This window comes from Tiliqua scincoides, chromosome 3 (genome assembly GCF_035046505.1).
Source record: "Tiliqua scincoides isolate rTilSci1 chromosome 3, rTilSci1.hap2, whole genome shotgun sequence".
In the NCBI taxonomy this organism is placed as follows: Eukaryota; Metazoa; Chordata; class Lepidosauria; order Squamata; family Scincidae; genus Tiliqua; species Tiliqua scincoides.
Window position 1 is genome coordinate 127,868,532 of NC_089823.1, and position 72,089 is coordinate 127,940,620.

General features: G+C 46.0%; 1 protein-coding gene across 1 annotated transcript; it reads right to left on the reverse strand.

Moving 5' to 3' along the window:
- Window positions 1–2,855: 2,855 nt before the first annotated feature.
- On the reverse strand, window positions 2,856–43,396 carry ATOH8 (atonal bHLH transcription factor 8). The gene is made up of 3 exons (XM_066620896.1): window positions 42,478–43,396; window positions 26,859–27,050; window positions 2,856–5,363 (listed from the first exon to the last, which is right to left on the reverse strand). The coding sequence occupies exons 1-3, from the start codon at window positions 43,099–43,101 to the stop codon at window positions 5,358–5,360; spliced, it is 822 nt and encodes a 273-aa protein (XP_066476993.1). The 5' UTR covers window positions 43,102–43,396; the 3' UTR covers window positions 2,856–5,357.
- Window positions 43,397–72,089: the final 28,693 nt, after the last annotated feature.

The following is a 72,089-nucleotide window of genomic DNA, read 5'->3' on the forward strand; positions in this document are numbered from 1 at the left end:
TTTCAGTAGCCTTTGGTGAGGGACCGTGTCGAACGCCTTCTGAAAGTCCAGATGTATAATGTCTATGGGTTCTCCCGCATCCACATGCCTGTTGACCTTTTCAAAAAATTCTAAAAGGTTTGTGAAGCAAGACTTACCCATCAAGTCCCCAACAAAGATCACCCAGCAGGACAACCAGAGCAGTTTCAGCCTGAAGCCTGATTGAAAAGGACCCAGACAATCTGTTCCATTCAGAACTTCTGGAGCTGAGATGCCACTGCCAGCTCAATCACCTTGCCCAAAAATGGTAGGTTCCCTATACTTTCCCAATACAGTGGGATCTAGGGCAGTTTCTTCAGAAGGGGACATATCATTGCCTGATTTAATGCCACTGTCAACACCTATCAGACCCTTAACAATCCTTTAACAACCGTTAACAACCCTTCCTGCCCACTCTAACCACCCACGCTGGCAGATCTGATAAGTCAAGCAGGGCAAGGACTAAGCAGATATGGGGAAGGCCTCATACTCCCAAGGATCTTGACCACATCCTGAAACTGTACAAGCTGAAAAGAACCTTGGATAATGGGGTCAACTGATGCTGTGGGGACATCAGTCAGCACCGCTGATGTGGAATCTAAGTTGTGGTAGACACAAGTAATTCTATCTTCCAAGTAATTAGCAAACTGATGACAACGAGTGACTGAGTTTTCCTTTTCTTCCCCTGAGGAACCAGATGGAGAAGATTCTAGTCAACCTGGAACAGCCCCACAGAACAATTCTCCACAGACGTAATGATGGCAGAGAACAAAAGCCTTCTTTGCTGCCATCACTGATACAGAATTGGCTCTAGAAAGAACTCTCGCTGATAGTCAGACTCATTTCAAGTTTTTAGCTGCTATTGCTCAAGTTGTCTGGCAAGCTACTGAGGGCCCCATCCTATCTAGTTTTCTAGTGCCGCTGCAGCCATGCCAATGGGGTGTGCATTGCATCCTGCGGTGGGGAGGCAGTCAAAGAGGCCTCCTCAAGACATGGAAACATTTTTTCCCTGATCTCGGAGCTGCATTGCTGTTGCACCATTGCTAGAAAGTTGGATAGGATTGGGCCCTTAATTGCCTGCAGCTCCTTGGAAAACAAGGGAGCCACATCAGCTCTGCAATGTTAGTTAAACTCAGGAGCACTCTGACCCGTCACCCAGGTCATTTCCTCATTCTAGAGATTGACCAGGGCTTCAGATGAATCACCAATCCTAGTAGTTGGAAAATTCTCCAGAGCTCTCAGGAAACCCTCTGGATCCATCAGCTTCTGGGGTAGGAACTGCCACCAAAGGGAAGAACTCAGACTACCCAAAACAGTGCAAATTCCCCCATGCTGATGTAGCTGTGCCAGCGTGGTTTGCATTCCATGGGGGAATTTTGCATGCTGGAGGTTTCCTTGAGGTAAGGGAACATTTGTCCCCTTGCATCAGGGAAATTCCCAGCCAGTGCAATGGGTCTATTCAGAACTGCCAGTGAAATTACTGGTGCAAGTCTGAGTTGATCCATGTTGGCAGATCACCCCAGGATGGGGGATAGAACATGTTGCACACTGGTGCAGTTGATTCTGCTCCCACCTAGGCCCCATCCACACACCCACTACCCTTTCAGCCCCATTCTGTCCCTCCCTTACCATCGCTCTGATGCAGGAACTTACCTGCTCTGATGTATGTAGAGCTTTCTGCTGGTGGGCCTGGAAACCGTTGTTGCAACATGCTTTATGGCACATTTGTGACAGTGTGCACCAGCAGAGAAGCCACTCCACCAGCATAAGTTGGTTGGTTGGCAACCTTCAGTCTTGAAAGACTATAGTATAAGCCTACAGCACCCGGTACTTCCAGGCAGTCTCCCATCCAAGTACTAACCAGGCCTGACCCTGCTTAGCTTCCAAGATCATAAGCTAAGTATAGGATTGTGCCATCAGTCGCCTGCGACTGAGAGAAACTCACTCTCCAATCCAAGGGAAAGATACATTGTGGCAGTGGGATACCCACTACTGAGAAAGATAAATGCAGCAGTGTGCCCACTGGGCATGTCATCTTGGGAAGTGTGTTGTCTTCCTTGTGTGGGTATCCACAACATGACAGAGAAGCTGCCAAGATTCACCAAATCCACTGATCATGACCAGGTCTTCTTATTTCATATAGGAACAAATGATATTGCCAAAAGTAGCCTCAGAAGGGTCTCCAGAGACCATAAAGCTTTGGACAGGGAAGTGAAGAAGGTGAGGCCCAAGTGGTGGTTTCGCCTACCTTTTCCGTTGAAGGTCAATAATATCTCCCCTTTCTCATAAAGGGAAATATGATTAATTTCACTAGACAACCTGTGCTTTTAACTAATGCTGAGCTCAGGATATGACTTAAGGCCAAATTACATAATTAGACTTGGCTGGTTCACAAATGCATGTACATAATTTAATTTCTCTAGCCTTGATGACGGCCAGCTGAATGTGTGAACTGCCTCTGCTGAAAAGCATGGTGTTGCACATGATGTGATTGAAAAGCTGTCATGTTATATTTGTGACGGTCCCACTCACATCTGCTAGTCATTACTTGGTGTTGCGGTCATGAAAACACATGCATGGCCCAACCCTCACTGAGTGGTCGCTTCAGGGAAAACTCCACATAAGCCAGAAAACTAGTTATGTAAAGCTGATGCCACTTGCTGCATAGGGCAAAAATGAGTTTGTGATACCTGACCAATCATGGCATTCTGTTGTTCAGAATGAGTCATGATAACGATTAGAATTCTGCAACTTGGATAGTCAAAAGGTTGCCCAAGAATGGCAAGTATGGTAAGCAAATGAAATCTAAGTACACACAAGAACACAACAACACAGTATGTTGGCTCCCCTATTTACAACCGGCAAATAAGGCTTTTATTTAATGCACAGCGGATAATACTTGTAATAACATAGAGAATTTCCATTCTCTATTTCTCCATCTTAAAAAAAGTGAAATGTTGTGAAGAGAATCCTTCATTTGAAACTTCTTTTGAACATGCAATGATGAGCGCATGAAATTTTTACAGTTGTCTCCAGTGTGCTGTTAAATCCAGAATGCTGAAACGGTTCTTCTTGACACCTTCATCTTTACCTTTTGTCTAAAAAATTTAGGTTGAGATACTTGGAGAAAGTGATTGGCACAGGCAGCTTGGCAATGATTGTGCCAGGCCTTCAAGGCATCATGTGAGTCTTGCAAGTTAGTTTTATTTCAGTCAATGACAGAAATCAATCAATCACCTCTATTCATTTTATGGTTCTTTAAGAAGACAGTTCAATGGCCCACTCAGACAAGCCATGGTTTGTCACGATCTGGCCAACTCTGGTTCATGCCTACCTCTTCTGTCCTTCACATGCAATTAAAAGTTTTCATTTACAGTTTGTAATCTCTCTCCTTCACTCTACTTTTGTATCTGAAAATGGGAAACTCTGGTTTGCACAAATCACTTCCCATTAACAAACCAGTTTCCTGTAATTGGATGACACTGGAAACTGGTTTGTTAAAAACAGTTAATGGACTCTTCTAACTGTGTACAAAAGTGATGTGATGGGAGGAGACAATGCATCAGCCCAAGTTTCACACCTGCTTGCGCACTTGGTGACAACCCATGATGTGTTGTTAGGCCTAATTCAGATGCATGTTACTAACCTAACGCCCCCTGTTAGAGGGAGGAATGATGCCAGTTAGGAACTTTTCAGTTCACTAACAGCAGTGGATGGCAATGGAAGAATGTAGAATTCTTCATTAAGAATTCTTGACATTTAAGTGTGTAAGATCTTGCTCTCTCAAAACATCTGATAAGACAGATCTGTGGTGCTTCTTAACTAGATTGTGAAAAAGGGCTGGATTCAAATCAACTACACTTGCGCAAATCAAGCATGGACATACCTAGTTTATACAGAAATAACAGAGAGCCAATGTAACTACCACATATAGCCATTATGCTTGCTGTTTGAGTGAAGTATATTAATCTCTTTTCTTCAAAAGGCCATATTTCTTTACTGTAACACTGAATTATATTCTTCATGACTAGCAGATGTCTTACATATGACATGCATTATTTATAAAGCCTTTGTACTCCAAGTGAGTTTCTTTACATACTTTTTAAAACTTCAATTTGAAGTGAAAGATACAACAAGAATTCAAATGCCTTTGCATTACATGGATTTTAAACATTTCTAAATCCCAAAACGTGACTTTATAAAACAGTTTTGGAATAGTTCTACTTTACATTCTGCCCATTCTTTTTAAAAAAAAATATTTTATGTAATTAGTTAGGTTAAATGGCACTTTTTTAAAAATCAGAAAAAAGCATATCCATTGCTGTTCTCAGAGCACAAGCCTAAGCGTGTCTACTCAGAAGTCAGTCCCATTTTAGTCAATGGAGAGCCCTTCTATGTAAGTGTGAGTAGGACTGCAGCCTCACTTTGTGTCGCTACTTTTACTCCCTCTGTGTCTGTGTGTGTATGAAAATGAAATTCAGCTCTTGCCCAACCAGCAGAATAATAAGCTTGCTGAAGGAAAAGAAAATCATCAACTGTGAACCAAATTTTGATAGGTCTTGACTGCTTCCGGCTTCAAATCCGGGTTTCAGGGCTTAAGGTAGATCCAAACAATTGTATGAAATTAAAAAAAAAAATTCAGAAGGATTCACAAGTTCTGATTTTTGACCACATTACTGGTATAGTTATCTGCTTCCAGAATGGTGACATTTAAGGCAAAAACAAGACACTGATGCCTTAGCCGAAAGCAAGTCTCTGCATACATATTGAGAGTGGAGAGCGTAAACCAGGAGTGCACCTGAATGCTCATGTCATCTATCCACAGTTTTATTTCCAATGGGATGAGCATTCTCATTTGTCTCCCTGTGTACACAGGAATGTCTATTCGAAGATGAACTTCACTATGACTTGCACATGGAGATATACACGCTAGGCTGTACGTCTAATTTATGCTGGCAGCTCCCAATGCACACAGAAGACTTTGCTAGTGACTCTCCTTCTCTAGGAGGAAGTGACAGTAGAGTAACTCCACCAGATCTTTGGCATTAGCAATGATATTGCAGTATACGATGAGCTGCGGGCAATATTTCCTATGAAAGCAAGGGGGGAAAGTGCACATTGCACATACCTAAAGTGTGTTGGCTTAAAACAAAAAGAACAGAAGAAGAAAACATCAGTATCTTCTCAGAGGAGGTTTCTCACTTCCAAAAGTTCCCAATGCCAATATCCATCTTGAAGACAGATGTCTTCCTACAGCTGCTTACTGTTTTCAGCTGGACAGTGTGTGCTTTGACAATAAAGGATGGAACATCAGGACTCCTGACGAATCCACTCAGTTATCATTCCTGGAAATAAATTGCATAGTATTAGAATATTTAAAGACAGATTACGAATCACTTTGTTTCTTCTAGTAACCAGAGAAGATTCTGTTTCTTAAGAGCTGAGCTGCTCCTAAGAGGTACAAGTGGTGTCACTAAGGCTGGTGTCACTCAGTGTGTAACTCATGGTGTCACCCTGGCCCCGGCCCCGCCCCCTGTCTCGGCTCTGGCCCGGCCCTTGCTGTGCACAGGAACCCTTTGAGGTGAAGAAGAACCACTCCTCCATGCTGAGCCTCATGGGAACCCTTTGCCTGCTCACTGTTCTTGGCCTTCATGGCACTTTGTCATGTTCTTGGGTGGATGAGAAGCAGTGACTTGTTTAAACCCTGAAACACTGCACAAACACTAAAACACTGACAATCATTTTGGTGTCATCCTCCTAATCGTATCACCCAGTGCGGTTCACGTCTTCTCCCGCACCCCTAGCGATGTCACTCACTGTAACCAAATCAACAATCCACTAACTTTTAACGCCTTCAGCCATGTATTTGAAAAGATTATGGTGACCAGGAAAAAAGTAATAACACAGGCCTACAAAATTAAGGGTCAGAAAAGTTTCTCCCAAACTTTATGGCGGTTTGATATGAATTTGGGGTGCCGATTCCAAAAATGGTATCCATTTTGCCCTATCACGTCTAGTTTTGGAGATATAGTATAGCTTCATTAGTGAATGCTTCAAGCAGCTTCCTCATGAGGAAGCCATGGTGTAGGTTTCCTCATGAGGAAGCTGCTTGAACCATTCACTAAAGAGGCTATACTATGTCTCCAAAACTAGACGTGATAGGGCAAAACAGATGCCATTTTTGGAATCGGCACCCCAAATATACCCAGGAATTGGTGTAACGTTTAAGGAAGCAAAATGTGTGTTGGTCTGTGTAATTATAAGTATCACAGCCTGAAACACAGTTGCTTGGAATCAGAAGAACTTGAGGTGAAACTACACATTTTAAGAAGCACAGGGTTGCTGCAGGAAATGATAGGCTGATCTCAAGTTATCTTCATTCTACTTAGTAATGGTTACTACAACTCACCCCATGTTCCTGAAGCTGATACGTAGAACTTTACCCTGCCACTGCCAGCTATTGATGCACAGCAATGGCAAGGAAGTGTTCACTGTCTGCTCAGCAGCTCACTGGTGTTTCTGGATGCACAATGATGACATCATACATCATCGCTGGACTTCTAGAAACACCAGGCCCTAAGCTGTGCATACTTCAGCTTGCTGGGTTTTGAGTGTGTGGCTGCACAGCTTAAAGGGATCACTGGAAGTGTCTAAAGCAGTGATTCTGAAACCGTAAGCCATGGCCTCTCGGGGATCTGTGGAAACCAGCCGGGTGAGCTACTGAATCCTTGCAAAAAACCCATCACCCTGTATAATGTATAAGATTGTGGTCCTAATGGGAAGCCGCGGCCAATCACCCATTAGATCAAGGGAGCCGCCAGTTTAAAAAGTTTGGGAAAGACTGGTCTAAATCTTTTTAATCTGTAGGTCTTCTGTTGCTATCTTTGTTATTGCTACTTTTATTTCTTTTAACCTGACCAGTATAATTTTAATTGCTTTTATTGGTTTTATTTAAACATTTTTCAACCCAATCCTAACTTGCACTGGAACAGGCAGGCCAGCAGGCCTGCACTGTATCCAGCACAAGTCTTGGGCTGCTCATGGGTCATCCCAAGGCAAGGGGAAGCATATCCCCTTATCCCAGGGAAAGCCACAGCAGCCCCAATGGAGCTCTTTGGAATTGTGCCACCTAAAGAGGTGGTGCAGATCCGACCAGCTCAGGACTGCTCTGGGCTGCCCAGAAATGAGGCTAGGATCCAGCAGAACTGCTAGATCATGGCCCCGGCTCCTGCTCCCCACCCGCCCGCTCGCCCCCGGGAACACACTCTGCCTGCTCCGAAATCCTTACCGTCTGCCTCCTCTCCACCCTCCCCACACTCCCCCACATCCTTGTGCTGGCCAAGCTTGGTCGACGTTACTCACCCGTCCCTGGGTCCTGCACTGGCGCACCAGGCTGTGCACCAGCCTATCTCCCCTTCGATTGGCGCGAAAGTGCTTTACGGCACTTTCACAACACCACTGGGCCAGTGCAAGGGACTTGTCTCAGCCCAGGAGCGCCTCTGAATTGTGCCCTTTATTAATTATATTTTTTATTGCATTTTTATTATTGAACACTGCTTTGAGCACCAAAAAAGCAGTATAGAAATCATTTAAACAATCACCATGCAAAGTAGTTGGAAATAAATTAGATATACTTAATTGACCCACAATTACCACTATTCATATTTTATGATAGGAAAATGGAACATGATCAAGATTACTTTTACTTATTCATTTGAGAGTGGTATTTATTAAAGGAAACTGGGACTGACAATAAAGGTCTGTATTTCTTTGCTACTTAATGTCTAAGATAGTACAGTTGGCCCACATCTTATGTGAGGGTTTCATTCCAGAATCCTTGGCACGTCCCTTCGTCAGGAATCCCACAAGAGAATGTGGAAGTGAAACCCCAGACCCCTTTGCAATACACAGACAATCAACCCCTTGCATTAACCCACCCATCATTATTAGAGTCATTTTGCTAGTAAAGTTAAAGTGGTGTGGTTGATTGGTTTCTTGATTATCAGAATTCTTGATTATCAGGAGTGACATCTGAGGTTGGGTAGGTGGCACTGACAGAGGACCCATGCTCTTGACAGGGCCCACCTGGCCAGGCCCTGAACACTTAGGTTTGGTGGCAGTGGTAGTACCCAGTGCACCATCAGGGTGGGGGCAGCATGGGAAGCCAGTGCAGGGCCTTGCCCCAGAGCCCTTAGCAACCTGGCCCCAGCACTGCTAATTGCATTCAATGGCTCAAGGACTTATTCAGTCCCCTTGATGATTTACTCCAGCTTACTTCACTGTATTGAGGCCTGATCTTTTGGATTATGAAGGTCCAACCATATCACTTTCTCACGAACTGCACAGAAACACCCATGCATTGGCTTCATGCTGCAGAGTTTGTATAAACAAGAAAAAAATATTTACACATTTCAAACACTAGTTAATCCTATATAGAATGGAAAAGAGAGCCTGCACAATTCTTTGTGAATTTCCTCCTTTGATGCATCACTGTTTCACCCATGAGGCCTGTTTCTAGTTTACAATAATTGGCTGTGGTCCAGAAAGACTCATGTGCACATGGCAAAGTGCACATGCAAAGGGTGTGTCCAGACTATTTTTGCTTATATTCTTGTGCTTTGTAGGGTGCAGCTTCAGGACGGCACTTAGGAGACACAGGGGGTCTGCCATTGGAAGTGGGAGACGACAAAATTCCCTGTCTGCTTTGGACTCCAGTTTCTTAAACTGTTTCTTAGTCCCAAGACAGAGAAAAACTGAGGATGGCATTTCATGCTTCTTGGCTTCTGACACACAGATTGGAGGGACATTTCAGACAAAGACTGTTCATCTCCACGGAGCTTGAGTTCACTTACTTTCCCCACTGTCTTCCACGATAGTCAACAACATTTATACCATGACATCAGTGGATGTCATACTTCTATTTTATGAAACTCATGACTTGATAATTAAGTAGCTCCCATCAGGAAAAGCAAAAAGTCTTGTGGCACTTAAAAGACTGACGAATTAATGTATGGAATCATTTTGACTACTTAGATGCAGAGAGAAACAAATGTGAGCACACTTTTGGGTCAAAGGAAGACAGTGCCATTTCTTCCTTCAAGAGTAGCCAACATTAGGAAAGGCACTCTCCAACCTAGATCTGGAGAGGGAGGATCCTCTCCCAAAACTCTCTAAGGCTGAGGTTTTCAAACTCCCAGGGAGTTTGAAAGCCGCAGTAACTTCTTGTGGGGGCGGCGGGAGGCAGCAGGGGAGGGGGAAAGGGATCCTGGGGACTGTACTGGTCCACAGGTGTCCCTGATGCTCCAAAAGTGAAATTGCTCCACTTCCACTTGTTAAGCTTCGGGAAACCCTGCGGACAGCCGGGAAGCTGCAGGAGGCTCTGGTCAGTGTACCCAAGCCCCTGCAGCTACCCTGAGCGGCGCGATCCTAGCGATCGCACCGCTGCCTCCTCCCTGCCTCCAGGCGGCCCCCACCCCTTAAGGCAGGGTTGTCCAGACATTTTGGCAGGAAGGCCATATAATCACTTCAACACTGTGTCAGGGGCCGGGGGGAAAAAAGAATTTACATTTAAAATTTGAATAAATTTACATAAACGAATATATTAGAATGGAACTTATATGAATGAATGAAGGTCTTGCAGTAGATCAAGGCCTCTAAAAGGCCTTGCACAAAACAAGGCTGATCTTTCCTTTGCTGCCACTGCTGCATTACAGACATGAAACAGCAAGTAGCGGAGGGAGCTCTCATCCCACAGCTCACACAAGAGGTCGAACAATCACCCTCACACTGAGAGCAGTTGTGTTGGGTCAGTGTGGGCTCCAGCAAGTCTCTGGAAGGCCAGAGGCTCATTGGAGACTGGGGGCTCCCTGAGGGCCGGATTGAGAGTCCCTGAGGGCCGCAAGTGGCCCCCGGGCCGGGGTTTGCGCACCCCTGCCTTACGGGGAAACAGGCCAGGGCCCACAGGCTGGGGCGTCACGACGCCCCAATCTGAAAAGCCCTGCCCTAGGGATTTTTTTGCCTTCTTTGGGGAGACAGTTTTGGCAGACTGATAACCCCCTCTCAGGCTTCTTTTCCTCCAGTACTTCTCTAACAGCACAAGCCTATGCATGTTCACTCAGAAGTAACTCCCATTGTGCTCAATGGGGGTTACTCCCAGGAAAGTGTGACTAGGACTGCAGCCCAGATGGAGTCTCCCTTCCTGTTCTCCTCCCTGCCACTGCCTGACCTAGGCCAGCAGGAGCACTGAAAAGAGCACACACTGGAGGCCGAGGCCACACAGGAAGCTCCTCCAGCAATGTTATTTATTATGATCAAAAATATCACTATGATGTTTTTCAACAAAAACTCATAAAACACCTTGTAAAGTAAAATATATGAAGGCTGGTCCCTGTCCTAGAGGACTCACAATCTAAAAAATAATAATAAACCACAACACAGTCAGACATGGGGATAGGAGTGTCTCTTCCTGAGGATAGCAGGGTGAGTGAGGGGTGGCCTGTCCAACAGCCACTCCAGAGGCAGATGTAGGAGTTACAGAAATTATTCTTCCACTCACAGATCCCAGTACTGCAGTTGTTCTTCCAGCCAATCAAGATCACACACAAGAGATAGATACTCTCATAGCCCCATGAGCAGGAAGCCTGCAGACTCTGAGCTTTCAGAACGCTCTTAGAGGAGCAGTTATAATCAGCCATCGTTCTATTACAGCACTGTCTTGAGAAAAAGCAGAATCCTAAGATGCTATAAGAACCTTCTCCTGAGGCAGCACCTTGGGCACCAAGTCTTGAAAAGGAAGAAGCTTCCTAGATTCAATCCCATACTAGCTCTTGTCCGCATGGATCCCTCCCCTAGTTCAGAGCATTCCTGATCTTCCTCCAGTGACAGATCAGAGACTTCTTTAGGCACTAGGGAGGACGGTGAGTTTTCTGAAGAGGAAAAATTTACAGAGAAGTCAGGGTAGGCATTCCTTGCTGTGACTGTTTTCCCCAGATTCTATCCAGGGTTGTTGAAACTTGATCCAACCAACTAGGATCAAGAAGACCTAATACTAAACATTCACATCTACAGAGATTGTCTTCACTTGTCCAGCAGCACTTGCTCCTCCTCTGCTCCCTCCATTACTTTTCCAGTGTGCATTAATGAGCTATTCTGCAGAGATTGACAGCAACCATACACAGTTTGCACCATCACTTTGGAGACAAGTTTCAACACCCACTTGAAGACGCCGTGCAAGACCTAGTTGTTGCCACAGCAGATGCAATGACTTAGCTGTCCTGTCCAAGGACCAGACAATATGCTATGATCAGTGTATGTGTTTGGCCCTTGTTTTTTTTTTTTCCTTAGCACAGGAGGGGGGCTGTGTGGAATGGCCCCAAACCACAGCGGGGATATGGGAGCTTAGCACATTGCTCCTGCCACAGTTCCTATCCTGACTGCACTCCAACACACCCTATTTATAGTTTTTAAAAAACCTTTTATTGGTTTCTGAGACTGAGGCTGAACAGAGCAGAGCGGCCTTTGCAGTCTCTTTTTTCCACCCTCCCCCCCCCCAAATTATTTTCCTATGTCTCCTTCCTTTCTTGCTATTACTGCAATAATGGCAGCCAAATTCCTCATTCGTGAAAAGATCTGGTTTGGTAAGTTCAAGTACACTGATGCGGAGAAGAGGTACTATGAACAAATGAATGATTCAGTTCCTTGGTAGTCCTTCCTGGCAGCAGAAGGTGAGCAGCACAATTTTAACAGGACCTGCTGGACACCAACATGAACTGGGAATGCTAGGAGAGCCAAAACCTTTATAATGAGGGCACGGACCTCTACCTTGCCCTTTTCATACTATAAACTCACCTGAGTGTATTAACTAGAAGAAACATCTTTCTGTCATCACCTTCCCCCTCACTTTCACAGAAGCTGAACCACTGGTCATTCCCTCAAGGAAAGTCAAGCTGCCTTCTGCTTCATCTACAAAGGAAATAGAGTCTCCTGTTGTTGAGGATGAGGATGGCAACGTTGACCTGGCTGGCAGTGATGGCAGAAGACCAGACAACTAGCCAAATCTGGAACAAACTGGTCCCAGCAACTGTTACCCTGCAGATGCCTGATCTTGTCTGATCTTGGAAGCTAAGCAGGGTCAGGCCTGGTTAGTACTTGGATGGGAGACCGCCTGGGAATACTGGGTACTGTAGGCTTATACCATAGTCTTTCGAGACTGAAGGTTGCCAACCTGGTCCCAGCATCAAGAAAGAAGACAAGACTGGGATGGATATATGTATACTGAAGGTAATGTTGGCACATGTTTCTGAATGCCCTGGGGCAAAGGCCTGTACTGGGGGCCCCCGTGGCACTCCTTGCCCGCTCCCTGCTAGTGCATTGGGTATTGCCACCAGTACTGAGGGATCAGAAGTTCGTCTGAACAGGCAGGCCCTGCGGTGCCTCTGATGCAGGTGGGGCCTCTGAGGATGATGGGTTGACTGCCCAATCTAGTCAACCTTTGATGCTACCCTTGACTGGAGGAAGTGAAAGCCTGGAGTTTGTATGCAGAATGCTGACATTGCTGCTTTCAAAAAAATATAACAGCAAAAATTTATACTTTCGATGATAAAGGTCAAGAATTGGAGAGCAAAAAATAACATGAGACAAGTTAATTTTTAGTTTGAATATGGAAGAAGGAACCCTCGGGTTGGGACTGGATTGTGCTCGCCTCAGAAAGCAGAGGTATCAGCCCTCTGTGTGGTGTGTCAGGGTATGAAACACAGGACTTAACAGCCCAATCCTATCCCTAGCGGCGCCTCCAGGTGCAGCAGCGCCAAAATGGCAACTGCTATACCCAACGGCCTCCCCTGGGGCTGCTGGAGGTCTCTTTGGGGGAAGGGGATATTTGTCCCTTCCCACGAAGAAAGCCCCAGGCCCCACAATGAGTGCATCCTCCTCTCCAGGTGTCATGGACATGCCTTACTGCAAGTTTGAGACACCCAGCGCCAGTGCTAGAGCTCAGCGCCAGCTCTGGAGGCCCATAGGATTGGGGTTTAGTTTCTTCCTTCCCACCCTCTTACACAAAACTGGCACCACACTGTGCTTGAAGGAGCGATAAGCCCATGGATGGACTGAAGGGGGAACTTTCTGCTCCACATGATCAACTTCCAGGCTTACTGAATGTGGTGGGCCACTATGCATGGTTGGTGGTCTGTATTTGGTTTGGTAGATCACAAGTTATGTATGCCTGTTCTCATGAATGTGAGATCACCAGAGGAGATAGGCTCCTTTGCCCCTGCCCTTTCTTCTTGCTGGCATCAACTTTTTAAAACATCTGATTCCCTTTCAGATAGCAGACATTTTATAAAACATTTGCAAATCATGTAATTTCTGAAGCTGACAGCTGCCCTAATAAATCTGAGGAACTGGCAGCCATGGGGAATGTTTCATATTAGCTGCTTCACTAAGCCAAAGCTGTTGTGGAGTTCAGTTGGACCCGCCACCCCTTGTATTTTTTAGTTTCCACTATTGTGTCTCTCAAGTCATGTTTTCCTGCTGAACGCGGTTATAGGAAATTGGTAATGCATCGCTTTTTCTCTTGCATGGTCATCAATGGATTTGTGGATTTAGAGTATAATCCACCTGGAAGTTGTCCTGTAGAAGCTCCACCAAAATGAATGGGGTTTGAATAAAATTAAGAATCGTCTCCACCCTCACTCTTGTTCCCTTAAGGACAAGATAGCAACCCCCGCCCCAGCCATTCAACATACAGAAGGTTTTCTGAAAAGGGCAGAAAACAAACACCATAAAAGCATTGTGGAGATGTGGTTGTGTCAGAAAAACAATTACAAAACAAAACTGCTAAAAGCAGCTTCACAACACACTGATTCATAGCCCTCATCATGAAGTGCAAGAACGTTCAAAGGCACATAATTGTAACCACATCCCAAAATTACCTTCACAAAAAGGTCAAACAAAAAAGTAAAAAGACACTAACTGCTAACATTTTGATTTCAGCCAGAAAGTACAATGAATTGACATAAATGGAATTTATTTCACTTTACCTAAACAAAATTATTTTTTTAATTCTATTTACTCTACCTCAACAAATTTATGAAAGTTTGGCTATGCTAAGCAAGAGTGACTTACCTGAGGTTAATACACACTGAGCTCAAGGCTATGGCTGAGTGGTGATGTACGTATTTTTTAAAGGCCTGGCCTCCGACATCCTATCCATAGTCCCTATTTGGTGGCTTTTCAACCACTTACCTTTGCATCTCAGTCTTGTGCCAGTTTACCCAGTAGCAGAGCTAGATGGGTGGGCCAAAAATGGTAAGTGATGCAGGTGCCACAAACACAGTGTAAGCAGCTCCTTCCACTCCTGGTTGGAGCCGTTCCAGGTAGTGACTACAACATGCAGGAGACACTGGCGCAATCCAGTGCAGGATTGTAACCATAAGCGACTCAGGCTCTGGGTAAGGGCCACTGGCCCCTATGGGTCTCCTCGAACTTGCGCCATCTCTTGAGCTGGTGCAAGTCCGAGGAGAGCGGAGCAGTTTGAAGTCGCTCCATTCTCCCCAGGAACAGCGGTTGGGATCCGGCAGTTATGGAGCCCCGCCTCCCGCTCCCCTGCACCTGGGGCTGCCCACCGCCCTCCCTTCCCCCACCCAGGAACGCCTTCCTTCTACCTCCTCCCCACGTCCCCCCACCTACCTTTCTTCCTTGCGTTGGCCCAACCGGTTCGACACAACTCCTGAGGAGGAAGCCAAGAGAGGAAACAGGCACGGAGGCTTGAGGAGGCCTCCGCAGGCTGGTGCTTCTTTGAGCGCTGGCCCGGCTTCCTCCTGAGGAGGGGCAAATGTGCCTTATGGCGTGTTTGCGACCCTCCTGTGCCAGCGCAAAGGTCTTGCATCAGCCCATGGGTGCCTTTGGATTGTGCCCACTGTCTGGTTCGATGAGCACCTGTGCATTGCTGTCGCTGCCCAGAATGGCTCCAACAGTGAGTGGGAGGGGCCTTTACTCAGAGCATTGTAGCACCTGCAATACTTACTGTTTTGCCCCACCTGCCACTATTAATGCATTATAGCAAAAAAGAAAAGAGGAGGAAGAGATTAAAATAGACTACTCATTATAATCTTGTACATTTTGCATTGATTCATATGCCACTATGAGGCATATCACACACAGACTCTCTCTCTCTCTCTCTCTCTCTCTCTCTCCTTACTTCATAGGACTGTTGTGAAAATAAAAATGAAATATCCCTTTTTGCAACACACTGTCCACCCTTAAGAAAAGAGTGCTACACTAATAAATAAATAGAACTGTAGTTATTAATCACTATTATGATGCATTAAATGCTGTTTCAATGTGGATTTTTTAAAATCACATTTATATATTGTGCACATCTAAGGATAGTTGGGAGTGGGGAAGAACATGGAGAGAGGGACTTGGGATTCAATATCAAACATTGCCCATGGAGTTGTGTGCCAATCTTATCTGCCTTTCACCCTAACCTACCTCACAGTTGTTGTGAAAACAAAAATGACAATCAATCAGTTACATTTTACTAAGATGTTACTTGTGGTATCTTTTAATCTATTCCAGCATTATTCCCTGCAATACCTTCCTGCTGTTCTTTCCACTTTACATGCCCCAAATCACATCTTGCAGATACTGTCCTGAGATTTTACTTAGCACAGTTCACAATATGCTCACTGGGGAAGCAGAGATGCTAATCTTAGTGCCAGACAGCAAAAATTGCACCCTCCCCCAACCCAAATAAAAGGAAAATAAAGCTGTCCCAGGACATACACATGCTCAGTTTTAAAGGAACATTTTATTACAGAACATTGGCCACCTTCTTAAAGCTCTGTATTTAATTTCAGAGTAAAAAGTTTGTTTTGAAGCAAGCATTTTGTCTCAGATTGCTTTCATTGACATTCTTCCGCTAATTTCAGCGATCTGACTTATATGAAAGCAGCATAAAGTATATTCACACCACAGCAAGAGTTGGCAAGGCCGGCACAAGGACACGTACTAGCCTCCCTGCGCTGGAGCAAGACCCAGCAATGGCAAGTTTGCACCACCGTCGGACTACTGGCGCGGGGAGGACAAGGACATTTCATGGATGTTCTGGGGCGGAGGGAGGTGGTGGGTGGACCAAGTCCAGGAGGGCAATGGGACTAGCATCTAGCACTTAGGCTGGATCCTAATCACCCTCCCAAGCTCAGGGTAAGGGGAAAAAATCCCCTTTCCCCAAGTTGTGCCTCCAACCCTGCGCTGGACATAGCATAAGCCAGCCGCCTACCTGTTCCAGTGCAGGTTAGGATTGGATTGCCCATGTATCTTAAAGGATTCTTAGACTTTTCTCCCTTTACTATTTGTCTCAGTGGTGTACCTAGCACCACTGCTACCTGGGGAGAACTGCTCCCACTGCCCCACCTTTGGCTGCCTGAAGCCATGCGTAGACCTGGCCTCCGCCTTGAGACCCCCCTGGGGAGGCCAAGTCTACCTAGAATTTGAAGTAGCAGGTAGACCTGGCCTCCACCTTGAGATTCCCTGGGGGGAGACCCAGTTTACCCAATATTTGAGGGGACAGACACACTCTCTTATGGCATGCACCTGGCATGAACTGCCCCCTGCCCCACCCTTGATAGGCTACTGACTTGTCTTATTCCAAGATCCCTGCTCTCTGTTGTTCCTCTCTCTATACTACTCCTAAAACAATGAGGATAGCTGGGAAGGATTCCCCTGTGCCCACGCTGTTATTCAATGAGAGAAGCAAACAGCTAAGGAAAACTGACAATTTATATGCATCCTTCAAGAAAGCAAAAAAGAATCCAAATGCCACTACAGCTAGTGTGGTGCAGTGGTCAGCGTGTTGGAGGAAGAATAAAGGACCCGAGTTCAAATCCCCCCCTTCAGTCATGAAGCTCACTGGGCGATCTTGGGGCTTTCACTATCTCCCAGCCTACACTACCTAACAACATAGCTGAGAGTAATGGTGTACTGCCAAATGTTAAAATGCAGGAACTTGTCATGACATTCCCCACTAAGCCTAAGAAAACAAAACAAAAAAATCAACTTGAAATCTCTTCATTTGAGTGTTTTCTTCTCCTGCCACTCTTTGTACATTGAAACACGCTACATTTCATGGAAAGATCTAGTTCACTTCATTCCAAACTTCTGACGTGGGCTGCAACTGTTTTAAACAAATGTAAAACATGTGAAGAACAGGGTGCAAGCAGTCATGGTGGCAGTGCTGCAGGAAGCCACAGCACGGTGATCCTGGTTTGAGCGCTTGCTTCAATGAGTGATGAGAATAGGATCGCTCCTCCTCCCATCTCCATTTTGCCCCAAAGGACAAGGAGGCAGCAGAGGCCAAACAATCTCTCCATGCCCCTCACCTGAAGCTCCACAGTCTGCTGCTGTTCACCCAGTCATTTCTTCAAACACACAGGCTGGGTGGAGCATCCTGGAAGTGAATGTGGGAGAATGTTCCCACCTCCAGCTCCGCTGGATGGTCCCTTCCCTTCCCTGCTTCTTGCCCTGACTAGCCTGGGAAGGCAAGGGAGAGGAAGTGGCCAGGCAGGCCTCCATTACACAAGGGGAGAGGGCAATTCCAAGCACCATATGCCTGTGGACTGAGCCTGTGAGGGAGGATAGAGGCAACACAAGCACAGATGATCTGGTTCAGTCAGGTGAAGGGATATAATGGTCTCTATCATTTCAAATGGTCTATCTGTCCATCTTATTCCCAGTCCTCCATCCAGAGAGGAGAGAGAGGCAGGAAGGGTTTGATTGGTACAGGAGGGAATGGGGAACTACCTTTGCCATACCAATTCAGACTGGTCCCGGTGAGGGAGGGGTGAGAGAGACTGAAAGAGGAAAATCAGCAGCAGTGACACTGCACTGACAGAAGAGGGCAGAACGGTGAGCAGATAAGTTCTCGTCTCTTCATCACATTGCCAGCTCACCACTGCTCAGGTAGCTCCAACAAAGAGCAGACATGCACAGACTACTGTTGGCAACTGTGTGTAGTGTGGGAGCCAGGGAAGGTGCTTTGGGCAATGGTGGGGGCAGAGAAGCATTCAGCAGACAATGCTCTTCAGCCAGGAGATTCAGACAGGCAGTGGGCCAGCTGAGCTGGCATGACGCACGGAGACCTCTGTGATGGTGGGTTTTGCCATCCAGCTTAATCTGCCACCTGAACTGACCACTTTGCCACATCTCATGGGAAGATGGATACTGTCAAATATATACAAGCAATAAGTGCCATCTGACTGTTTTGTTTGAAAGGCTCTAAAACTGCTCAACCATCTATACAAACTAACTATAATTTCAAAGCAAAGCAGATCTTGGGGTTTAAATAAAATGAATTGCTTCTGGATCTGCTTAATTAACATCTAAGGGTCCAATCTTATGTAATCTCAGCGCCGGTGCTGAATTTTAGCGCCGGCTCTGGGTACTGCAAACATGCCATTAGGCATGCTCATAGCACCCGAAGAGGAGGGGCTGATAGCTCCAGTCGGCACTAAGCCTCAGTGCCATGGGGAGGGCTAGCCAGCAGTCTTGCAGCGCCAGCTGGTGGTGAGTATTCTGGGGCAGGGGGAGGTGGGGAATGGGCGGAAAGGGGTGGGAGGAGGGCAGGGCAGGGGGAGGAACTGGCCCAGGGGGGCTGCAAAGCTATTTTGCTGCACCGGCAAAATAGCCAGTGTAGATTTGAGAAGCCCTGTTGCGGGGCCTGGGACTTTCCTCAGGGGAAGGGGACGAAAGTCTCCCCCCCCCCCCGAGGAGACCTCTGGCGGCCTCGGCAGTGCTGCTGGATGCAGCAGTAGCCGTTTTGGCACAGCTGCACCTGAAGGAGTCGCAGAGGCTAGGACTGGGCAGTAAGTCTCCCAAGCCCTCCATAACACTTAAGCTGCAGTCCTACATACACTAGTTGGGAATAAACCTCATTAAGCCCAGTAGGACTTACCTCCATGTAAGCATGTACAACTGTTTCCGGATCAGGCAGCACAACTGTTTGCGGCAACATATTGCCACAGGGTGTGGTGACGGCATCTGGCCTGGATGCCTTTAAAAGGGGATTGGACAAGTTTCTGGAGGAAAAATCCATTACGGGTTACAAGCCATGATGTGTATGTGCAACCTCCTGATTTTAGAAATGGGCTATGCCAGATGCAAGGGAGGACACCAGGATGCAGGTCTCTTGTTATCAGGTGTGCTCCCTGGGGCATCTGGTAGGCCGCTGTGAGATACAGGAAGCTGGACTAGATGGGCCTATGGCCTGATCCAGTGGGGCTGTTCTTATGTTCTTATATTTGCTTGCTTGTGAGGATTAGTGAAAGTGTTTAGAAATCACAAGTATACATATATTTCTATACATCATGCATCTCATGTTATACTTTTCTTTGCATTTAAAAAGCAAAACTGCATCCTTAAAAAAAGAGTGTCTAAGGAAACCCTGATAAAATAACTGTTTTATTATTTATGCTTTATTTTCATTTCATCTGACCCCTGAAATGGACTAACAAAATACTGACTGTTTTCAACAACAGTGTGCTATTCTTTTACATTATTATTTTTTTATTTTTCACTCTTTACAAATGTGAGTGTGTGTAATTAAAAAACAAATTACAGCAGAAAACTTTTATGGAGCCGCAACTGTTCTGCTGTTATTTATACGCCAGCTTCCTCTCTCACAAAGGGACCTTTTGCAGAGTTTTCCCCCTCCTGCCTCCCTAACAGCTGCTCTCAGTGTTGTATCCTGAGTGATGATGAGGTTCTGAAAGTGTTTTTTTGGAACAGATGGTTAGGAGAGTGCTGGGGTATGTGCCAGCAAAAAGCTGGGGATGTGCCAAATCCTGCAGTGACTGAGTGCTTTGGGTTCCAGCTCGCGTGCCTTTCCCCTGCCCTCTGCCCTGAGTGGCGCCAGCAGGACTTCCCAACTAGCACTCTGAACATCTGGAGTCTGCGACTGCCAGGAGAGCGAGAGAAGCGGGGGGGGGAGGATGGGGGAGGAAAACCCTCCCAGCTCCAGCTCAGTTCAGCTTCCATCTGCTCAACAATGTTACTCACTAGCAGAACAACTAATCAAAACCAAAAAGGACCCCCCCCCCCCAAGAACCTTGTGAGCTAACCAGCTGCAGGTCAACAACCTCCCCCAACCGCTAGTCACTGTTATGTTCAGAAAACTAATGAAGCAAGCAATATTATCTTTCAAACACTGGAGTCAGAGTGGCTGGGTGGTGGTGGAGGAGGGAGAGGGCAGCCAAGAAAACTCCATCCTCTCTGGGCTTCTAAAGGTATTTCCCCAGCAGATGAGCGATTGCAATGTACACGAGATACTTTCTGAGGGTCACATTCTGCTCCCTCATCGCTCAGGTTCACCAAGAGGTAAGATGAAGGCAATGCTTACTGTGCTCCTGCTACTTCAATGCTAGCACAAGTCATACAATGCCCAGGTCAAGCAGTCAGGGCAACACTTAGGAAGAAATAAAGTACATACAAATGTGTGGGTGATGTATGCCCCGATGCCAGGGGCTGGTATATGATGGCTCTTGGTAATGTCACTGAAGTGTCTGAAGCAAGAAGGATTTCTGAAGGACTTTAGCCTTCTCTGAGATAAGTAAATACCTAGAGCCCAAATCCTAATAAACTTTCCCACACTGACACAGTTGTGCCAACGAGGTAGGTGCTACATCCTGCAGTTGGGTGGCAGTCACAGAGGCCTCCTCAAGGTAAGGGAATGTTTTGTTCCCTTGGTGCTGAAAAGGTGGCTAGGATTGTGCCCTGAGAGCAGAATTAACAGTTAAGAGCTGAATACCATGAATAGAATGAAGCTGACCCATAGGACAAAGTTGTGAGTAGAACCACACATAGGGACTGCTGTGAGACATACCTGGGCCCCAGCAGTGAACATATGTTGTGCATGGATTCAGAAAACTGCGTTCATACCTTTTTAAACATCTTAAACATACACACTTCTAGGGACCCTGGCCCTGAAGTCAGGCTGCGATATACAGGATGTGCCTCGTTATCCATGGGGGTTCCATTCCAGAACACCCAGTGGATTAAAAAAAAAATCAGTGGAAAAATAGCTTTAAAGACCCACTTCATGGTTTCTTGCCCCCCTATTGTTGCCCCAGAATGCAATGGTATCGACACTATATTGCATGCAGCCACTAGATGGGGTGAATAATGGAATGAAATTATAATTATTTAATAGCTTGAAGGTAGGAAATTGAATTTTGGTACTTTTTTCCTTGTTACAAGGCATTTAAAGGTGGACCATGGTATCAGTTGTGAGTCAAATCAGCGGATACCGAGATCCCACCTATAACAATGACAGCCAGAACAGGTACTTGTGGTATGTATGCCTTGGTCCCCCCTTGAAGACCCTAACATGATGCAGCAAGGGTGTTGTCTGGTTCCCCACAACTACAACTATATAAATGTTAGAGATCATTCATTCATTGCCTGGCTGAGTGATGATCTGCATTCTCGGTGTCTTTTTCATACACGAATGCCCAATCCCTATGTCAGGGCATGCCATCAATGTTCTACATGAGAATGCTAACAAGAAATACACTGAACTAAAGCCCAAAGTATCTACATTCAGAGAAAGCTGCCATGGCATCTCTGACCATTTCTGACCTTGGCTCCTTTTGATCAGCCTCCTTTGGAGGTAGACTGGTGACCCTTTTTGTATCAGTCATAAACAGATTGCTCTATCACTGCCAATACAAAGAAGCAGGTGAATGTCTCTGCTCTCAGAGGAGGCTGCTGGTTGTATCTCTGCATGAGTAGACCTGCCTCCTTTCATCCAGGAGGTACCCCAGGAACAGCTGTAAGCAAAAACACATAGAGGCTCTCTTCTAAGAGCAGGTCATGATTACCCTTTCATCTTCAAAAATAAACTTTTTTTGAAAATAAAAATAAAGCAAACCTCTTATTTTAATTCAGGAAAAAGTATACATTTACTATCCAAAGTTTGGAAAATTCTACTTTCATTCTTCTCCTATTATGGATTGGGGGAGGCTAGCATATCCAGTTTGTCTGTTCAGATAGGATCAACTTGCAGGAACTGACTAAATGGGGGCTTGCTAAGTCTGAAAATCGTTTGGTATTTTCATTTTGGAAGAAGTGGGAGAGGACCAAACACACTCAGCCATTGTTTCCAACTGTAATAACAACATGAAGAAAGAAAGGGGGAAAAAAGCCAACCAATCTAGCCATAATGTCAGGAACAACAGATATAGTAGAACATCCAAAACAAAACAAAAGATTATCCACAAGCTGGTAAATGTAACATCTGCAGCTTTTGCCTGCCAGAACACGCTTCAATCAGCTACTTTTTGAGTGTGTGAAAAGCTTGCAATGCCACTGAGCGCTCGGACAAGCTTAAAAGAGCCAGAGGGAGGGAGAGAGGGAGGGAGGGGGAACAGACAGTGGGGTTACATACTGGAGTTGGGTGGGCTTGGTGGGGACTGATTATCTTGGCTCACTGAATCTTTCAACAGTACATAAGAAAATCCCGCTATTGATAGTTTCTTGGATCTAGTAGGCTGCAATCCTATGCACACTTTCCTGGGAGTAAGCCCCACTGAATACAATGGGACTTACTTCTGAGTAAACATGCATAGAATTGATCTGTAGCAGTTTAAAAACTGACAACACAGTACACACACACACACACACACACACACACACACAGACTACCCCAAAAAACAAACTAATGACAAGGTGAAAAAAGAGTATGGGTTTGTTTAAATAATTTGACTGTGGAAACCTGAGGAATAATTAGACATTTGAGACAATCATGTTAAATATGTGCTTGCTCTATTGGCCTGCAAAGCAGGGTTGGGGGTCAGGATCTACTTATTGCACCAGAAAGAGCAGTTGAGGGAAAGTGGCATAGCTAGGGCGTTGGACATCCGGGGCCCATAAATTTCAGACAACCCCATACCCCCCATACACTCCCCCCCCCACCCTCAGAAGGCCTCCTGGAGGCCTTAAAAAGGTACTTCTGGTTTTCCGCAAAAACAGAAGTGCCTTTTGGAGACCTTCTGATGCCCGGGGAGGCCACACACATCCTCAGAAGGCCTCTTTGAAACCCCTTCAAGGCATGCTACTCTGCAAATTTGACCCCCCCCCGCCCCCTTAGAAACAATATGAAAGAAACAATCTGCTGCTCCATGCAATTCTTTATCTACCTATTTCTACTATTGGAGTCTAGGTAAGGAAAATGTGCTTACTGAAATTGGCAGAGAATATCAATCAAAAATGTGAAGAAATCTGCTTTTTAATGATATTCAAAGAGTGAAGTGGAGAGTTACACTCTTTCCAGCCTTTCATTAAATAAAATGTACCTTACTGAAAGAGATATTCAAACGTATCTTCGAAACAAGCCTCTAATTCACCTCTACCATGAATTCACCAAATTCCCCTGATTTGGCTGTGAAAAAGACAGACATTCCTACCAGTAAATCCAATGCTGAGTGTGTGATCAGCAGGGCCTCCAAGAGGAATTCTGTCAGGGGGTACAAAGTTTCTTTGGGGCAAAAGAGGGAGGGGGTGAAACAGAGTAGGGGCCAATGGGGGTGGGCAGCACTTCTGTAGCAGCTGTAGTCCCGCAGCTGTGTTCCTGAGCTCCCATCCACTCCTTCATGGTAAGCAGATCCATAAGCCAAAGAGCTCCTGGAGCAGGCCAGCTTCCTCCCAGATGTGACACTGTTAAGGAATGTATGCATTCCTGGGCCTGGTGCGTGTGGCTTCTGGCAGTAATCGCTGCCATGTGCATCCAGTGCGGGCAGTGAGTCTGGGTGAGATTGGAAAATGTAAGATCCCAGGAACTTTCTGGGCCCCCTCCTTTGGCTCCCGGGCCCCCTTTTTGGCCCTGGTCCTGGGTACAAATGACCCCCTTTACCCCCCTCTCCTAGGCCCTGGTTATCAGCCTTGCCCCTTCCTCCATGTGTCAAGTATGTTGATGCCTTTTTAAAATGTCATTTAATTGAAATGTACACTGGAGTCCTCTTGTTTTCTTGAACAGTGCAATCATTTAGTTTTTTCAAGGGGCAAAACTGCATCAGTAATGGGGAGGTGCTTTTCAGGATATCACAAGGGCGAGCCAGGGTGCTGGTACTCAGCATGCTTCCTCTGCAAACTGCCAGAACAACTTTTCACTTCGTTCAGACCAGGAAGAAAATTCACATCTGACAAGAACACAGCAAGCGCATTTCCCCAGTAACCCTACTGTTCAAGCTCTGTACATTTATATATATATTTAGGTAATTGTTTCAAAAAAAAAAAGTAAGGAAGAAAGCATCATCCAGCTCAACTTAAGAGCCGTCTGGTCTCTTGCAGCCCCTGTTAAGACTTACAGCTGCGTTTAGGTCAGGCACTGACACAGTCACTTGCAATAACCTGAGGTGTACACACAACTCCCACTGAAAACACAAACCAGCTTCAGACATTCCATGAATGTATGAAACTGCTTATACAGAATCAGGCCATCAGTCCATCTTGCCCAGTCTTGTGGACTGCACCAACTGTCAGCAGCTCTCCAGGCGCTCATGCAGAGGTGTTGGGAAGATTTTTAAACTTAGGAGGCCAGGAACCAAACCTGAAACTTTCTGTATCCAAAGCTGCAGCCCTTCCATTATTCTTCCGGCAGCAGAAAGGTTTCTGATTGGTTAAAACTAGCCAATCAATTACAACTAGTTGCTTTCCAGACAACAACACCCCTCCCCTCCAGGTTGCCTTTTTGCAGTGGATGGTGTCTGTGTGTGAACAGAGGCTTGCCTCCCACCTCTGAAGTAATTACCAGGACAGTGAAATGGGGAATAACAGGCTTGTTAAGACGAGGTCAAGAGTGGGGAAGAGCAATTAGTAGAATAGATGTGAGGGAGAGCAGATATGCTTGGGATTGCTGTTCCCTTATGCTTTCTTGAGGCAAACTGGTCCCAGGGCCTCCAGCTCACCTAGCAGTGGCAGACTTCATTTGATCATTCATTTGATGGGACAAATGCCCCAGGCATGGAGCCTCTTGCACCTTTAGGACCCCGTGGAAGCCTCTTTGAGGCTCCTGACAGGGTCAGAAACCGTGATTCTGGTTTTCCAGAAGCACAGTTTAAAGCATCGGGGAACCTCAGAGAGGCTTCCCTGACGTGTCCTAGAGTCGTGTGAGGTTCCATCATGCTCCAGGTAAGTGGGGAGGGCAGATTTGTGCACAGGGGGGGCAGCGACATCCTGTGGGGGGCACCGTCACGGATATTTGCCCTGGAGCGCAGGGCTGGGGAGGTCCGCCACTGTCATCTAGGACAGCTGCTGCCACCACCAGCGTATCATCTTTACTGTCTGTTGGCTTGCTTACTTTTCATTGCCCTTCCATGCAATATCCCAGAGGACCAGCATTTCTTCACTGTGCCTGTATCTTTGAATCTGTCTCTTTTGTTCCCTATTTTCTTCTTCTTCCTCCAGCTGTCTCTGTGTCTTAACCCCTTCGGATAGTCTCTTTCTCAAGTCTGAATCTCTCCTCGCACTGTCTTTTTGCACTCCCCCGCCCGCCCGCCCGCCCGCCTGCCTGCCTGCCTGCCCTGTGACAAACATTTGGTGCTAATTTCATTCAAATGCATTTCCTCAGCCCCCTGATCCAGCCATATCACATGCTGACAAAGAGAAAGGGAGGTGGATGGGAGAATATCAAATGCATTCCTAAACATGATTTGCACAAAAGCAAACAGAAATAACACTGGGGAACAGAAGAGGCAATCCTTAGCAGGGCAAAAGGTTTAAAATATTCCTCAGTTTAGCTATGCATTTACCATCCAGCTGATTTATGACCCTGCATGACAACGAGGTCCTGAATGCAGACAGGAAGTTCACTTGAAGTTTATAGAACCTTTTTTGTCATAAAACTTTGAATAAAGGCATCAATCTTTCTTTTAATTTACCCATGTCACTTTCCGGGAGGAAGACTGGCAGAATGCTTGGTTTCCTCTTGAGCACAGCTTGGTGATGATTTCAGCTAATTGGCTCAGAGTTTAAGGAACCCAAAGGAATGCAGCATTTGATTTGTTTGGGTGTTGTTTCTTTAAGGTGCCCCATTGGTTTCTCAGGGTATATACTTGTTTATAGAACCTGTACATACAGACATCTCCAAGGGATTCTTCACAGGATCACATTAGCCTCTGTGTGCCTACACATACTTTCCAGGGACTCTTTTCAGCCCCTCTTAAAAGGAACTTCCATACTGCAGAACTGTGCCCATAAATCTGGATAACCCATTTCACTTGCTTTTGTCCATATGATTTTAACACACTGTGATTCTGAGCTGATCTCATAGGTGAGCAAAAGCAAGCGTAGGGAGAAGCTGCAGCTTGAGCATAGGAATCTGCTATTACTCTTTGAACTGGACCACAAGCTGCATCCCAGGTGTGTGCTATTCATGGTAGCATACACCAAGACCAAACACATTGCTAATGTAATGTGTAGCTTGGCTTTTGGATTAAACAGACAAATCAGCTGACTGGTGGAACGCTTAGGATCTGTAAAGAGTAGCTTAGAGATAGCTTAAAAAAAAAGAATTACAGCAGGAAGCCAAAATCCATCAAGTATTATTCTTGTATTCAAATGCAGAAAGGAATTGAGGGGAATAAGAAACCTCAGTCTGAGTGTGTGTAAAGAAAAAAATGAAAGGATTCAAAAATTTACACTGGAGAAAACTCACAGGAGAAAGACAGTAAGAACAAGAAAAAGAAAATATTCATAACAAGAAGAAGAAAATGTTCATAAAATGAAGAGCTACAGGAGTTGCCCATTCATTTACAACTGACCGTTGTTTTCTTCTCTCATCTGAAACATACCTTTCTTTTTTTAGACCTTCCTTCGGCTTGCAAGGTCCTAGTGCACTGCTCCACACATTCAGAGAAGCTCATGTTACTGTGGTCAGCGCTGTAATCCAGGTCGGCAAGTTTGGCCAAGGAGAGGATATAGTTGCATGCTATCCTCAGGATGGCCAATTTGGATAACTTCTGCCCATAGGAATAGCAGGGAACCTAGAAAGGGCAATAAGAGTAAATTAGACTGGACCATTAACATTCAGTGCTTGGAAAGGTACCTAAAGTCTTACCATGATTTTTTAGCTTGATCCATAAGTAAGAACTGCAGCAAAAGACAGCCTTTCCATACTTCATATGAAATGAATTTGTTGCAATAAATGAAATGACTTTTGTGATTCAGCAGGACTGTTTTAGCATCTGAAAAATGCAACTGTTGTTGCTATCAAGCTCAAGAGATGTTCAACAGTTGTCATGGGTTACACAGGGCAAACTTTCAATGTATGAGTTCTGCATGTCCTGCTCAGTACATGTAATTCTGGCTACTGCCTTATACCTAAAGCTCACAGCAAGTTCCTACAGAAGCCACTGACCTTCATTCCTAGCCTGCAGTTGCAGACATCTAATTGCTGCAGAAACATCTACAAGATCAAGTCTCTAGATGAGCTGATGCAATGTGAAAATTAGTAGTAGAAATCATACTTAAATTTTCAGCTAATCTGTGTGTTTCAACTGTCCTGGAACATTTGTTTGGAAGGACACTTATCAAAACCTAGCTGTGAAGGAATATTGAAGATGGACACTAGCCTTTTTCAAAGAGATGAAGGCAACTTGAAAGAAAAATCACCTCATGGAATGTGCACTTCTCCCACTTTCATCTCCAATAACCAGTAGCTTACAGGTTTTTATTCTTGTTTCAAAAGCTTCCACATCCTGTTTGGCCAGAGGAGACAGTGGGACAAAAGAAATATATGGGAAACAAAAGCCCTCCCAGTCCTGTTGCAACTCTTTTAAAAACAGTTAAGTGCCTCCAGCACAACAGGATCACAACAGGGTCATATGTGTTGGTTAATCTTGCCTGTTTTGTTCTGGTGCTCTATATATGGAAAAGCATACTTGGAATTTTGGAAGTCATTGCTTATAAAGATAGATGGGATTATCTTTGTGTCAATTCATTGTAAAATGCGTGTGCGTGGGGGGGCAGAAAGAAATTGCTTGGGGCTGGACTTATCTGATCTGGGGGAGGGCTGTTCAATGGACACAGCGCTGGGCGTTGGACGAGAGAGGCCAGAAAGGCCTCACTAGGGCAGGACGTGGGCTGTAGCCCTTTGAGCAGAGTGTGCCTGCATGTGCTGGAACAGCCAGGAAGCATCAAGTATCTGCAAGACCTTTCTAGTCCTCCAGAAAAGTGGGCTTAGAACCAGAAGGCAACCCACCAAGTTGGTGGGTGGAACTAGGAAGGGGGAAGGAGCATCTAAGGCCAGGGAAATATAAGGAGAGGGCCAAGTAAGAGACAGGGTTGGCTCAGATCTGGAGACTAGGTGGATGGGAGGAGCCTGAACCTTGTGAGTCTGGAGGAACAAACAGTTCTCCCTCTATTCTGAGGTCTGTGGGAGGAAAACGACAGTGCTGTATAGATGTCAGGTAGGTGTGGCCCTGGAGGCCTTATGTAAGCTGCTGCTCCATATGAGTGGGGATACAGGTGATGGGCAATAGCCCAAGACGCTCCTTCTTGGTGCTCTGACATAAATGGGATAAATAATTTAGGTATCCACAATGACAAAATCTGCATTATTTGCCTTGTCTCAGGGCCCAATCCTAACCAGTGCAAGTCGGCTTACCGCTGGTGTGCACTGTTGCAAACGTGCCATAAGGCATGTTTGTGGGCCCTAGCAGTGGTGCTCCACTGGTGCTAGCCAATGTTGGGCTACTGCATGTGGAGCACTGGAGCTCTACTGCTCAGCGGTTGTGCGGACCAATTTCAGTCCCCATTCATTTCAATGAATATTTTATTTTTAATAGACTTGGTGCTACCATGGTATGTGACTGCAGTTGTTTAACTCAAAAGTGTTCTTTTCTGTTTTCCCAAAAATAACCCTTACCTTTCCCGAGTTCCTGTCATTTTGGTGCTTTTTACTAAAAAGTGGAATTGCAACAAAGACAGACTTGGCTAAACTTACCTGGGAGTACTTCCCACTGAACTCAGTGAGACTTATTTCTGAGTCAAGAGAGACATATAAACCAGGCTGGGAATGTTCAGAATTGCCTTTTTGTTACAGAACAGCATATAGCAAGATAAATTAGTTAAGCCTTAACAATGTGAAAAAGAATAACCTGAACATGACCCCATGTACATATAATAGCTTGCTGAGGCTTGAATTAATGTGAGCATATGTGTGGTATGCCTGCTATTAGCTTTTGGTATACTGTGGCTAAAACTGCAGTCCTGTGCACACTTAACTTGGGTCCTGTTGGGACTTACTTCTAAGCAAACATGCCTAGGATTGCACAGCACTGAGTAAAAGTCTAAGGGCTCAATCCTAACCAATTTTCCAGCACTGACCTAGCTGCAATGCAGGCACAAAGTAAAGTAACAAACATGCCCTTATCTTGAGGAGACCTCCTTGACTGCCTCCCCACTGCAGGATGCAGTGCATGCCACATTGGCACAGCTATGTCAGTGCTGGAAAGTTGGTTAGGACTGTGCCCTAAGTTAATGTGTGCCTGGCATTAAGGATCTGGACGATGGCATTTTTGCCTTTCAGACCTCTCTATAGCCTATTTCTAAATACATGGGTTATGCATGGAGATGTCAGAGGGTTGGCTCCTTAAACTTGTGGGAATGAGCATGGGCATGCACAATCTCCCCTCCACCTGCTGTCACCAAATCAATTGGATTCTCTTCCTTCTGATGAACTTGGATGGTCCTTTCTCATGATTCTTTTAAGAATGGGAACAGAGGACAAATGCAGTCATGTTTACTTTTTTCTTATTATTTGAAGAGTTCTTTATCCCTAAAAAAATGCTGTGATATAAGGTCAGAGGGGGATGTGGAAGGGAATGATATAAGGAATGTTTGCTAGTCTGCTGCAGCAAAAACAGCAGAGACCACTTCATCTGATGAAGCAAACGGTAATCTATCAACATTCGTACTGAAACAAACTGGTCTTTAAGGTGCTACAGACTATTTATTGTTTTATAGGTAGGGTTTGACCTGCTGACATCATAGGGCTGGACAGATTTATATCAGCTTAAATTTTCTTCTGACATTTCACTCAAGGTTTTCAAGTTTTTCCGCCTCTGCCTTTGTACAATCACTCCTTCCAAACTACAGAGACCAGTCTGTCTTTCACCCCCTTTCGGGTGACAATTTGAGGGTTAGATATTTGATGGGGAGTTTTTTCCTTTAGCTCCCATTGGTGAGAGCTAAGCCTGGAAGAAAACATGCCCTGTCACTCTAACTCTGCTCAGGAGTGATATACTGCCTCACCTCCTGCTATCTGGAGGGCTTAATTTTATTAACCACATTTGTATCCCACCCTTTCTCCCAAGAACCTTAAGGGTTATCCCACTTTACACTACAAACTTGTGAGACAAGTTAGTAAGATGCTATTAAAGTTGCAATCCTATTCTCACAGCACTACTAGACATCAGTGACTTGTTTTCCATCTCAGTATTAATAATAATAATAGAATGTCATGTTTATGTTCATATACATGATTAGATCGAGTTGCAATAAGATATTGATGCTGTACTTGTTTTATTCTGCTGATCAATTGTACATATCTTCCAGGAGGAAAAGTGACAACTCTAGGTACCTGTGATGTCTCACCTTTGATTTTGTGTCTTGTGCTGCTTTCCCAAAAGAAGTGGATGGGTGCAATATTAGTGTACAGATTTCAAGTACTGAGATGCTTCTCTTTACTTCCTGACAAGCTGGCTGGTAAAAATGAATTTATTTCAGTACTTCAGGGAAAGACTCCCAGCTTTTTAAGACACTGTTGTATGATGACAAGGAAGGAATGAGAGATAGCCTTAAGACCAACAAGTAAGCTGGAGGCTGTATATACATCTTTGTCCTAGCTGATAACAAGGATTAATTGATGTAAGATGTACCAGGCCCATTTCATCCCTTGGAGACTTGAAAGACTCTAATAAGCTTTGAAAAATGGAAAGTCTTTCACCTAACTTAATCTGTTTGTGATTTTCAGGGCACAATCCTAACCCCTTATGTCAGTGCCAATGGGACATGTGCTGCATCCTGCAGTTGGGTGTCACTCACGGAGGCCTCCTCAAAGTAAGGGAATGTTTGTTCCCTTACCTCAGAGCTACACTGCCCTTATGTCAGTGCTGGAAAGCACTGACTTAAGGGGTTAGGATTGCACCCTTAGTTGATTTTATCCTTAAGCCATTTCTGCCCAATGTTGCATACCTGCAACAGGGACCAAATGTGTACAGCTGTGCGTTGGGCAAAAATGGGTTAAACATTTCCCACCAGACTGGAAATTATTATATTAATACACTTTCTAAAACAAATTATCAAATGATTACAAATAAATAGAAAATCTGTTTTCCTGAAATACTTAGCTACTTAGCTATCAGTTATCAGCTGTTATCAGCTACTTACTTATGAGGAAAGGCTACAGTGTTTGGGCCTCTTCAGCCTAGAAAAGAGACGCCTGAGGGGAGACATGATTGAGACATACAAAATTATGCAGGGGATGGACAGAGTGGATAGAGAGATGCTCTTTACACTCTCACATAACACCAGAACCAGGGGACATCCACTAAAATTGAGTGTTGGGAGAGTTAGAACAGACAAAAGAAAATATTTCTTTACTCAGCGTGTAGTTGGTCTGTGGAACTCCTTGCCACAGGATGTGGTGATGGCAACTGGCCTGGATGCCTTTAAAAGAGGATTGGACAAGTTTCTGGAGGAAAAATCCTTTACGGGTTACAAGCCATGATGTGCGTGAGCAACCTCCTGATTTTAGAAATGGGCTATGTCAGAATGCCAGATGCAAGGGAGGGCACCAGGATGAGGTCTCTTGTTATCTGGTGTGCTCCCTGGGGCATTTGGTGGGCCACTGTGAGATACAGGAAGCTGGACTAGATGGGCCTATGGCCTGATCCAGTGGGGCTGTTCTTATGTTCTTTGAGATCATCGCTATGGCAGAAAAAAGCACTTGGCCAGTCAGAAAGTCATTTTGTATATTTATCATCCAGCTGATGACTTAAATACAACCCTTGTCAGCCCAACTGCTGAGATTGGGGTAAGTCATTGTCTGTTGGGCACTCCCACCCACCTGACCAGGTCAGAGGGCAAGAAGAAATGCCTAGGTCTTTGTGAAACATCTGACTGGACACAGCCTTGATCTCATAGATCAAGGTTACTTAAGGGTGAAACCCAGATGCTTGGCTGTGTTCTGAGCAAGCCATATCAGAATGTATCTGCATTTGAACTAGTTCCACCCATCCTCCAGAGGTTTAGAGATGTGTAATGGAGTCTGAAACCTAGTGAAAGTACACTTGGGGATAAGTATGCTTGATGCATAAGGGAATTATTTGATAGAAGAGTCTACCTATAATTGTCTGTTCTACTTTGGCCAAGATCTGCACCTGGCCACTTCCAGTGTTCAAGTCATTTTATAAGCCTGCTTGTTATATCTTTCTTCCAGTTTCATGTTATTCTCCCCCCTTTCCTTTTAATAAACTCTTTTTATGGTTTAACTCAGTGGTTTTCAACCGCTGTGCTGTGGCACACTAGTGTGCCGCAAGGCAGCCCCAGGTGTGCCACGGGCCAGAGGAGGCAGGCAGCAGCTGGCAGCTGGGCGTGGGAGAAGCGGCTGCTGTGGCAGCTTTGGAAAAAGGAGCAGCTGCAGCTGCTTTGCATCTCCTGCTGCTGAGCAAGAGGAAGGCTGCAACCCGATCCTCATTTACCTGGGAGTAAGCCCTGTTGACTATTATGGGGCTTACTTCTGATGCCTAGGATTACCCAATGCCTAGGATTGGGTATGAAGTTGTTGTTACCTGCCCCGCATGCTGATTGGGCAGCCAAAGGAACCTGGAGGAGATCTGGGCAGAGTGAGTAAGAAGGAAGGAACCAGGGACAGACAAGCAGGTAGGAAGCCAGCTGAGGCCACCAGCCTAAGAATGGGCTGGCTGAGGTCCAGGAAAGCCCCTTTTCCTGGCCACAGTTGCCTGCAGCTCCCTAAAGTGACCCTTCCTGCTTTGCCTTTCAGAGGAGGCGCATTGGGCCACAATCCTTTCCACACTTTCCTGGGAGTAAGCCCCATTGACTATAATGGGACTTACTTCTGAGTAGACACACGTGGGATTGGGCTTTTGGTAACAATTTTTCTGAAATACAGGAGCAGGCAATTGGCAGTGGGGGGGGGAGAGAATGTGAGGCAAGTGATTCTGGACCTTGGGAAGGTGGGGATGAGTGAGGGGAGGGACAGTAGGAGAGGTGCTAACTGCAATTATGAGAGGAGGGGGGAATGTGCCTGTGGGAGGTGGTGGGTGGGGGAGAGGAGGAGAGACAAGTACCAATTGCCTGCTCATGTATTTGAGAAAAAAGAGTGCAACCAAAAGCCCCATCCTAGGCATGTCTACTCAGAAGTAAGACTCACAGGCATATTCCCCTCCAATGCCCCCCCCCCAGTCTTTGGCTGCAATCCTAACCACACTTTCCCGAGAGTAAGCCCCATTGAACAAAATAGGACTTACTTCTGAGTAGACCTGGTTAGGATTGTGCCCTTTGTCATGTAATGATTTAATTGTATTAATCATATGAATTAAAAATTAATGGTAATGTAGTAATTTAATGTAAGTAAAAAACTGGGAGTGTGCCTTGACAATTTTAGTGCCTTGACAGTGTGCCGTGAGCTGAAAAAGGTTGAAAATGGCTGGTTTAACTTTTCTTCTACTTGAGGAGTTGACTGAACTAAGTCAGAGCTTATTCCCAGTCCTCCTGTGTTGCAAGCAACATGCATATGCGTAGCTTTTGAGAATCCTCCATGCAGCCAGGGTGAATCTCTCAGATTGGTTTTGCCTTTGGGGTGGCATAAACTACTATTTTGGCCCTGGAAAAGGGGCAGATCTGGGGTCAGGTGGGGGGCACTGGTACAAGGACTTTCCTCCTAATCACCACACTTGGTTTTTCTGTTTTAAGGGAGGTGATCTTCAGCAATGGTGGCGGGGTTAACTTAGCTGTGGTTTTTCAGACGTAGTGGTTTGTTTTATGCTGCCTTTTAATTAATAGTTGTTTGATACTGTGTTTGATTTTGTGAGCTGCCTTAGCTTGACTTGATATATAAGAATGACAGAATATAAATATTTTAAGATAAAATAAACATCTCTGCAACATGAAAGTGGGACAATGAGGGACTCTTGACCTGCAAAGATACATTCAGTGCAAGCCAAGACTTCAGATGATATAAACTGAGAAGAAGTCAAACAGATTCTAGTACTAAATATCTGTCCCTTTGAATGGGGAGGTTGCCCCTGCTTTAGGCTCAGTCATGCTGATGCAGCTGTGCCAACAAAGTGTGGACTGCATCCTGCGGTGAAGGGGGGCAGTCACAAAGGCCTCCCCAAGGTAGGGGGACATTTGTTCCCTTACCTTGAGGCTTCATTGTGGTTGCACTGATGCTAGAAAGCCGGATAGGATTGGACTCTGAATTTGCTGGTGAGCTGGGTGGACCACTGAGAGCAGTCAACTTAAGCTGATGTGCGCAGCTATGGAATTTTTTTCCGTACCATAAGAGGACTGATGTTGGTGTGTGGTTGTCCTGTGACACACTAGGCCAATACCCACTACAGATTTGATGAAATCTGGTTTACAAAAAAAAACAAAAACAAAAAACACACCCTGATATAAATTGGTAATGTAGATATGCCCATGAAATCTCTTTAAACAGGTGCTTCCTGTCATTGAATGGTTCATCCCATTTAGTGCTGTCAAACACATGTACATAGCTTAAGAAGTATTTGGGTTAGAACTTCCCATAAGGACCTTCATAGATCAACAAAAGCCCCTGTCATTCCATGAGCACCAGTGTGTCCAGTCATGTTATGCAACAAGAGAACGGGAGGGCTCTCTTGGTTATCAGGTAGCAAACCCATTGAGTTACATCACAAACTAAGCAAATAGTTCTCTCCATAAAGTTTACCTTTAAAAGGACCCTGTTCAGGCAGAACATCAGTAGGCATTATTATTATTATACTTTATTTTTGCCCCACCTTTCTCCCTGAAGGGACTCTCCGAAGGGCATTTATAGGGATGTTAAAGCAAATGTTGATAAAATTAGCAAAATGTTTTGGGAAGAGGGGAAGCTCTCTATAACACTCTCTATAAACATTTCAAGTATCATTTGATACCTTAATAGTTGATTGCTATCTCCAACATATTGAGTGGAGCAGGGTGGGTGGGAAATCTACAACTGTAGTACTTTTCTATTGGCAATAAAAAGCATATGACTTCTGAGAACTGTTTTGACAGAATAGAGTGTGAAAACAGAAGTAACACTTGTAGTGCAATGGGGTGGTACTCGTGGCATTCAGTCCAAACACACCTTTCTTCTTCCTGGGGGAGATTCCTGAATAAAATGGTTCTACAGCTTTTCAGAGTTTTAATTTGGGGACAGCTTGCCAGGGATAGCACTGAACAACAACTGCCACAGCTACCAAATGTTAACTTTTTGGGCAAATAAGTTAACCAAATGTTAACTTTTTGAAATATAAGGTGAAATGTACACATGGCACTTATAAAAATAAAGGCAGGTGAACCACCTGAAGCATGACAACACTGGCGATTTGATCAGCAATCAACTCACTAGTATGTACTTGGAATCATAGTCTATTTAGGAGTGGAAGGGATTTGAAGATTTTGTTCAACCTCCTCCTCAGCTCAGGCAACTAGTACGGCATCTGTTGAATAGGAGAAGTTGCAAAGTCAGGCTCTTCTTGCAGAAGAACTTGTTGTGACCACGGCTGGAAGTGTTGTGTCTGACTCTGCCAAGCTAATATGTTGCAGGTACTGATCTGCATGAACAGAATGACTCTGCTCTACTGGGTGTTGAACTGTCTCTTTTTACTTTTCCTTCCACTATAGCAATGGAACTCAAACTTTTCCGGCCAGTGGCTCCCTTGACCCCCGTGGCTGTTGGCCATGACTCCCCATCATGTTCCTGAGGGCTGGAAGTGACATCATTAAACAGGAAGTGGCCAGAAATATTAACTATATTATTAAACATATCATTAATTAAATGCAGATCTTAAAAATATATTATTAATACACAGCAATATACATGCTTTATAAATGATCAGCTGCTGATCACTGTTGGAGAAAGGATGCTGGAGTAGGTAGATTTTGTCTGGTCCAGGAAGACTCTTTTTTTTTTTTTTTAACTTTGTAAGCATACCAATAGAATTGTTTTATCAAATGAACTTTGTGAACAACCAGTCTGACCAACATTACACACACGTACCCCTGTGGACCCCAATCCAACCAGTCATTTCTCCCATTCTCCTTGGATAGGATTGAACCCTTTATTAATTTAATTTAAATTTTTCCAGCAGCTGGTGGGGAAAACAAAAATAGACCATGAAAATATATCAGAGCTGATAAGGGTTTGGTTAGGAAGCTGATTTGTCTCCTATACTAGGATATGCAGAACTCAAGCCTATGCATGTCTACTCAGAAGTAAGTCCCATTAGAGTCAATGGGGCTTACTCCCAGGAAAGTGTGGATAGGATTGGGCTGGCAATCACTTCATCAATGGCTGATAAGTATTCCCTTCAAATAGCAAGATTTATCACTTTAAAAATACAGCCTCTCCTCTTCAGTCAAACAACAAGATTAATAAATCACTTTAAAAACAGTACCCTTTTTCTGCTCCTGACCAAGTAAAGTGTGTGCTTGTCTCTCCCCTCCCCCTTTGCCAACTGCATGGAAACAACTTTAAGGGGAGGGGGAGGAAAGCGGGAAGGTTTGGAGATTGAAAGGGGGGAGTTGAAGAGGGAGGGAGTTGAAAAAGAGAGATTTCACTTTGATGAGAAGCGATCCCAGGCTGGAACTAGGAACCAACCAGACAAGGATCAAGGAGGGTTTCTTTCTGACGGTCAGCAAGGACAAGGACTGCAAAGTGAGCATACTTGGTACTTGCCAGTTGGGGGTTGAAGAGCTTTGCAAACAACATGCAGCAAACATAGAAGGCAGCAGCCTTGGAATGGAGGGAGAAGAGGGCTGGGGGGGCGGCAGCCACTCTCGCAGCTGACGGAGAGGGAGAGCTGACGGAGATGCAGAGATGGGCAAAAGATGGGCTCATATTCTGCCCAGGGGTGTGACTGTATCGCTGACAGGGGACATCCCGCGGCTCCCCTTTCAGTTCCTGGCGCCTCCCTAAAGAGCCGTGCTGCACAGTTTGAATAACACTGCACTATAGTATCCACATTTGCCAAAAAGAGCAAGAGATCATAAATGACCAAACGTGATCTTTTTAGAAAGGCTCTTAGGCAAAGGAAAATGCATTATAATTTCAACAGAGAAAAACCCCCATAGTTTTGAAGACCCTGCTTGCAGATCACAGGAAGAAGGTGGATTTTTCATAGAGCCAGCTTGGACCAGAGAACAATTTGCCATAAATGTGTACAGGTGGGGCCTCAGTATCTGTGGGGGATCTGTTCTCTGACCACCTGCAGATACTGAAAATTGCAGATAATCAAATCCACAATCTTTGGCCCCTTAAGCCCTTCAAAAGGGACCAGAGCTGTGCTCCGGCCCCCTCCGGAGGGCATTCTGAAGCCCACAGAGGCCACATACGTCTACAGAGGCTTCTGCGGGCTTCAGAAAGCCCTCCAGAGAGGACTAGAGCACAGAGGGCTCAGGTGGGGCCAAGTCTGCACAATTCGTGGATACAGAGGCCCTGCCTGTACTGGCTAAAGTGCTGAGCTGTGAATCAGGACTTCCCTGGTTTGAGTCTTGCCTCTGCTCTAGGCGGCCTTAGCAAGCTGGTCCCTTTTTAGTCTTAGCTACAATATGGGGATAATGTACTTATTCAGCTTATAGGGTTATTGTAAGGGCTACATCTAGATTAAACATGTGGTATGCTCTGTACAATCAACAAATGCTAAATCACTATTCTTCCTGTCCTCACTCTCCCTTGTGCTGCTTTCCCAGACTATCCTCCCAGGACATTTTACTAGTAAAATTCTAAAATAAATATCATTATTATCCTTTAGTCTTAAATAAGACAGTAAATCATTTTGTTTTATCACCTTGAGATTAATTTGTTGTTTAAACTGATATCCTGTTCTTTCCATGGAAGCTTAAGAGTACCTTACTCAGTACTCAAGCTGCTTTCCTGCTATTTCCTCCTACGTGAGCCAAGAACTCACATGTACAGAAGGCACTGATGCTCATGAACATGCCATAGTACAATAGCAAAGGTCCTGTGGTTAGAAGGCATATGAATCCTCATGGGCTCTGTGTGAAGGTACAGACATACCTTTAATCACTTTGCTCTTTCAACGGCTTTTGATTACAACTACATTTCAAAGTTCATCCACATGCTTTCCTCTTTCATCTGATTTCATCCAAACTTCCATGATGTTACTTGATAAGTTTACAGGTTGAGCCTACTTATCCATGGATCTTGTATCTGCTGATCTGGCTCAATGTGGGTCCCCCAGACCTGCTCCAAGCCAGGTTTTCCCAACCTGAAGCCTCCAAAGGCAACTTAGAAAGCTTTCTGAGGCCTGCTGAGGCTTCCATGGGCCTCAGAAGAGCCTCCGGAGGAGACCGAAGTACAGCTGTACAAAAACCTTCAGAGGCTTTAAGGGGTGCCTAACCACAGATTTTTTATTAGCAGTTTTTTTACATCTGTGGGGGGCTGGCCTCCGCAGATACCAAGGCACCACCAGTATTTTTCTTTCATTTCTGTTTTGGTTTCTCACACATCTGCATGTGTTATAGTTAGTCATTTTGGTCACTGTAAAATGTAAATAAATCTGCAAGCTAAATAAGGCTATGCTTTGACATTCAACCATTGTTGACTTTCATCCATGCTCTGGTCCCTAACTAGGTGAAAGCGCAAGATATTGCTGTATCTTGATGGGACAGGGTCAAAACAGAGAGATATTTCCACCTCATTCCAGTGCTTACCTGCCTGCTAAAAGGGCTAGGGTGCTATAACCTTGTCTGAAATGATTCCTCCTAAAATCCTGGGCTTAAAATTTACACTTGGCCAAGCTGATGAGGATTTTTAAATGACTTAAAATGTTTATTCAATAATGCATCAATCCTAAGCATATTTACATGTGTATTACAACTAAGAGTCTTATAGTACTATAGCCTACATGGCACCTTATTTCATCATAAGCTTTCATGGACTACAGTCCACTTCATCAGATGCTTGAAGTGAAATCTTCACTAGTAAACTATTCTCTTATTAAAAAAAAACCTAAGTGAATTTGCAAAAGGAAATACAACAAAACTTAATAACAAGCTTAACTTGCACAACCAATGCTAAAAAATGCATCACAATGCTAAATAGCTATGTAGTGACATAAGAAGCCCCCCCACCTTCTGTTCAGACCTCCTCCTGTGATGGTGTTAAATTTCATCATAAATTCTAATTCAGCTTTTTCTCAATCTATTCTTTTAAGTGTTTCTGTGGGAGGAGGGTTGCCTTAAGTGCTATAGTAGAATGGCCTGGGAAACTGAAATGTTCCCTCACTGGTTTGTGGATGGTGCCATTCTTGATGCCAAGTTTGTTTTCATAGGGCAGGAGGTCTGATCTAGAGGGTAGAGCCTCCGTCTGCCTGAAGATAACATCCACAAGGTCGCCAGTTCGAGGCCACCGGCACCGTGCGACCTTGGAGCAGCTGACAAGCTGAAGCCGAGCAATTCCATCTGCTCTGAGCATGGGAGGATGGAGGCCAGAATGTGAAGCCAGATTGGAATTGAAACACCTTGAATGTAGTGGTTCTTGAAAGAAAGAACCTTCTTTGAAATTGTAAAAATCCCTATTTAATAAGGGATTTAATAAAGCCTGCCTATGTAAACCGCCTTGAATAAAGTCTTGAATAAAGACCAAGAAAGGCGGTATATAAATACCTGTTATTATTATTATTATTATTATTATTATTATTAATGTTTTGCATAGGGGCTGACCTACTTGTTCTGCATAGGCACTGTTGGAAGATAATTCTGGATGCGAGTGCATGTATACATGCACACATACACATCTGTACATTAAAGGATGAGGGAGTGAATGAGCCCTTAACAGAATGCCCTTGCTGGCATTAATGGGTCCTGTAATGGTGTTTCTTGATATGGGGTCAGAGTTGGCTAAGTGGCTTGTAGCAGGATTTGTTTGTTTCTCTATTGCAGGGGTCTCAAAACATTTCGACCGAAGGGCCGCATCAAATAGCTGGCACAGTGTTGAGGGCCGGAAAAAAATGTAAAAAATAAATACATTAGAGATGGAACTTAGATGAATGAGTAAATGAATGAATGGGCTCAAATGCCCATGATTTCTCCAAGCACCAACACAACCCAAGAAATAAAGCACACACTTAAATGGACACCCATTCCCCCACCCTGCAAGCACAACTCTGGTTGTGTTTGATCAACTGGCCAGAGGCTCTCAGTAGATCAGAGGCTGGCTGCAGGCTGGCCACATTTGGCCCCTGGGCTGGGGTTTGGAGACCCCTGCTCTTTTGTGTCGTTTGCCTTTGCTTGTGAGCAGTCTTAAGAGTAAGGGGGATGACTATGCAAATATGTTAGATTTTAGGGTGCCACAACATTCTCTGTTGTTCTTACTGTTACAAACAGCTGCTGTTCAGCCTCTGGAAGTTGTTACCAAGGAACAAGTCTATTAGAAATTACAATTAAAATCTTGTGGAGAATCACTGGACTGTTGAATCCTGACTCTGTTTTATGAATAATTGTATCTTATAGCTTTTGGCCAAAAAGAGAGAGGAAACTTGGTTCCATTATGACCTAAATAAGAGTGTTATGTTTAAACAAGACAAAAAAAATAGCATTAGATTTTACCAAAATGTAAAACAATCATTAATGGGTCTGGCAAACTGCCTTCTCAATCAAGTTATTCTTACACTGCCTTCAACAGCCCATGAAACAAATGTGTGTGTGTGGGGGGGGGGGGCTGCCTGTCTTTTTAACAAATACTTTTGGATTTCAGACCTTGCTGAGTACATGCGCAGGTATGCGAACACACATCACATACCTCTGGAAAAAATGTTCTGAGTGCAGACCTGTGTGACTGACAGGAAAGTGGATTTGATTAACAGGAAGATATAATTTACACCAGGCGGAGACCCATGTGAACTTTTGATAATAGCAGTGTTTCATCCAAGTTTAGTTTGACAGCATGGGGGTGGCGGGACAGAAGGCAGTTATAGGTCACCAAAAATCACATCATGTCAAGCAATTAGCCACATACCATTCATTGTTTAATTATCCTAGCAGAGAACCCAATGTTCTTTCAAGGTTTTCTACTGAACCAAAGCAGCCCCTTCTCTGTAACCTGATAATCAGATTAGGAATTAAGACCAAAATCTTGTGCACAAAGTGTTGAGTGGCCTTTCAGTGAGGCTGAGTGTTATAAAGGTCATTGACAGTCTGCCTCCTCTGGGCACTCCATGCTGCTGAGTATCTGCATTCTTTCTTTTTTTTAAAAAAAGCAATGTTGGGGCAGAGTTGACCTGGGGAGAGCTCGGCCCACACTACAGGATACCAAGGTTGCCAAGGACCCTAACACAGAACATCATAGTGTGAGGCAAGGTGTGGTGGTATCAGATTTTGGTGCCATTAAGGAGAATTAGGCTGCAATCCTGGGCACATTTACCTGGCAGTAAGCCTCACTGACTACAGTAGGACTTAATTACCAAGTAAACACAGAGCCAAGCTGTTGGAGATGCTGATGGATTGAGCCCTGTGGGCCAGATCTGTTCAAGTTCTCCTGCTCAGAAACACTCAGCCAAACAGGGCAATTCTTTCCTCTGCAGTTAGCTCAGAGTAACTCCCCAGGAGATAGCGCTCCCTGTTAATCAGCGGAACTTAGTGCCTCTTGAATTTTCCATTTCAGGGGCCAAAATGTCTCCAGCCAGCCCTGGACACTAGTTTGATGGGCATACATGGCTGAGTCCCAGAATTTGCAAAATAAGAATAAAGGAGCAAGTGCCTCTGACAATGTGCAGAGCACATTTCTTTCACATGAGGTGACAGCCCAACATTTAGAGCTTTCAGAGCTTGCAAAGCCCCAAGGACTATTTTCCTGGCACTTTGTTTCAGAAACAGCACCTAAATCTGATACCTGGACAGAGGAGGAAGCATCTTTGGGACAGGATTATCACCTGAGATGGGCACAGAGTGGTGGGGGTAGGGGAGAGATGCTTCTTTCCACATTTGGTGGTGCTGGGGATGGCTTAGGGTACAAGCCTATCCACACTTTCCTGGGAGTAAGCTCCACTGACTATAATGGGATTTACTTCTGAGTAGGCAGGCATAGGATTGGGCTCTGGGGCTGCAATCCTACCCACACTTTCCTGGGAGTAAGCTCCATTGACTATAACGGGACTTACTTCCGAGCAGGCAGACACAGGAGTGGGCTCTTACCTGCTTGCGGAGCGCCTCGAAGGCTGCGCTGATGGTGTGCACTCGGGTCCTCTCGCGGGCATTGGCCAGCAGCCGCCTGGTCTGCTGGATGGCTTTGATCTCCGAGGAGACGCCGGCAGCCTCCCCCAGCCGTTTCCGAGGCGATGGGGAGGAATCGGGGTTGCTGGTGTAGATCAAGTGGGAAACGGGCGAGTAGGACATTTCCTGCTGATCCCCCACGAGCCTGGGCTGCAGGCTGGGGTCCGGGAAGCCCTGCCCGCCTGCCCCGTTCAGACCTGCCGCCCGCAGACACGTGTCTTTCCTCGGGGGCGGCTGCTGCTGGGACGCGAGTAGCCCTGCGGGGAAGGCGGGCTTCCTCACGCCCAGGACCTCGCCGAGCCTGCCCTCGGGGGGCTCGGGGGTCGCCGCCGCGGCCGCCGCCCCCGCCTCGCCTCCCGCCCGCGAGCCCCCCGGCAGGCCGCCCAGCACGTGGGGCCGGGGCACCCGCAGGTCCTCGGGGAAGCTCCCGCAGCCCCGCTTGGCCGGCTCCCTGCCCTTCCTGCGGAGCTTCTTGATGCCGCCCAGCTCCTGCAGGCAAAGGCGCTTCCACCTCTGCGCCTCCTCCGCCAGCTGCAGGTTCTTCATGGTGGCGCCGCCGGGCAGCGGGCGCTCCTCGCCCTCTCGCCGCTCGCCCGCGGGCTCCCGCCCCGCCAGCCCCGCTCGCTCCCTGCCGCCGCCGCCGCCGCCGCCGCCACAGGCTTTGCGGAGCAGCTGCGCCCTGCCCGAGAGCGCCCGTGTGAGCCGCCGGCTCAGAGTGTCATCTGAAGTCCCCGCTGCTGCTGCTGCTGCCGCCTGGCCCGCATTCTTGGTGCCTGCACGCGGCCGACAGCCCCATCTGTGTTTGCTTAGCCTCCGCTTACACAGAAGCCCCTGTGCGCCAGATCAGTCAGCCCGCCGCCTGCTCCAAGGAGACCGACCCGCTCACTGGCTGGCTGACGGGCAAACCGCACACAGGAGCGTCTTTAAAGGGGCAGGAAGCCTTTTCCCACACAGCCTTTGGAGCAGGGCAGTGCTCTCCAGCTGCGCTCCTATGCGCTGACCCGAGAGTAAGCCCCACTGACTGTGATGACCGAGTAGGCATGCATAGAACGGGGCTCTCTCTGGCTGCGATCCTATGCACACTTACCTGAGAGTAAGCCCCACTGACTATAATGCAATTTAATTCTGAGTAGGCATGCAGAGGATTGGGCTCTCTCTCTGCCTGCAATCCTACGCACACTTGCCCCAGAGTAAGCCCCATTGAGTATAATGGAACTTAATTCTGAGTAAGCATGCATAGGATTTGGTGCTCTCCCCCTCTCTCTGTGTCTATATACAATCACATAGATTGGGAACTTTTTGATCCACAAAAGGCCCCCCCACAAACTTCACAACACCATTAAAAAAACACACATACCCCCCATAACCCCCCCCCCCAAGATAAAGGTCTTCCAAGGACAGCAGGTGGTTGGAGGCAACTGAGAGAGGTGTACTGCATTCTCTCACTTGTAGGAAGGAATGCAGCTTTGTCTAAAACAGTGGTTTTTCAAACTTTTAGCACTGGGACCCACTTTTAGAATGAGAATCTGTCAGGACCCAGCGGAAGTTATGTCATGATGTCATCAAGCAGGAAAATTTTTAACAATCCTGTGGGGGCTGCAATCCTGCCCATGCCTATCCAGGAGTAAGTCCCATTTTCTATCATTGTTAAAAGCATATACAGAGTAATCTATTAAAAGTACAGATCTGTAACATTTCCCAACATGCAGTCACTTATGATGGTAGCATCAAGTCTAATAGATTAAAAATAAAATATTGAAATTAATGGGGACCTACCTGAAATTGGCTCATGACCCACCTAGTGGGTCCCAACCCACAGTTTGAGAAGCACTGGTCTAAGATGGTGCAAACAAGGCCAGCCTTAGGAGTTGCAGGGCAAAACATTTTTGCATCGTGGGCACCCTTGCAGGGTCCCCCCTACTCAGCAGTGGCAAGGCACCTGGCAGCACCATCATGGACCCAGGACTGGGTGGGTGGGCCATCCAGCCGCAATGCTTTGTTCACTATACTCTTCCTTGAAACAACTTGCAATGGAAGATTCCATGACAGAACATCAGTTACAGAGCAAGGTGCCAGCTGTGGCCCCAGGAAGGCCACTCGCTGCCTCAGTCTGGGACCCCTTCAGGCACTGGCCCAATTTGGTCAGATTGGTCAAATTGCCCTAAATATCTCAGTTTACTTCCTATAGAGCCTGATAGCGGTGTGCCCCAAGGATCTGTCCTGGAACTGGTGCTTTTCAACCTCTTCATAAATGACCTGGAGACAGGGGTGAGCAGTGAGGTGGCAAAGTCTGCAGACGACATCAAACTTTTCTGAGTGGTGAAGACCAGAAGTGATTGTGAGGAGCTCCAGAAGGATCTCTCCAGACTGGCAGAATGGGCAGCAAAATGGCAGATGCGCTTCAATGTCAGTAAGTGTAAAGTCATGCACATTGGGGCAAAAAATCAAAACTTTAGATATAGGCTGATGGGTTCTGAGCTGTCTGTGATAGATCGGGAGAGAGATCTTGGGGTGGAGGTGGACAGGTCAATGAAAGTGTCGACCCAATGTGCGGCAGCAGTGAAGAAGGCCAATTCTATGCTTGGGATCATTAGGAAGGGTATTGAGAACAAAACGGCTAGTATTATAATGCCGTTGTACAAATCTATGGTAAGGCCACACCTGGAGTATTGTGTCCAGTTCTGGTCGCCGCATCTCAAAAAAGACATAGTGGAAATGGAAAAGGTGCAAAAGAGAGCGACTAAGATGATTACGGGGCTGGGGCACCTTCCTTATGAGGAAAGGCTACGGGGTTTGGGCCTCTTCCGCCTAGAAAAGAGACGCCTGAGGGGGGACATGATTGAGACATACAAAATTATGCAGGGGATGGACAGAGTGGATAGGGAGATGCTCTTTACACTCTCACATAACACCAGAACCAGGGGACAGCCACTAAAATTGAGTTAGAACAGACAAGAGAAAATATTTCTTTACTCAGGCTGTGGTTGGTCTGTGGAACTCCTTGCCACAGGATGTGGTGATGGCATCTGGCCTGGAAGCCTTTAAAAGGGATTGGACAAGTTTCTGGAGGAAAAATTCATTATGGGTTACAAGCCATGATGTGTATGTGCAACCTCCTGATTTTAGAAATGGGCTATGTCAGATGCCAGGGAGGGCACCAGGATGCAGGTCTCTTGTTATCAGGTGTGCTCCCTGGGGCATTTGGTGGGCCACTGTGAGATACAGGAAGCTGGACTAGATGGGTCTATGGCCTGATCCAGTGGGGCTGTTCTTATGCTCTTATGATGATGCTTTTTAATTTTTTTTTTTTTAAGAAAAAGTTTCAAAGACAGCACCTGAGCATTGCTGCTCCTACTGTAGGAGAAGCCCTGAAACTCTGCTGCCCCCAACTCCACCACCACTACATCCCTGCTTTTTTGCTGTTGTATACAAGGGAGAGAAATTAGTCTGGCTAAGCATGAGAACCCTCTCCAGTAAAATGCTTAAATCCAACGCACTCTCCTTAATTATTTCAAGAATACTTGTACTTTAGAGAGTGGAGTGGAAGGCAAATGATGAATTAGGATTTAGCAAGGATGCATAATTCTGTTATCTTGAACTGCTCCTGCATCTGTTGCTCTTCAGATCTATCCTGCTATATGTAGTACATTAAAACATGCTTGAACCCTACTTACTCATTGACTCATTCAGTTGCTGACAGGGAGATCAACATTGTTAAGACTCTTCCACAGCAGACAGAAAGGGGACATATGGTGCACATGCAGTCCAGCACACTCTGATTCCTAGACAACATTTTAAAAGAGGGTATTATTTCTCTCCTTAGGAACATGGGGTTCAAAGCCTGCTTCATAACAGAGACCAAACACTTTGGTACAGAGCAAGCAAAGTTTTTACCCTATTCCTTTAACTTCTCACCCCCCCCCCCCCAAAAAAAATCTGGCTACCCACTTACCCCAGGAAAGGAGCTCTCATTGGGACCAATGGAAGCATTTTTCTGAAGTAATTAGCAACTGAATTGGACCCTCTGCTTATTGGAACCATGGTGGAGTAGGCCTAAAACCCCTACTACCCCCCTCACAGTCCCAATCTGTGGGCCCTTGACCAAGCTGCTATTGCTAAAGAAAAAATGAACCCTTTAAGGCAGTGGTTCTCAAACTGGTGGGTCACGACCCACCAGCTCATGTAAGGCTGTCCTGTTCCCTTTAAGGGGCAGGGGGAAAGCAGCAAAGTGATCCCCAGGATTGTGCCCCTGCAGAGGGAGGGGGGCTATTTTTTAACCACCCATAACCAGAAATTCCACTTCTGGTTTAATCACACTTGCAACTTTCACTGTTTAGAAGCCATGAGGAGCCCTGCAAGTACTCTGTAAGGCTCCCCACACTCCCTGGACCCTGGGAGCACATATGGGTAGTTAAAAAATAGCCCCCTCCCCCCACAAGGGCATGATTCTGGGGATCGCTTTGCTGTCTCCACCCCCACCAAGACTTACCCCAGGAGTAAATCTCCCGGGAAGTTTGAGAACCACTGCTTTAAGGCTAATACAATTTAGAAATCATGTAATTGAGGCTAATACAATTTACAAAACATCTGTGTCTAGCTAGCCTATGACTGTGTCTAGTCATAGATAGGAAGGAAGTTTGGACTTTGTGTCTGACAGTGGCATGGCTAGAATTGGTGTCACCAGTGCACCAATGATGTCACCCCCATGGCTATGCCCCTTCAGGTCTCACTCTGGCCTCATCCTCTTACAAGAACAGGGCTGGCTTTGCAGGCTAGCCACTCACCAGTGTGCCTCCAGACCAGCGAGACTGCAGCTCAAGTAAATTTGGTGTCACTCCCTGGTGGTGTCACCTGGAGCACAAACCCCTAGTAATGCCACTTGTGTTGTAGAAAGTGGGCTCTATCCCCCAAGAGCCAACTGTTAGTCTTCTGGGTACCACAGAATTCTATGCTGATTTGGATTGTGAGAATATCCTTGCCATACTTTTGAAGCATCCTCAGATTGAGAGGAGATTCTCAGTAGCAGCCATCAGTCTAAATCTGTAAATGGAACAAATTTATAGATACTTGCCTGTAAGATGAGAAATTTCTGCCAATAAATTAAGTGTAAATAATCTCCTCACTTCATCTGCAGGTCACTCAGGGATTAGGGCTGTTCAGGCACATCACAGCAGTCAAGGGAGAGCAAGAGGACAATTCAGAGATAATTTGAGGTCTATTTGTCTCCAGGGCAATGAGGCTGAAAGCTGCAGCCAAAGTTAACCTTTTCACTCCTCCTGAGAAAAAAGTAAGCAAGGGCTCAAGGCTTCCACTTAAATTAAGCAAGCCTCCTTCTCTTTGGCAGGATCAGACCCAACCCTTCTGCACCCTCCTCATTCCATTTTGCAAATGTTTGGCAGAGGTCTGGTATTTAAACACCAGAATGTAATCTTCATTTCCATCTGAAAGAAAACCCTAGAATACAATTCAGTGCACTATTACTTAAGAATAACACCCTTGGAAAGCAATGGGTCTATTTCTGAGTAAATCAGATTGCAATTATGTTTAGCTGTGCTTGTTCACACTTGTTAGTTGTCTCGTGAATTGAATTGTACACTCCCAGTTATGTGTTATAAGTTGTATGTTATCTATAGAGCCTCTGGCTTAGCACACCAGGTACCTTAAAGAAGGATTTGATGAATGGTTCTACTGCTATATTGTTTACAGTACACTTACTCTGATGGTGTTTACAAAAGGTTGTGAAGACCAGAATTTTAAAAGTTAACAAATACAAATGTATTTTATGATCTTTTACTATATTTTTTAAAAAATTAGAGACTGAACAGTTCTTAGGTAACAATTACTGGTAGGTTATTTTTCAGGATCTGGCCTTGGGTAAAATCAGACAATGTTTAAGTCAGATAGCTGAGCTGGAGACCCACCTGGTGCTCTGGTCGATCTCTGGAATACGGAGATGGCCAGGGCCCTGGATGAGATCGCTCCCGAGCGTCCTCTGCCCAGTTGCAGAGTCAGAGCGGCTCCTTGGTTTTCTGAGGAGCTGCGGATGATGAAGCGGCAGGGCAGACGTCTAGAGCATCAGTGGCGAAAGACTCGTACTGAATCTGACCGTACATGGGCTAGGGCCCAGTTGAGAGCGTATTCTAAGGCAGTGGTGGCAGCTAAGAGGGCGCACCTCTCTGCCACCATTGCATCTGCAGAGAACCGTCCAGCTGAGCTCTTTCGTGTGGTCCATAGCCTTTTACATCTGGCCCCCCCTACTGGTGGGGAAGAGCACATGGAGGCTCGCTGTGACGAGTTCGTAAAACATTTTGCAGAAAAGGTCGATCAGATTCGGCATGACTTGGACGCCGCTATGGGCATGTCTAGTGATGTCCCTGGGGCACCTGTCTATCCTGCTATTTGCGATTCTTTTCAGCTTGTAGAGCCTGAGGATGTGGACAGGATTCTCTGGAGTGTGAGACCTGCTGCTTGCCCGCTTGACCCATGCCCAGCATGGTTAATTAGGGCTGCCCGGGAAGGGCTGGCCGAGTGGACGGGGAGGGTGGTGAACTCATCTCTGAGGGAGGGGGTGCTCCCGCCTGCCTTGAAGCAGGCGATGGTTCACCCCCTCCTGAAGAAGCCCTCCCTGGATCCCACTAATTTAAATAACTTTCGGCCGGTCTCAAATATCCCATTCCTGGGCAAGGTAATTGAGCGGGTGGTGGTGTCCCAGCTTCAGAGGGTACTGGAGGAAACGGATTATCTGGACCCATTCCAATCTGGCTTCAGGCCGGGGTTTAGGACGGAGACTGCCTTGGTCGCCTTGGTGGATGACCTTCGCCGGGGGATGGACAGGGGGAGTGCAACCCTGTTAGTCCTGCTGGACCTCTCGGCGGCTTTCGACACCATCGACCATGGTGTCCTTCTGGACCGTCTGGCCGGGTTGGGGCTTGGAGGCACTGTTCTGAAGTGGTTCCACTCCTTCCTGGCTGACAGATCCCAGAAGGTGGTGCTGGGGGATGCCTGTTCGGCACCCCGACCTCTTAGGTTTGGGGTGCCGCAGGGTTCCATCTTATCCCCCATGCTTTTTAACATCTACATGAAGCCGCTGGGAGAGGTCATCCGGGGGTTTGGAGTGGGTTTCCATTAGTATGCTGATGACACCTAGCTTTATCTCTCTTTTCCCCCTGATTCTGAGGAGGCGGTTGGGGTCCTGGATTGCTGTCTGGAGGCGGTTAGGGGCTGGATGTGGGCGAACAAGCTGAAATTAAATCCGGATAAGACAGAGGTGCTCTTGGTTCGGAAATCCACAGCTCGGGTGCTGGACTATTGTCCTGCTCTGAATGGGGTTGCACTCCCTCTGAAGGAGCAGGTCCGCAGCTTGGGGGTTCTCCTGGATCCACAGCTGCTCCTGGAGTCCCAGGTGGCGGCAGTGGCCAGGGGAGCCTTTGCTCAGCTTCGGCTGATTCGCCAGCTGCGACCGTACCTGAGCTGTGCGGACCTGGCCACAGTAACCCATGCCCTAGTGACATCTAGATTAGATTATTGCAATGCGCTCTACATGGGGCTGCCTTTGAAGACGGTCCGGAAATTACAACTAGTACAGAATGCGGCTGCTCGTGTGGTTGCATTGGTTTGACTTTGTCGAGCTGTTGCTCCGGCTGCTACACTGGCTGGTTCTGTTCCGGGCCCAATTCAAGGTGCTAGTTTTGACTTTTAAAGCCCTTTACGGCTCGGGGCCGGGGTATTTGAGGGACCGCCTCCTTCCCTACAATCCTGCCCGTGCTCTTAGATCATCTGGGGGGGGGGCCCTTTTGACTGTGCCGCCACTAAGTGATGTGAGAGGGGCGGCGGCCAGGAAGAGGGCCTTCTGGGTGGTGGCCCCTGAACTGTGGAATACCCTCCCCTTAGAACTGAGAACTGCTCCCTCGTTGCTAACGTTTCGGCATGGACTGAAGACCTTTTTATTTCAAAAAGCTTTTAATTGTTGACAGGCTGGCTGATGTTCTTGCTTTTTTATATGAAAATCCATGGGGTTTGTTTGTTTGTTTTTAGATTTTTTAATTATTGTAAATTGTTTTTAATGATTGTTTTTAATGTTGTATTTTTAAAGTGTTGTGAGCCGCCTTGTGTGCCCGTTGGGCAAAAAGGCGGGGTATAAATTAATAATAATAATAATAGGCTCAAGTCCTAACCAACTTTCCAGCCCTGGCATAGCTGAGCCAATGGGACTTGTGCTGCATCCTGCAATTGGGTGGCACTCATGGAGGCTTCCTCAAAGTAAGGGAATGTTTGTCCCCTTATCCCAGAGCTGCATTGCTCTTATGTTGGTGCTGGAAAGTGGGTTAGGACTGCGACCACAGTCACTTTAGTTTAAGCCCCCGACTTATCCAAGGGTCATAGGAAATTCCATGATTTTTGGTTCAAAACCTGCCCTTGACTCATTTGTGAGATTGCCTTATACTCAAGTATCTGCTGTAGACTTCCTCCTTTACATCTGCAATTGTTAGATTGGGGAATGGGGAGAGGGGTGACACTTTTAGTATAGCCACGAATGCATTTATTCTAGCTGTATTTCCTAAAATAGATAGTGACATGTATATGTACAGTCACTCAGGACTGACTGACTGACTGATACAGGGCAGCTGTATCAACCTATAAAGTATTCTCCAAAAAGATGAAAAGCTGTAATTTGGTGCACATGCAGGCCAAAGTCCAAGCTTTTTGATATGCAGACCTGTAATCCAGCTGCCATTCTGAATGTATAGACATGTTCCTGGTCACCACTAGAAAACTCCCTTTCCTACTCCAAGGTGGATTCAGGTGTGCAAATGGGGAACAGAAATGCCAAAGCCCAGCTTTCCATCTCACGTGTGCCTTACGCTGCACTGGAATATTGGATGTAATGCCTTGTCTTGTTTTAACCATTCAGTGTCAAAAGCATCCTGTTTTCAGGTTTTATACAATAATATAATAGTAATTTATAATAGTAATATACAGATTCTACCCAGAAGGAACAAATGGTTTTCCAGTTGTTCCACTCTCTTATCTTACTATTATTTCACCTCTTCTGTTGACCAGTAGGGAGGGGGATGGTGGGTGTGGGCTGCGCTGGGTGTGGGTGGAGAAGGGAGCACTGTGTGTGGATGAAGAGCAGCGAGGTTGGTAAGTGGAACAAGAGTCAGACTCAGCTACAGGCAGAAGGAGATTAGATAGAATTAAAGGGGTGTTGCCCGTGCTCCTCCTTCCAACATTTATCCAGACACTAATCATTCAACCTGTTGATCACTAATCAATCAACACTACCCAAGCTGCCATTTGGCAATTTTGGGCCTGCTCTGGGCCTGTTTTTGCCACTTGCTGGACTGGAGCCAGAGCAGGCCAACAATTGCGTAACGGAGGCAGTCCAGAGGCCGGTTTTTGCATTTAAAGCAATGTGATAGCCTGGAAAGCTGAGCTTGAGGAAAGCACCACACCAGGTGGCACCCACACCAGGGATACACCTGCTGCAGTTTCTTTCTTTCTTTCTTTCTTTCTTTCTTTCTTTCTTTCTTTCTTTCTTTCTTTCTTTCTTTCTTTCTTTCTTTCTTTCTTTCTTTCTTTCAACACAGACATGCTTACTACCACCACCCTCCTGTTTCATAACTCTTGGATGAGATGAGAATAAAGGCAACTAAGGGCCCAATGCTATCCAACTTTCCAGCACCAGTGCAACCGAAATGCAGCCCCAAGGTAAGGGAACAAATGTTCCCACACCTTGAGGAGACCTCTGTGACTGCCTCCCCAGCACAGGATGCAGTGCAGACCCCACTGGTATGGCTACACTGGTCCTGGAAAATTGGATAGGATTGGGCCCTAAGGCTGCAATCCTATCCACACTTACCTGGGAGTAAATTCACTGAAGTCAGTGGAACTTACTTCTGAGCAGACATGCAGAAGATTGCACTGTAAATTATAGTCATGACAGGAGCCTGGTGGCTGGCGTCTTGTGTTCTGAGAAAGGGCTGGGCACTACAGGATTGGAGTGGGACAGAAGTGGGAAGTCTGAACTGGGTACATTGATGGAACAGATCAACAGGTTGATTGATTAGTGATAAACAGGTTGAATGATTTGTGTCTGTGTAAATGCTGGAAAGAGGAGCATGAGGAACAATCTGACTCTAGTTCCACATACTAACCTAGCTGCTCTTTATCCACACATAGTGCTCCCTGCTCCTTACTTCCCCATGTTTTGTCTGTCAGTAGACATTCCTACTCATGCCCATTAATCTTGCTTCCTGTATATACACCCCCAGTTCTTGAATGTTTTGTCACCAACTCAGCATAAAACATCTATAAACAATATACATAAAGTTGCTGTCATTCTGTCCCCCAAACCTTAGGAGTATAGGTCCAACCATGTTATACACGAATTTTTTATACACAGATTTGACTCAACAGGAATGGCCACTTCAAATTAGAAGGAATGTGCTGATCCCTGGAGAAGGGGAAAAATGCACCCTGTTAAAATGCTTTTCTTACTGTTGTAGAGATTTTTATCTCAGCATGATGAGAAAGGCCCTTTAAATGAAAGGAAAACAGTCCTTTACAATACTTAGAGAGAGGGCAGCCAGCTGACAATCCAGCAATCATTCTCTCTCCAAGTAACCCCCTCTCTTCCCCCCTGAGCATGTGAAAGAAAGATAATCCTTTCTAAGCACCTGGAGACTGATTGCTGGATTGTGGTCTTAATGACTCTTATCTTAGCATCACAAAAGTCAGCAAGGTTGTTTTTAAATCACCTGAGCAAAGGGACTTTATTTTTAAATTGATTTGCTATAGTGTGATTTTTGCCAACCAGTGAGTTCTGGAAACGGAACCAATGCGAATAATGAGACTCAACCTGTATACCTCATTGTTTTCATGTCATATATACCTCTGCAGTGTTGCAAGGTTAAAGAAAGCAATTCAGAATGACTTGATACTCAAAGGTGATAGTTTGCAGGCTTTTTTATTTCATTGCAAGCAATGGGCATCTCACGGGACTAGTGTCCAAAGCATGAGAGCAATTTCCCAATATTGATTTTGATCAGTTATACAATTTTGGCTCTTTGTCTCAAAATCTAGACTTCCCATTGGCTGAAATTTTACATCAGAGATGGGGCTAATACCTAATAGATTACAGATAAGGTACAATTCACCTCATAGGTATATCTCAGGTTACATTTGCATTATGATACAAATTTTCAAGCTTAGGTAGAAAGCAAGATAAATCACAAGTTGTTTCTTGGCATGAATATTAGGCACTTACTCATCCCTCATTAGAGCGGCCTGGTACAATTGGCCTAGTCTCCTGTTATCTTTACACCTGTTGCTTAACGTAAACATTGTGGGGCTCAGTTTGCAAAGCCAAGGTTTTCTGTAACACAGCAAAGCAGCTTTTGGTTCCTTTTATTAAAGAGGTTTTCAAAAGCTTTACTAAAACCAAGCATTTTGGTTTCTATGGCTTAATTTTATATAACTATTGTGACCAATTACGTTGGGTACGGTTTGGTATCAGGGGTCACTTGGTCTCCATATTACATATGTAGTAATGGCAGGAGGTCTGGTCTAGAGGGTAGAGCCTTTGTTTGCCTGAAGATAACATCAGAAGGTCGCCAGTTTGAGGACACTGGCAGCTCCCTGGATGGCTGAGAATGGCAAGACCTTGAAGCAGCTGACAAAAGCCGAGCTGAATGATTACACCTGCTCTTGGTGTGAGCAAGAAGTGTCTTGGCTGCCCTCCATGTGAGAGATGGAGCTGCTTGTCAGCCTGCGTGGGAGAACTGGAGGTCAGACCAAGCCAGGAAGATCCATTCTGAAATGTTGTTGGTTCTTGAAAGAGAGAACCTCTATGATTGTAAAAATCCCCTTGAGGGATTTAGAAATGCCTGCCTATGTAAACCGCCTTGAATAAAGTCAGAGGAGTAATCCGATGACCAGAAAGTCGGTATATAAATACCTAGTTGTTGTTGTTGTTGTTGTTGTTGTTACTCTAAAAGCATAGTTACAGAGTTTTCCTGATAGATACAGGTGTGTTTTAACTTTTGTCTTTATCCTTTGCCAAGGAGTGAGCTCATTCCTCTTCAGTAGCTGCCTAGCACCTGCTATCTCTTGAGCTACAAAGTATAAACACCCTGAGCTGAGGCTTCAGCCACCTTCTTTCAGACTTTTAATCAGACTTGCAAAATGATTCTTTCTTAACACCAAGCAGCTTTTTACTCTCTTTTGTGTCTGTACATGTGGTTTACAGAATGGGGTCAAAGGTCACTGTGCCTTAGTGGCACCTCAGTACAGATATCCTATAGAAGATGTGCTCCATGTTTATCTTTCACAGGGCTACTGTGTGACAATGAGTGTCAAAGTGGGCACATTCTCAAACAAGCACTGATAGCAATATTTGTGCTTTCAGAACATTTCTTATAGAGACCAAAGGTTTTTTATTTGGAACACATTTTACTTGATAACTTACCATGAGAGTCATGAGCTTTGGTCAGTTTTTAATTAACACTGTGAACTCTCACAAACTTCTGAAGTTAGACATGACAACCCATGTCCACATCACTTTCAAGAGGACTTAGGCCACAATCCTAACCAACTTTTCAGCACTGAGGTAAGGGCTGGGCAATGCAGCTTCAAGGTAAGGGAACAAACATTCCCTTACCTTGAGGAGATCTCCATGATTACCGCCCAAATGCAGGATGCAGCACATGTCCCATTGGCACGGCTATGTCAGTGCTGGAAAGTTTGATAGGATTTAGGTCTTACTCTCTCCAAGAATGATACATCTTTTCTAAATTTATTGATTTTACTTAAAAGATTTACATCCCACCCTTTCCCCAACAAATGTAGGGTGCTCAAGGTGGCAAAATTTGAATTTCACTAATCCATCTTAGAAACCTATTCAAGGTGATCACTCAATCACAAATTTTTGAAGTTTGGAAAATAAGAGAAAATACAGGCAAGTATCACCTTAATTTTTGTATTAATCTATTTTGTAAATATATTTATTAAATGTATTTATTTGCTTCCTTCAGAGGGAAGGCAAAAACCCAATAGTATTGGCAAGTTAATATAAGTAGGAGAACAGAGTGCTCAGTGGAAATGGTGGCATAGCTAATGATCGTGTAACCTGGTGCCAAGCTCAAAATGATGTCCTAGAAGTGATGTCACGCCTGGGCTTTTAAAAAAGTGAAAATGGGGAAAAGTCCACCACCTCCTCCCAGCAACTCACCGCCCTCTTGCTCTGCTACTTCTGCCTAGTCTCCTTACCTTATTGTTTCCCTGCTTTATCATAATAACACCTAATTGACTTTCAGAACAATCAGTCTCATAGGTCAGTTTTGAGTCAAGAAAATTCAGTTTTTTGTTACATAATGCAGTCATGTTTTTATTTTTATTTTTTTGTTATTTGGCTATAACTTTTGATAGAATATATTTTGACACGGTTTGTTTCATTGCATTCTGCATTAAATTCTGCTTCAAATGGTATTATTCAAAAAATACCAAGGTTTCACAATTTTGGCTACTAGTGTCAAGCTCAGGTTGTTGCCCCCTTAAAGCTTTTTGCCTGGTGCAATTGCTACCCCTTGCACCCCCTTAGCTATGCCACTGAGTGGAAAAAATTATCTTTTCAGGTATGAAAATGAGGTATGAAACCCCAGAAGGAGAACATGTATATTGCTAATTTTCCTCAACTTTATTAAACCTCTGCCTGAAAAAAAAAGGAATACATAGTAAGGAAGCAAAACTCAGCTGAGAAGCCAAAGTCATCCCTTCCTCAAGTTTTTCCCTTCACAAGTCAGTTTCAGCATGAGGCAGCAAGCCTGGGTCCTGTCCATGCCGCTCGCACCCCCACCCTGTTACCAACAAGCTAGAGATAGGAGAAACAAGCTGGGAGGAGCGTGCTGGCTTATGCTGGCGCCTCTGTCCACACTCTGCAATCAGGATGGATAGAAAGTAGATTAGGTTCTACTGATCTCTGGATGATTTGCTGTAGATTGGCAAGAATTTCTGATTCTTAACAAAGGGAACCACAAAAAAGTTTCAGCCCCCCTGAATTAGGCTATTGCAACACAGAAAGCAGGGAACAGGGGAGAACCTCAGTGGATTTTCTGTGTGACAGGAATGCGAGTTCGATTCTGGTACTGAAAACAAATTCCTGAACTGAGCATGAGCTGAGAGGCACCTGTTCTTTGGATTTGAATTGTACTTTCCCTCCCCTACCAATATTTTGCATTTGACTCTGGTAAATGGACATTGGGGTTCTTCTAAGTAAAAGGAAATTTTGTCTTGTAAATCTGAAGTCTACCCACTCCTGTTGTCAATCACTGGTGGCTGTGCTGAACATGCTTAAAACAATAGGGAAGAAGTCCCTGAACAAGGACTCTTTTCAACAATGCTGAAATGGAGCCAGCCAGCACAACCTGGAAGTACTGGCAGAATGGTGGCTGCAGTGGTTGATTGCTGCATTTACTGAAGTTTCCAAAAGTGGAGGCTGCTACAGGACAAAGGAAGAGCTGGTGTGTGTGTGTGTGTGTCCTCAATAGGATGGCACTTACTACACTCCCAATAGCAATTGCCACTGCAGTAGTGTCATCTCCACTTCACTCCACTGAATAACATGAAAATCGAAAAACAGGATACTGTAACTTGAAAAGCCACAATCTGCTGTTGGCAACCTTTAGTCTCGAGAGACTATGGTATCGTGCTCTGAAAGGTGGTTTTGGAACATCGTCTAGTGTGGCTGAAAAGGCCAATTCGGGAGTGACAATCCCTTCCACAATGGGAGCAAGTGCAGTCTGTCCCTGGTCTGTCTCCCTGGCTATGGGCCTTCCTTCTTTGCCTCTTTGCCTCAGACTGTTGGCCAAGTGTCTCTTCAAACTGGGAAAGGCCATGCTGCATAGCCTGCCTCCAAGCGGGCTGCTCAGAGGCCAAGGTTTCCCACCTGTTGAGGTCCACTCCTAAGGCCTTCAGATCCCTCTTGCAGATGTCCTTGTATCGCAGCTGTGGTCTACCTGTAGGGCGCTTTCCTTGCACAAGTTCTCCATAGAGGAGATCCTTTGGGATCCGGCCATCATCCATTCTCACGACATGACCGAGCCAACGCAGGCGTCTCTGTTTCAGCAGTGCATACATGCTAGGGATTCCAGCACGTTCCAGGACTGTGTTGTTAGGAACTTTGTCCTGCCAGGTGATGCCGAGAATGCGTCGGAGGCAGCGCATGTGGAAAGTATTCAGTTTCCTCTCCTGTTGTGAGCGAAGAGTCCATGACTCGCTGCAGTACAGAAGTGTACTCAGGACGCAAGCTCTGTACACCTGGATCTTGGTATGTTACGTCAGCTTCTTGTTGGACCAGACTCTCTTTGTGAGTCTGGAAAATGTGGTAGCTGCTTTACCGATGCGTTTGTTTAGCTCAGTATTGAGAGAAAGAGTGTCAGAGATCGTTGAGCCAAGGTACACAAAGTCATGGACAACCTCCAGTTCATGCGCAGAGATTGTAATGCAGGGAGGTGAGTCCACATCCTGAACCATGACCTGTGTTTTCTTTAGGCTGATCATCAGTCCAAAATCTTGGCAGGCCTTGCTAAAACGATCCATGAGCTGCTGGAGATCTTTGGTAGAGTGGGTAGTGACAGCTGCATCGTCGGCAAAGAGGAAGTCATGAAGACATTTCAGGGGGACTTTGGACTTTGCTCTCAGTCTGGAGAGGTTGAAGAGCTTTCCGTCTGATCTGGTCCGGAGATAGATGCCTTCTGTTGCGGTTCCAAAGGCATGCTTCAGCAGGACAGCGAAGAAAATCCCAAACAAGGTTGGTGCAAGAACACAGCCCTGCTTCATGCCACTTCGGATGTCAAAGGGGTCTGATGTGGAACCATCGAAGACAACAGTGCCCTTCATGTCCTTGTGGAAGGATCGGATGATGCTGAGGAGCCTGGGTGGACATCCAATCTTGGGGAGAATCTTGAAGAGGCCACTCCAACTTCTTGGAGAGGACACTCCCACTTCGCCATACGGCGTTGGCACAACACGGGAAGCAGCAGTTACCGGTTATAAGTCTTCGCTCGATTGGCGTAGAGCGTGACGCCAGGGGCTGCTTCAGACGGTGGGAGAGATCATTGCATCTCATTGGGCAGCTACCACCCGCCTTAAGCTGGGCAGTCCCCACCCAGTAAGGTGTTGCCTCGCCATGGTCCGTTAACCTCACGGGGTGCATGGGGTTTAGAATGAAAACCGACAAGCGGATCAACAACTCTGCACCATGCAATAAAAAACTGAAAACTCCTGCCCTAAAGCTGGGCACCTGGAACGTAAGGACAATGACACCTGGCTTCTCTGATGACCTGCAAGAAATAGACGACGCACGCAAAACAGCTGTCATCGACATGGAGCTGAGCAGACTGCAGATGGACATCGTCGCCCTTCAAGAGACTAGGCTGCCAGATTCTGGATCTGTCAAGGAGAGAAATTTCTCATTTTTCTGGCAGGGAAAACCACCAAACGAAACCAGGGAACATGGTGTTGGCTTTGCGGTCAGAAATACCCTGCTGAAATCCATCATCCCACCTACTGTGGGAAGTGAAAGAATTTTGTCCCTGCAGCTCCAGTCATCAGCAGGACCTGTCACTCTCATCAGTGCTTATGCACCGACTCTGTCATCTCCAGCAGAAGCCAAAGACAAATTCTATGATGACCTGGCCACCACTATCAAGAAGATCCCCGTAAAAGAGCCATTGTTCATCCTCAGCGATTTCAATGCTAGAGTTGGTGCTGATAACAGTTCGTGGCCCACTTGCTTAGGTCAGTTCAGCACTGGGAAGATGAACGAAAATGGCCAACGCCTGGTAGAGTTTTGCTGTCTTCACGGTCTCTGTGTCAGCAACACATTCTTCAACACGAAGCCCCAACATAGAGTCTCCTGGAGACACCCAAGATCAAAGCACTGGCACCAGCTCGACCTGATTCTCACCAGATGCTCCAGCCTTCCCAGCATCAAGATCACGCGCAGCTATCAGGGTGCTGCTTGCAACACCGACCATTCCCTGGTGTGCAGCAGAGTGAAACTGCAAACAAAGCGACTGTACCACACGAAAAGCCACAATGATGTTTCAAAAAATCACTGAAAGCACATCTCTGTGGTTGGCTCGAACTTTTTACAGCTCCAGGCAGGCAGATAACCTGAATGAAACTTTACTTTCTCAGGGTGCAATCCTAACGCCTTATGTCAGTGCTTTCCAGCACTGGCATAGCTGTGCCAATGGGGCATGTGCTGTATCCTGCAGTTGGGTGTCACTCACGGAGGCCTCCTCAAAGTAAGGGAATGTTTGTTCCCTTAACTCAGAGCTGCATTGCCCTTATGTCAGTGCTGGAAAGCACTGACATAAGGGGTTAGGATTGCTCCCTCAGTCATTAGTTGGCAACCTTCAGTCTTGAAAGACTATGGTATCACGCTCTGAAAGGTGATTCTGGAACGGCGTCTAGTGTGGCTGAAAAGGCCAATCCGGGAGTGACAATCCCTTCCACACTGGGAGCAAGTGTAGTGTGTCCCTGGTCTGTCTCCCTGGCTATGGGCCTTCCTTCTTTGCCTCTTTGCCTCAGACTGTTGGCCAAGTGTCTCTTCAAACTGGGAAAGGCCATGCTGCACAGCCTGCCTCCAAGCGGGCTGCTCAGAGGCCAGGGTTTCCCACTTGTTGAGGTCCACTCCTAAGGCCTTCAGATCCCTCTTGCAGATGTCCTTGTATCGCAGCTGTGGTCTACCTGTACGGCGCTTTCCTTGCACAAGTTCTCCATAGAGGAGATCCTCTGGGATCTGGCCATCATCCATTCTCACGACATGACCGAGCCAACGCAGGCATCTGTATTTCAGCAGTGCATACATGCTAGGGATTCCAGCTTGTTCCTCAGTCAATTAAAATAATTAAAAGCATTAGGAAAAACCCTTTTGCCTCTTATTGTAGATCATTTTTTCGTCAAGTTTTTCTGCAGTTTGGACACTGCACATCAAGTTTCATAGTGATAGGACAAGTCAGAAACAGAATTTTAACAGAAATGAGGCTCATCTTAACTACAGATCTGCTGTCATGGTCCTAAAATTATTCCCCTTGTGTCTGTACTGAATCCCTCCATTTCCCCCCACAAATTCCTGAGCTTTTATTTTATGCATTTGTGTATTTTTTTTCCCTGATACTGTTTATATCTCCTTAAAATTCAGACAGCTCATGGATTTATCTTTTATTTTGTATATGTTTAATAGGAGATAACTGCAATTTCCTATCCTATCACCAGAGATCACTCTGTTGCTTGTGATTTAGAAAAACAAGAAGGAAAAACTCATTCATACAGATAGCCAGGCATTCCAAAATAGTCTGTAGTGCCAGAACAGTGGTCAATGTTTGTTTGAATACTTAGGAGTTCTGGGGGTAATTATCAGTGATGCAAGATAAATTGTGAAGTGCAGGTGTTTGTCAGGACACCCCCCACACAACCACAACCTTAGAGTCATGGCTCACTAAGGCTATAAAACTACAACAAAATCAACTTTAAATTCCTTCACGAGGGTGTTTTCTCCTCTTCCACTTCTACTATGAAGTGTATTATACTTCATTTGAAGATCTAGCTCAGGGGTGTCAAAAAGAAGGCCTGCGTGCCAGGCTGAATGGGCCTCCTGGCATGACGACATATCTTCATGTACACTGATGCAACAACAGCCCTGTTAGTGTAGAAGCCTGGCTGTCAATGGAAGCACCATGAACACCAGATCAATGTCAAAAAAAATGCTGCACTGACGTAATTTGGACATCATTCAGATGGCAGAGCAACTCCACCAGCGAAGATACCAAAACAGGGAGAAGAAGACGGTATGACCTGGGAGGGATGTAGGAAGGTCATGGAGGGGATGAGAAGGAATCAGTGTACACCATGATCTAATACTGCTTCAGACAACAGATATGACCCCAGTGCTGGAAAAATACTATGCCAGTAACAGAGCTGGAATATAAAGAATAATCCCATAAGGAACAATGGGGAAGGGGAAAAAACCACAGAAAATTGCAGTTTTTGCCATTCCCCCATCCCACCCATGTTCCTACCACAGAATATAAGATACAGATTACAGATTATAAAATACAGATTACATTTGGCAGCCAATCACAGCACACCACCCCAGTATGCCAGCACTGTTCCCTATGAACATGCAGCTTGAAGCTCTCAGAAGCCAAGCTCTGAGTTTGAAACTCAGCGTTCCCCAGCAATCTAGCAATGGTGTTTGACATCATTGCTGTGCAACTGGAAACTCTGCCACACTGCTATGAAGCAGTCAAAAGGGTCTGTGCAGACCCCTTACAGGGAATGTTGTCTGCCAAAAAGACTACAGCTTATGATTTTGTCCTGGTGGCACTTCTTTGGCTGCCAGTGTTGGGGCTCATTGGATGCAGTGATTTGCTCCTTGGATGTCACCTCATTTTCACATGGGTGATGCATCAACTTCACAGCGATGACGTATGTGTGACATACAGATGCAGGATGATGTGCTGTCTTCATGACGATGTCACATGCATGATGTACCAAAGTCACGGTGATTACATGCTGATGACACAGTGATGATGTGCTACTGTTAGGATGTCACTCCATGGATATATTGATGTTTCCATGGATGCTGGAGGTGTTACTGGGAAGGGCTATGGCAGTGTTGCTTTGCCAGGAGAGACGTGGCATTTGGCCCTTGCGCCAGTATCGGTGTGCCATCAGTGTGGCATCGCCAGGATTGGTTCATGACCAATGTTGTGTCAGCATCTGTGCAATATCAGCATGGCATACAAATAGGAGAGTGCTAGCCCCTGCACATTTACTCAGAAGTAAGTTCCATGGTGTTCAGTAGTTCTTTCTTCCCAGTAAATTTGCAAAGGAGTGTAACTTTAATGCAACCTAAGGGTGCAATCCTAACTAATTTTCCAGCACTGAGGTAAGGGCAATGCCGAGGTAAGGGAACAACATTACCTTACCTTGAGGAGTCCTCCATGACTGCCCCCCCCCAACTTCAGGATGTAGCACATGACCCATTGGCACAGCTATGCCAGTGAAAGTTGGTTAGGATTGTGCCCTAAGTTACATATTAACCCTCATGTGGCCCTTGGGGAAGATGGTCTAAGCACCTAGGCAAATTTCTTATTTTGCCTCCTACTGAATATGATGACTCTGTCTGACTCTTTTGAAAACAGTTTCAAAAACAGTCCACAAGTACTCCTGCTGATGACACCACTGCTCCTGTTGTAGAATAAACCCCAGAGCTCTGTTCCTCTTCACTGACACCCTTGATACTTATATAGCACATTCTGATTTTGACTCTGTGAGTTTACTGTGCATGTGTTACATTCTAGGGATTAAAGCCTCTTGCTTCTATTATAGACAGATTTGGAATGAATCTGTGGCACTGGTCACATGCTGGAGTGGCAGGTGCTCTTATTTTTCAAACAACCAAAAGGGTAACGTTGGTTTCATGCTTATGATGCCATACCTTTATTTTTCTGTGATCTCCTGTACCGCCAGTCTGGGACTACAGTTTTGAATAGGAAAAGTTCCCAGGTAGATTCATTGTAAATGTCCTCAAGTGACAGAATTACTTGCACTCAGAGGAGGCACTCCAGATAGCCACTGCTCTGGATTTATGTTTTGCCAATTGAAGACACACTGAGAACTATAACAATTCTACCCCACATCTTTGGCAATGGTGCAGCTGTGCCATCTGGGCCCATGCTGCATCCAATGGTGAGAAGGTGACTAGAAGACCTGGGAGAGGTATGGAAAAATATTTTCTACTTATCCCTGCACAGGCCTCCTGCTGGCCTAAGGGTTTCCTTGGACCTATGCCAGCTACATAATTGGTGTAAGTCTGAAAAGAGAAAAGGGACTCAGTGGTTCAAAAAGAGGGGATTGGATCCTGGAACATGCTGGTACCACTGGGATCCACCCCTGCCCTCCCCTTCCCTGCCTACAACATGCCCCTGCTGCCAACTCACCACAAGTGATGGAACCTCCAGCTGGTGCATTGCACCTCTTGCTATTTGCAGCAACAGGCTGGAAGCACACAACAGTGGCCCAGCTTTCATGCTGCTGTAAAGGGCCTTGCTCTGCCACAACATGTGTTCCAGCAGTGCAAGGACCAGACAGGTTGGAGCCCTAAGTCACACAAAAGCACAGGAGAGTTGTTTCTCTGAGAGGGAGTTGTGATCCCCTCTACCTATTCCAAAAGCAAGTCTTTTTGGAGAAAGGTGTGAAGTGTTTCTCCTATTTTAAATAATAATAAAAAATGTATCTCAGTTATCAGCAGTGTAGAAAACAATTTAAATAATTATAAAAATGTATCTCAATTATCAGCAGTGTAGAAAACAATTTAAATAATAATAAAAATGTATCTCAGTTATCAGCAGTGTAGAAAACAATGTGCTCCTTGATACAAGAAAAAACCTGTGGCTTTTATTTCTCTTACATTCTTCCCCCCCCCCCCAACCCCGTATCCATCTGCAACCAGCATTTTTCAACATAATTTTTTTAAACTCAGCACTGGTGTTAGAGAGCAAAGACAGAAATCCAAGCTGAACAGGCCCGTTGGGTATATCAACACGTAGCTCAACCATGAAAATGAGACTGAGAGTCTCTCTTGTATTTCAGCCTTTAATTTTTAATTATGGTGCCACACATTGCAACACTGGTGTTAACTGTGTGGCAGCATAAGCGTTCAAAATTACTGTTTCCAAGGGATATAAGATTTTAAAATTTCATTCATCTGGCTGCTGTCATGTATAAATGCATGTACTGAAAATTGTACGTTTGTGAGAAGCAATATTTTGTTCCTGTAGGAACACTTGTATTATAAAATATTGAGATAAAATTTAGAACTTGGCATATCCAGAGGTTGTCAGTCCTTATATATATTTTATGTTCTATAAAAACTTCATTTATAAAAACCAGCAGTTGAGCTATAAGGAGCCAGTGGTTATGAATGAACAGAAATGTCTCTTGCTTTAGGAAAAGCCCTGTGGCATTGCTTAATAACCCTAAAAATGTATATTGAGAGGTGAGTGAACATGGAAAGCTGGTGCTCTATCATTGGTGGTATTTAAAGCTACATGGAGACCTGGAAAGTGATAGATCGTCAGGATTATTCTTCCTTTGTTTAATATGAAATTGGGTATCACCAGGGATGAGAACTCCAGAAATCCCCCAAGGGGGATTTTGCCTTATTATTGTCTGCAGAACCCCAGGGAGGGAGAAAGGAGGCAGGGAAGTTGGGGGAGGCAGTTTGTAGCAATCATGTTTTCCTCCGCGTGGCTGGTACTTGGGTGGAGGAAGCCTCATTGAATGACCGGCTGCAATGGAACTACTTCTGAGTAGAGCTGCAAAGGATCAGGTCGTCCTGGTAAGCTTTGCAGCTGCTGTGTGTGACCCTCCTCCCTCTTGCCACTTCTGTCCCTGCTCTCACACAGTCCCTCCCGCCCCCTCCCGCTCTCTTTACAGATGGGATGGGGCAGCAGAGGAGTCTTTAAAGTGAACTCCCACACGCGCTCGCGCGCGCACAGAGAGAGAGAGAGAGAGAGAGAGAGAGAGAGAGAGAGAGAGAGAGAACCAGGTAGCAGCCCCTGTTTTTCTGTGGCAGGCTTTTTAAAGGGGGGGACTTGACTCGAGTGCTTTAGAATTGCAAAGGGGTGACTCAGCGACTCGGAAAGTGCCCCTGTTACGATTAATTTTTGAGTCAAGTTGCAGGGGGCAGTGATTTTAGACTTGACTTGAGTCATGCCCCACTGGATTTTCCCAACTCTGGGTATCACTAGTGAAAAGAGGTAACAGACGAGCCTTTATCCACCCTACAGATATTGCTGCATATCCAGCTTCCCCTCCTATCTCGGAAGCAGTGTTGTCTTCCTATTCCTTTCTGATGAAAAGCTCTGAGGCAGTTCAACAGATAAGCACCTGTCAGGTGTAATTAAAAAGCACATTGCATATTGTCATGGACCAGATAGACAAGAGTCCAATCTTAACAGGCTGCTCACGTTCTGGGGGTGAAGTGGCCTTTCCAGTGTTGCAAAATGCAGTGCGTTGTCATGTGCAACAGGGATGCTGCTGGAAACAGCCAGCAGAGACAGCTGTGTGTCAGCAGCCTTCCAGGATGCACCGGCTCTGGTATGTTGGTGCAGGGAGGCAGTGGTGGGCAGAAAGTGGGTGAATGGGGCTGGGAGGGGGAAGAGTGGGGCAGAGACCAGCTTGGAGTGTTGTGGTGGGGAAGGGGATGCCTATCAGTGGCAGTGGCTCCACCAGTATCCTATACCCCTTCCCACCCTCAATTCACCTCCCTGGGTCCACTTAGAGTTATGCCGGCACCAGTCCAAATAGACCTATTTAAAGAGCTGGCACCGGTCTAAATAGACCTACCAGGGAGGTGAAGGCTTACTGCAAGGTAAGGGAACATTTGTTCTCTTACCGTAAGGAGGCCTCTGGGATTGCTCCCTCCGGAGGATTCAGTGTATGATCCTTTGGTGTGGTGCATGGGGGGGGGGGAGTGGAGATTTAGGGCCCAATCTTATCCAACTTTCCAGCAGCGGTGCAGCTGCAATGCAGCTTGGAGGTAAGGGAACAAATGTTTCCTTACCTTGAGGAGGCCTCTGTGACTGCCACCCCACCAAAGGATGCAGCGCATGCCCCATTGGCACTGCTGCACCAGCGCTGGAAAATTGAATAGGATTGGGCCCTCACTTAGAACTGAATTGTTAATGTCATAACAGAATGCTTAAAACACTGGAGAGTGTGCATTTAGTGCACAGCAATGGGAGAAGAACTTGAGGAGGATTGATAATTGTAGATGACAAATTGACTGTGAATCATTCGTATGGCATATTAATATGTTTATATTAATATTAATATAAACAATATAAATAGTTAAATTATAAGATGGAGATGGGAAGCACTTTTGCTTTTGTCTAGATCAGGGCTCTCCAAACCCTGGCCTGGGGACCAAATGCGGCCCACGTTCAGCCTCTATCCGGCCCACAGCCAGCCTCTGATCCCCTGAGAGCCTCTGGCCCACTTGACCAAACACAACCAGAGTTGTACTTGTGGGGTGGGGGAATGGGGGTCCTTTTAAGTGTGTGCTTTATTTCTTAGGCTGCGTTGGTGCTTGGAGAAATCCTGGGCATTTGAACCCATTCATTTATTCATTCATCTAAGTTCCATCTCTAATGTATTTACTTAAATTTTATTATTTAATTTTTTTCCCGGCCCTTGACACTATACCAGATATCTGATGCGGCCCTTCGGCTGAAAGGTTTAGAGACCCCTGGTCTAGATTGATGAGAACATCATTGGCTGTTTTGCTATGGGGGTCTTACTTGTACCTATATGACAGTACAAGGCACCTGGAAGTTGGCAAGGCACCTGGAAAAGACAGCATCCCTGCTGAAGTTGGCAAGACACCTGGAAAAGACAGCATCCCTGCTGAAGTCCTAAAGTGCTGCAAAGAGATCATCGCTACTGAGCTGCATGAAATCCTCTGTCTCTGCTGGAGAGAAGGTGAAGTACCTCAAGACATGAGGGATGCAAACATCATCACGCTGTACAAGAACAAAGGTGACAGGGGTGACTGCAACAACTACCGTGGCATCTCTCTCCTTAGCGTTGTAGGAAAGTTGTTTGCCCGAGTTGCACTAAAGAGGCTCCAGGTACTTGCAGAGAGCGTTTATCCAGAATCATAGTGCGGATTCCGAGCCAGCAGGTCCACCACTGATATGGTATTCTCCCTTAGACAACTGCAGGAGAAATGCAGGGAACAACGACAGCCACTCTTTATAGCCTTCATAGATCTCATGAAGGCCTTTGACCTGGTCAGCAGGGACGGCCTCTTCAAGATTCTCCCCAAGATTGGATGTCCACCCAGGCTCCTCAGCATCATCCGATCCTTCCGCAAGGACATGAAGGGCACTGTTGTCTTCGATGGATCCACATCAGACCCCTTTGACATCCGAAGCGGCATGAAGCAGGGCTGTGTTCTTGCACCAACCTTGTTTGGGATTTTCTTCGCTGTCCTGCTGAAGCAGGCCTTTGGAACTGCAACAGAAGGCATCTATCTCCGGACCAGATCAGACGGAAAGCTCTTCAACCTCTCCAGACTGAGAGCAAAGTCCAAAGTCCCCCTGAAATGTCTGCGTGACTTCCTCTTTGCCGACGATGCAGCTGTCACTACCCACTCTGCCAAAGATCTCCAGCAGCTCATGGATCGTTTTAGCAAGGCCTGCCAAGATTTTGGACTGATAATCAGCCTAAAGAAAACACAGGTCATGGTTCCGGATGTGGACTCACCTCCCTGCATTACAATCTCTGCGCATGAACTGGAGGTTGTCCATGACTTTGTGTACCTTGGCTCAACGATCTCCGACACTCTATCTCTCTATCTCTATCTCTCTATTGGAACTCTAAAGGTTGCCAATACTATGACAGTTATTTTGCTGGTGCAGGTCCACATTGTTCCACACCACAGAATCAGACCTGGGAAGGGGGATAGGATATTGGTTGTGCCTTTGGTGCTAATTCCACCACCTCCTGGGACCTGATAAGCCCGTTCTCTGCTCCTCCTTTCCCATCCTTGCCCCATTCTGCCCTTCTTCCAACCCCTCCTGGCTCCCCATCTTACCTCCTGCGATCAGGGGAAAGGATGATGACACAGGAGGGAAGGTGCCGGCCTTCTGGCCTTCTGGCCAGCACTTGTGTCAGCATGCTAAATCGTGCACCAAAAGAGCACATTTGCAACAGGTGCTGGCTGCTTTATGGTAGTCAGAGCCATCACAAAAGAGGGTCCAAGAACAGGCAGCTGTACAAGGTAAGTATAAGACTGGGCTGTCAAATTTTGAGTGAAGCCAAGAGTATAACTTTCAGCCTTCTTGGCAATCTTTCCCACTCCAACTGAAATGTTAAATGACCCTCCTAGGGGACACAGCTCTCTATCTTGCTCTCTCTGATTTCAGCTTTTCATCTCAGATGCCAAAGTTTCCTCACCCCTAACAGACAGATGTCTGGTTGGGAGAAATGGATTGTGGCATTCTCTCTGTTCTGACTGCAAGAGCGCAATCGAGGTACACACAACCCCTTCCCTCTCTGTGCTGGTATCTCCCACATCGCCATGTCTGTCTCTCACTCCCGAGTCAGCATTTCTGATTTGGGGCTGCAGGAGTATTTGTCCTTAGATCAGAAGAAGAGCACCACACTGTCAGCAAACCGTTTAATTTATTACTTCATTCTGTCATGGAGAGGTTAGCAAAGTGACATCAGAGATCTGTCACCCACTGTTAATACCAGAGAGGTCCCAGGACAGGCACAGGTGCGCATTGCACACCATTTGCTTCTAGGCAGCAGACACAGCTGACAAAATGTGGCTGACATTTAGGGTCGCCTCTCATAAACCAGTGAGTGGCAGGTCTTTTCTGTCTGATGCTACTTGTGTGCTGGCTCACACCCTCGCACATGGTGTCCTCAGATTTGGCTGTGCTTGCCAGAAGAAACACTGAATAGAGTTGTACAAATGAAGAATCATGTACAATGAAGTGGAAGCCCCCTCTTGGGTTTTCTCTGGCAATCCTTTGAACGGAAACAGGGTCACAGTTAACAAGACCAGCAACAGACAGGCAGAGGAACTGAGGGCCCAGCCCTAGCCAACTTTCCAGCCCCGGTGCAGTTCCAGTGCAACCCCGAGGTAAGGAAACAAATGTTCCCTTACCTTGTGGAGGCTTCCATAACTACCCTCCCACCACAGGATGCAGCACAAACCCCATTGGCATGGCTACACCAGGGCTGGAAAGTTGGATAGGATTTGACCCTGAAACATTTGCACAACGCTGTAGTACATGGTGGCTGTCATGGGTTCCAAAACACAGCCTGTGGAACTAGTGTCCTACTATGCTAAATCCAGCCTTTAAGTCAGGGGTAGTAACCTGCAAATTTCCAAAAGCCTGGGATGCAAAACAGGGGGTGGGGGTGGTCAAGCTTCTGGCAGACCACAATACATACCTGATAGGCCATGTCCAGCTTGGAAAATCATAAATTCTGCAGGCCTGTTCCAAATACATACCCTTCAGCAGAAATATCCTGCCTATCCTGAACTGTAGGTGATATTTATCTTAAACTTCAGATGATATTCTGATTGCTAATGTGATAAAGGACCTGTATGCACATGACACGTGTACTTCCCAATCTCTCTTCTGGGATAATTTGGGGTTCTTTACTTGGCTCTCAAGTGATGAGAGCTCTCATATAATTTGGCTCTCATCACTTGTAGCAGGGGTTAAGCTGGTTTAGAAGGTTGTTTGATAGTACATACATCAGTTTCTTCCTTAGGTCCAGCACTGTCTGCGGCAGCTACTGGGCAAATCTACACTGGAAATGGAGATCGTTTTATACCAATGTAACCAACATGGCTTCCCCATGAAGAATCCTGGGATTTGGCATTTGGGGAGGATGCTGAGAATTCTAAAGCAGATCTCTGGTCTCTCCTCTCCTCCCCCCACAGAACTACAGGGTTGCCCAAAGAAAAGGATTTACTTAACCGTTTTCAGCCTATAATGCAGACAAGACCACAAGGGCAGGGCTGTTCCTCCCAGACGAGGGGCACTTCAGACAGTAGAACAATGTGAGTCGTTCCTATAGGCTTGTGCCTTTCAGAAACATTTCTCTTCTTTTCTGTCTCCCAGAAGGCTGAGGATCTGTTGAAGAAAAAAAATTGACAACAACCCCACCAAAAAAATTAAAAAAAAGAAAAGAAACAAGCCTCTGAAGGCATCCAGTTGCTTCCAGGCGTTTTGCCAGTGATTGAGTGACCTGCTGCTTCCTCTCAATATTACATTCCACTGGCATGTCTGTTGCCCTGACTGACGCCAGCCTCCCAGCTCACCCCCAAAGCAAACATTTCCAGTTGGCACTCTTGCCTTGTTTTTCTGAGGAATCCATTCACGGTTCCTTAGAAAGTTTGACTCTATTAGTCGGGGTGGGGTGGGTTGAAGTGTTCGGAGCCAGAACGGCAGGGAACTGTTGTCTCCAGGATGAGCGTCCCCCCCCTTTTTTACTTTTTCATCCCAATTGAGCTTTATAAATTCATCTCAAGCTTGTCGCGCGGCTCTGAAAATCTCCTGCTAAAAGTGGGATTCTATGTCTAATTCACAGATAATTGTCCCCCAAAGGCAACAACTTCTGTCTCTCCCCCCTTCCCAGTTTCCCACTTTTCCCACTATGGAAAGAATGAGTGTTGAGAACACGGAGTTCTAGCCTGCCTTGAGGGAGGGAGGGAGGGAGGACAGGGACAGGGCACTGGCTCCATGCTGCCATGGCCTAATGAACATCACCAAGTTGGGGAGAGAGCCAAGCGCAGCTTATCACAGCCAGCCAAGATGAGGCGTGGCAATAGACAGACAGTTCTGGGAAGAAAGCATCTGCTTCAGGTTCAACCTAGACAGCTGCACAAAAATGGCTAGAGAAACATTGACAGCTGTCAAAATCAACATTACATGCAGTGATGTTATAACTGGACACATGTTCAAGGTGGTAGATGAACTATCCAATCTCATCTTGTTGAGAGGCTTATGCCCCAATAGTATCCAGGCCTTGCACTCAGTCAGCACAAGGCCTGGGCAGCTGGTGTGGCAGCCACCATGACGGCACGTTAACTGGAGCTGCTGGAGCCCCTGTTGGAGCAGGTTGATCAGCAGAGTGGGATTTCTGGGGGAGGATCAGGGTGTGTATAGGGCTGGGTTGGGGTGTGTTGAGGACAGGGTAGGAGCAGATATCGGTGGCAGTGCAGATCTCCTATGCCACCTTGTCCTGAGCACAACATGCCCCCTTGGACCTACTCAGATTTACACCAGCAAAAGTAGGCCTATCCAAGTAGGCCCATTGGGGACCATGGTGTGGCAGAGTAAGTGTAAAGGTTCTTTCCTTACCCCTCTGCTGCTCCCTGGCTGCCCATAGCATGCAGTGAAGGCTATGTCAGTACTGCTTCACCCTCTGGGCTGGCCCTAGATAAAATTGGGCTGTTAGTGAGGGCGGCTGGCACGAGGAGAGACACCACTATGGCTTCTCTGTCAAACACAGGAAAGCACATTCAATTTTGATACAATCACTTGGTGTGATTTTTGCTTCAACTAACTAACTGAGAGCCCAATCCTGGGCTCGGCATGCTGGCTCACTGCCGGTGCACACTGTTGACATGTAAGGCACGTTTGTGGACCCTACTGCTGGGGAAGCACCAGTGGAAGCCCAGCACTAGCTGGCGCCGAGTTACCACCGGGTGGACGCCCGACCTCTGCTGCTCGCCAGTTGTGCGGACCGCCAAGCAGTGGAAAGGTAAGCGGGGGCTTGGGGGGAGGCAGGGAGGAGGCATTCCAAGCAGGGGGGAGGTGAGTGGAGGGTGGGGGAAGGCATTCCAGGAGGAGGGAGCGGGGAGGGAGGGAGGCGGGAGGGAGGGCAAAGCTCCACCAGATCCAAAGCCTCCGTGTTGGGCTCACTGCTCT

Coding starts and splice junctions, on each gene's coding strand:
- ATOH8 (XM_066620896.1), bottom strand. CDS start 43,101: ATGAAGAACCTGCAGCTGGCGGAGGAGGCGCAGAGGTGGAAGCGCCTT. Junction 27,051..42,477: donor TCGAGGCGCTCCGCAAGCAG/GTAAGAGCCCAC, acceptor TGCCCTTTCTAG/GTTCCCTGCTATTCCTATGG.